This window comes from Anguilla rostrata, chromosome 8 (genome assembly GCF_018555375.3).
Source record: "Anguilla rostrata isolate EN2019 chromosome 8, ASM1855537v3, whole genome shotgun sequence".
In the NCBI taxonomy this organism is placed as follows: Eukaryota; Metazoa; Chordata; class Actinopteri; order Anguilliformes; family Anguillidae; genus Anguilla; species Anguilla rostrata.
The window spans coordinates 13,604,858-13,676,946 of record NC_057940.1 but is presented as its reverse complement, the minus strand read 5'-3'; the positions used below and the strand labels follow the sequence as shown (position 1 = coordinate 13,676,946).

General features: G+C 42.0%; 1 protein-coding gene across 1 annotated transcript; it reads right to left on the bottom strand.

The window, feature by feature from the left end:
- Window positions 1-25,742: 25,742 nt before the first annotated feature.
- On the bottom strand, window positions 25,743-64,301 carry LOC135260864 (cadherin-10-like). The gene is made up of 12 exons (XM_064346514.1): window positions 64,143-64,301; window positions 45,981-46,339; window positions 39,907-40,201; window positions 39,250-39,369; window positions 38,208-38,375; window positions 36,442-36,629; window positions 35,073-35,326; window positions 32,984-33,120; window positions 31,861-31,982; window positions 29,451-29,568; window positions 29,083-29,334; window positions 25,743-28,712 (listed from the first exon to the last, which is right to left on the bottom strand). The coding sequence occupies exons 2-12, from the start codon at window positions 46,197-46,199 to the stop codon at window positions 28,213-28,215; spliced, it is 2,373 nt and encodes a 790-aa protein (XP_064202584.1). The 5' UTR covers window positions 46,200-46,339; window positions 64,143-64,301; the 3' UTR covers window positions 25,743-28,212.
- Between the last annotated feature and the right edge of the window lie 7,788 nt (window positions 64,302-72,089).

The window sequence follows — 72,089 nt, the reverse complement described above, 5'->3', positions numbered from 1 at the left end:
CCCTTTATTGCCTGTGTGTTATAGCTGTAACTTTATCTGTGCTTTGGCAGTTTAACATTTTTCTTGTCATGACAATAAAGATATTTGAATGGTGGTGGTGGTGGTGGTGGTGGAGTCGGGGGCGAGGGGGGGGGGGGGGGAGGGAGGGTGCGGGGGAGGATGACAGTGAAGTAGTAATATGGCTAGCGAGTTCCTCTGTGCAGCTCCTTCGCCATGTCAATCAAATGTGGATCAGACTGTTCCTTTTTCTTTACCTGGCCATTGGGTTGTGCTGAGCGGGTCTGTCTTTGTCAGAGCCCTGTTAAATAAATAATGACTCTGATAGAATCCCCTCATCTCTGTCTCCGTTATCTCAGTGTTACATTTCTATAGCCCGCCTCTATGTTCCTCCTCGGCATTCCATCTCGGTTCTGTTGCCGTGTTTCATCTTCGTCTCAAGATCTCATCAGAGGCTCTGTAGGCCCATCAGATTCCCTGCATTCATAAGACTGGCAGCAGTGGTAATGCCAATAGATGCGCTGTACCTCAGTATTACACCTCTAACTACTGTTAACGCTGTTGCTGGAAACTCCTGTCCTGTAGAAACATCGATGATGGAACGAAAGAAAGAGCTGATCACCTGGTTGTTGAATAGAACCTGTGATCCAATCGCTGTTCTCTGCCTCTGTGTTGATAATGTGTGTTCCAGCTCTTTTTAGTCCAATTTTACACTGGAATCCCTCATATGCGTGTGTTCTCTCTGTATTGAAACTACACTTTCGGCTGGACCGCAAAAGCGGGGCCAGCCCTATAAATGCGAATGTCTGTGACTGAGTGACTGAGTGATAAAGTTACACCATTGGTCAGCCGGATGAAGTGTGTTACACCATACATCAGACCGGCACATACACGGTCCCACCATATACTGGGTTTTGACCTGGTCTTGTTATCTTTGTTCCACCTCAAGATCGGTTCTCTGTGTCAGTGTTCCATCTTTGTGTTCCATCCCAGTATTCTTTTTCTTTGATATGTCTTGATAGCTACACCGTGCTCTGTCTCTGCAGTTAAAGAAAGCAGGATATGTTGCCGTGGCGCTCAGGAGCTAGACTTAAGCAGAAAATGCCAGGCCATGGAAGGAAGGCATGGAAGAGGAGGGTTTGCACACAGCTCACTCAGGAAGGGTATTCGCTGGGCTGTTAAATGATTCACAGTAATATAAGCCACAGTAGTGTCCTTACCACACTGTGCCCATTACACATCCTGTTCTTAAAACACACTGTGGTTATTACACAAAGTACTTAACACACCCTGTGCTTATAATACTGTTCTTAATACACACTGTCGGTGTCACACCTGGTCCTTATTACACCATTTCCACATCTTTATCGTACCCTGTCCTCTGGAAGTGTGCCATCAACAGACCTTGTGTTTATTGCAACATGAAACATGTTGATCCATTTCACAGCCAGACTCCTCAGCTGTGGTCAAAAGAGGAATCCCTTTTAAAGTTTTACCAGAAGTGCGTGCATGTGTAGTCAAGTCTCTGACTCAATGTGAACCCATGATTTTAATAATTCAGACAGGCAGCTCCACTGAGCTCTGCCCATGTAGTCTAGAGACTTCTGTCCTCCTACGGGGGGTGCGAGGCGGGGGTGGGGGGGTGGTGCATCTGTATTTTCCAGAACACACCCTCCTAGCTCTCCCCTGTAGTCTACATTCTCTCATTAGTGGATAGTGGAACAGAGAATGCTAAAATTAGAGCAAACACAATGGACCTAATAAGTAAACAACTGGCTCTCAGCACCAGCCCAGCATCCTCTGCTTTTAAAAAAATGCCTGCCAGCTTTGCAGGATCCCCACATAATACCCTGCAGGGGCTGCATTTTCCACAGGCTGTCCCAACATCTTTGTGCCTTTCCAAAACACTGATCTCAGTCACTCAGGGGAACGGCAGAGAGAAACACAGCCCCGCAGATGGACTCCTGTGGTAGGGATGGGTCGGTGGTGTGGGTGGTGGTGGTGGTGGTGGTGGGGGGGGGGGGTTTCGAGGGATGGGATTTAGGAAGACAGTGGGGGTAAAGAAGAGTAAGCTGGGTAACTCCAGGTCACATCCATGTTGGTCTGGGACACTGGGAGTTTATCTGCTGACAGTGATTCGGATGTCATTAATACTCTGGGTGACCAGCATGACCTCTTCAGTAGCACAGGAATGTAAGCATGTGATGCATCCTACCATGGGATAAATGAGACATTGATCACTACAAACAAATGAATTCTTTAATAAACAAACAAACGAAAAATGAAAGAAAAACATACTGGCTACCATACAGTAGCTCCTTCTTACAGGTGTGGTTTGCTTTGGTTTTGAGAAGATACGCTTATCACGGTTCATTCGTGACTTACAGAAAATCACTTCATAGAAGTGTATTGGCTTTCAGGTTGTCATAATTGTGATAGTCTCCGACATTGTACATGGGTCTGTGCAATATTGCTTGGATAGACAATCTCTTATCCCTCGTAATAAATAAGCTTTCTGTTCAGCAAAGTTCCGGCTTCGTTCCTATCACTTGTCTAAAACTTGAAGTGAGAGAATTGGGGCTTTGTAGTGGATTTCAAGCCGTTGCATGTCACAGTTGAGAAGCATTGCAGTTCCACTGAGTGTTACTGGAGGCTGTTTACCTGCTCTGAAGGTAGAAAATAAGATTTTGAAGATGCAATTACAGATCCCTCATAGCAAGCTAACATGTTAGATTACTTTGATATCACAGATGCTTATGCTTTCTTGCACATGCACGCATGCACACATACACACACACACTCTCTCTCATGCACCCACACATACATGCACACACACACGCATACACACACACAAAGTTGTCCATATGCATGCCTGATGGTTCTTCTTTGAATTCTTTGGACTGCTGATCTGCAGTTAAACCACCTGTGTTCCAGGCCAAGCTCCAAGCATCATGTAAGAAAGTGTCTGACAAGCCCATCATTTCCATTCATATCCAAAATATATGTTACGTATATGTGAGTATACATAACATATACAGTGCACTCTGTATAGGGATTATGTCCCTAATTTCCATGTGTGCATTATCTTTGGATTAAAGTCTGTGACAGGCCACTGGGTAGCAGATGGTAAAGCTTTGTGTGTCTGTCTAAGCCCTCCTATTAAAGAGGTCAGAAGGGGGATTATCTTTGATTCAGTGAATATCATATTTTACAATGCAGTTTATTCCACGCACCAGGCCCACGCTTTTCTTTCCAGCTGCGTGAAGCACGCCGGAACACTGCTGTGCCCTTTTCCTACGCACACAAACCTATTTTACACTTCCTCTCTTTTTTTACCTTTAATGGCACTCATCAGACGTCAAAGGAGGTCACTGTGAAATCCATTTAAAAATCAAAGCCGAACCATGGGGTGAGGATTCAAATATAACATGCGTTGAGCTAAACATATATGGCAGTTTTAAAACACAATACTCCACAGTTACAGTTTTAACACACTGTTCTCAATGCAGTGGACTGATATGGCCTTTTAATGATTTTTGGAAGGTGTGCAATTAATCTAATGACTGGAGGGCATTCTTGCTGTAGTCACATTTTTGTCAATGAGCTCTCTCTGGTATTACCCACATATTGTCATGCAAGCTTTTTCCAAGGCTAAGCTAATATTTGTAGATACTATTCACATTTTATTTAATGTAATTAAACAAGTGGGTATTCACGCTCACCACTCAGCAGATGGTTTACACAGAGTGCAGTTTGTAGATTATCTATTTATACAAGTTTTTTATTATTTGTACAAGATACTTTAGGGAAACAAGCAATGGCCAACTAGGGCTACTGCTGCTAATATTAGCATGATGCTAATATTTCTACTTACCAGTCAATCAATCAATCAAACTTTATTTTTAAAGTATATTGCATATAACAGTTGCAACTCAATGCACTTTACACAAAAAAAGGGAGGGAAAAAACTAAAATTAGACTACCCAGTGATGGCAACAACAGCAAAATGGCAAACAAGGTCAGATAACAACTTTGTAAAAGAATTATACTAATGATAGTGGTAAGAATAAAAAAATAAAAGCAAAGGAATGGAAACAGAAACAGTGGCAATATCGGCAATAATAGCAATAACAATATAAATAAATAAATAAATAAATAAATAAATAAATAAATAAATAAATAAATGTACATAAGAAAAATAGGCAATGAAAAAACAAAAAACAAACCTAGGTAAAAGTGATGCCAAAAAGGTGTGTGTTAAGATTCCTTCTAAAAGTGCCCAGGGATCCAGGGACCTGTAGGTCCTCCAGCAGGGTCCAGGGCCATGGTAGTTGAAAGCTGCCTCACCGTGCTTTTTTGTTCTAGCCTTTGATACAGTTAAGAAACCAGTGTCAGAGGGTTTAAGTGTTCTGCCGGGCACATGCCTAAAAGGCATTTTAGATAAACAGGCAGGTGCATTGCCATTTAATGATTTAAAAAACAAATAAAAGGGTCTTAAAATAGATTCTAAAACTAACAGGCAGTCAGTGCAGGGCCTTTAAATGGGCATACAGTGAACTCTCCATCTGGTCTTTGCCAACACACATGCTGCTACATTCTGCACAAGTTGTTACTAATTTTTTTGATAGACTATACAGGAGGGCATTACAGTACTCAAGCCTGCTCGTAATACAGCTATAAAACCATGCAATATCCTTTCAGTATCAGCCTGAGAGAGAAACGGCCATTTCTAGCAATATTCCGTATTACTATATTACCACTACTGCTACAACTGCGTAGCTGCTGTAACTACTACTACAGCTACTACAACTAGTACTGTTTCTTCTGCTGCTACTACTACTGCTGCTACTACTAGTAGTACAACTATATATCAATGTAGAAAATATAATTACACAAGAATTAAAGCCAAACTAAAAGGTGGAAACTGAAAGCGTCTGTCTGATGTGGCACGACTGCAAATAGGTCTACGAATAAAACTACACTTATTTGTATTTTAGGTACAACCACAGCTATTGGCAGGACTGGAGACTGGAGCCTAGTGTAGTGAGTCAACAAAAGTCTATGTGCATCAGATAAAAAATAAAATAAATTCACATCATCCAAAGCTTTTGTACACATTCCCATGCATAGATTACTTCATAGCTGTATATGAGGTGAGATTAGGCAACACGTTTTTATTTAAAGATGACTGTAATCCTCTTTCTCTCCCGTTCTCATTGCAGCAAAGTGCTGAGAAATACAACAATAGACGACAATAGCTTTTCGCTCTGCGGCCACTGCCAGACCCGTCACACTCTTTTGAGGTTGCCGTGACAATAATTCCACTCGCCACCACCGAGGAGTGTTTTCTGCGGGGTGAGCTCATGCGAGCGCATCACCCTGGCCAATTCTCCTGACCAACCACTGGGAAAATGTGTTACATGCTTCACAGCAAGGATGCAAAGGCACAAAGTAACACAGTCAAGAATTCACACTCATTATACAGACAAAAGCCACAGCCAGCCTTGCAATGTCACACACTGCTGAAAGGGCAGGAGAGAATGGCGTGGTAGTTTTAGACTGCTAAATACTATGTGCCCCCTGCTCATTCAGGTATTTCAACAAAGGATGTGTGTTAATTGAAACGTGCACAGTATCGCTTCGCTTTGGCATACTTCAGACCTGCATTTCTCTCTTGTTTTCTGGCATGCCAGTAGAGAGTGCTATTTGAATAGCACACAGCACTTCTGGCATATCTACAGACAGCAACAGCAACAGCAGTGAAACTGCCTCATAATGTTCCTGACAGCAACTGTGGAATTGTAGTTCTTTTCTCCCATGCAAGACATTTTTTATTCTCTATCACAACCCAAAATACTTAAATACGCCCCACGCAGATCATATATATACACACAGACGGGTGAAAAATTAAAGGAAAAAACAATGTGAAGTGTCTTAGTAAGCTGTTGGACCACCATGAGCCACCAGAACAGCTTCAATGCACCTTCAATGCATAGATTCTACAAGCCTCTAGAAGTCTACTGGAGGGATGGAACACCATTCTTCATGAAAATATTCCCTCATTTGGTGTTTTGATGATGGTGGTGGAGAGCACTGTCTAACATGTTGGTCTAAAATCTCCCATAGGTGTTCAATTGGGTTGAGATCCAAGGACTGTGAAGGCCATAGCATATGATTCACATCGTTTTCATACCCATCAAACCATTCATTAACCTATGACGCTCTGTGGTTAGGGGCATTGTCTTCCTGGAAGAGACCACTCCCATCAGACTAGAAATGTTTCATCATGCAATAAAGGTGATCACTTAGAATAACTTTGTATTGATTTTCAGTGACCCTTCCCTGTAAGAGGACAAGTGGACCCAAAACATGCCAGGCCAATGCCCCCCACAGCATAACAGAGGCACCAGACTCCCTCACTGTAGGGGTCAAGCATTCAGGCCTGTACCATTCTCTTGGTGTGCACCACACATGCACTTGCCCACTTGTCAAGAATATGGTGAAAGATGACTCATCTAACCCATATCAATTTTTTTCACATCGCTGTAGACCAGTGCCTGAACCACTGAACTCTCAAATGTGCATTTGCCTTTGTAAAGAGGGGTTTATGCACTGAAACCCTACGGTAATATCCCTCCCTATGTAGTTGTTGATGGACAGTTCTTGCTGACACAGTCTGATCATGTCCTGCATTGACATTCTCAGTCACCTGTGGAAGAGTTGCTCTTCTGTTTTTAGCTCTTACATATAGCACTAATGCACGAGCATCACGGTCATCGAATGTGAGCTTTCGACCGCAATTTGTGACCGTATTTACTGCCTTTCCCATTGATCTAAATGTAGATGTCACTTTAGACAATGTTCCTATTGAAACACTAGCCAGTTGAGCAGTCTTTGCCATCCGTACCGCAATAATGAGCCCTCTTTCAAAGTCACTTAGATCTTTTCCTCTGGCCATCTTGAAAATCGAGGTCAGCTGGGCTTGCTCAGCATTTCCACTGAACATGATAGGATGCGAATTGACTAATTTTTTCATGCAGTACACCTGTATAGAAGTATCTGCATTTATTATGTTCATTCATTCATTCAGGTTTTTCCTTGAATTTGTCACCAGTTTGTGTGTGTGTGTATATATATATATATATATATATATATAATTTCATATTTATTCATATTGACTATGAATACAAAAAGGGCTGAGAGAGAGAGAGAGGACGGGAAGTGGAAGTAAGTTCATGAAAGATATTCTCTGCAGTCAGAACAGAAAGAACTTATAGCTGCTCCTCTCAACAATCCCCCAGTGTAACATTATGAGGAATAATACTGACACTGAGTTTTACATTTTCTCTCTCTTACAGACTTTATGAAACTTAATGTTTTATTGTTTTCTGCCCTTATTTTTCAAAGGAACTGTTTTATTGTGCTCACTGTTTTATTATGTTTTATAGTGGTACTGTAAAGTACTTGGCCTCATTATTATAAAGTTCATTATTAATGATATTTTGTTAATACTGAAGCCCGGAGGACTCTGTTATTTTCTGTCCACAGAACAAAGTCTACATGGCTCTCGAGAGCTGAGCGTTTCACAGTGTTTGTGTTCATTCCTTGCCTTAGCTCAAGCCAAGTGAACTACAGAACAAGGCCCCGGCCCATCATAGGCATTGAACAGGGGGAACATGGGTAAAGCCCAGAGTGTGGCCCTTGGCCTTCAGGTCAAAAGGTCAGTTGTGGCTCACCAGTGGCCCTTTGCTCTACTGCCGAATAACGGTCAGGTTGTCATACAAGACTTCACGATGAACATTTTCCAGATGAATTAAAAAAAGGAAATCTTGGGAGGAATCTGACATAATGGAGGGAGCCCATCGTCTTTTTCTTACTCAGAGAATGTGTGAACTAGATACTAGCCCCATTGCGCAAAAGTACCTTTTCAGTGATGAGGCTGGCTGGATTTGACAAAGTGGAGGTGACTCAGAAGGAACATCATTGCCCACTGTGCCATTGTCAGTCCGTGGTCAGCATGGGGTAAATATCACCCTCTGCGCAGCCATCAGCTACCAGGGCTTCCTCCATCACCAAGTGCACACTACATCCATTAAGTTCTGTTCATCTCCTGTGCAATACTGCCCCTGTCCCCTCGGGTCAGAGAGAGCAAGACAGGCATTGCCTGAGAAGTCCCTGGTCGGGTCAAGAGCAGAAGTTGGATCCTTAATCATTTATTTTTGTTTGCTTCTGCTTTTTACCTCTCTGTCTGTTATTTTCTACTTTCTTTTCCTTCTGTTTCTTTTTGTTTTGCACTGCCTACTTCCCAGAGTACTGCAATTTATAAAAAAAAAAAAAACAATCACTGTGTTTATGTGTTCTTTTCATATTTTAGAAGGCATGTATGCTCTGTAATAAGCCAGAACAGCAGGCTACTGAATGTTCGTTGTATATTACAACACCAAATCAGAAAAAAACATATTGATACCTGAAGATTGTCATAATAGTGTCTTTCATTTGTCATTTGATAGCTTGTATGTATGATATGGAAGCAAAATGATATTTTTCGGGCAGAGTACACATTGTTTTCATCACTGTCATATTTTGATGAAGATTTGTGAAGTTTTTGCAGACTCTACTGTTTGTATTTTGTGTTTAGTTTTGTGAAATTCAGTATAAATGGTATATTTCATAGTTATAGTTTCATGAAATGAAATGAACCGTAGTGGCAGGTGTGGAGGTTTGAGGCTATGTGTAGTGAGAGCGCATTTATTCTGATGGTATTGGGATGGTATTGGCACTGTTTTTAGATGAATAATGTTATCTAATTCCTCTCTCTCTCTCTCCTAACTCTATCAATCTCTCACCCTTATTCCCTCTCTCTTTCTCTATATGAGTTGCTTACATGGAAAGGCCTGCAGCCCAGAGAATAATTGAGTTTTGGGGTTTGGAATAACAGATCAAAGCTTTTGTAAAAGGATTTCCAGCTCAAGCGCCAAAGCACAAAGTGACAGTGACTTCTGGTGTGACTGCTCTGGCCATAAGGCAGAGTGCACGTAGCCCAGAACGCAGACCAGAACCAGGAAAGGGGATTAAGGGATCCACTGCACACTTGTAGCGAGACTGACTGGCTGCCTGCATCACTGGGAAATTACAATTTATCTCCTAGGAGGGATTAGCCGCAGAGCTGCAGGAATGTTGAATTTTAACTCGACCCTGTGTGCACAAAGTGTGCCCTTTTTTAGAAAAGAAAAGAAATGAAAAACAAAGAGTACAACTACCCAAGACACTTCCAACACGATCCTTAAATATTGTGTTCATGACTCTGTGTAATTAAACACTGTTATCAGTAGTCCAAAAGGTACAGGGGAAAAGGAATCTGAAGTCTCATTAACTGCATCTTAAGAAGGACCACATGGATGACACGGGAACAGCCACTTCCTTTACAGGAAGAAACTAAATCCTGTTGTGTTTATGGGAAGGTCAGCTGGATTTTGCCTTCAACATGCCACAAAACCTATGGGGCACGCTGCGATGGAACAGTACCGGCAGCCTGAGCCATTTGAGCCTTAAAGATAGCAGTCAGAGCAGCAGTCATATCGTGCATTATTAGCTTGTGAGAAACAGTTCCCAGAAAGCAGCGGGGAGCCTTTGAGATCACGTCAAAAACAAACAGTTTCCGCTAAGTGTCTACTGCGGCTCACCTTCCCAGCAGCTGTAAAGGGCGTTTTATATCTGAATCAGCTCGGGATAAAGACTTTGGTTCCACACCTCCATTACACGCACCCCCGGCATCAGCTGCACTGAATTTATCCGATATCCTGTGGTTTTCCAAATCAACATTTTCCCATATCTGCCCCCCCCTACAGCATTATAGCCTTCAAAGCATCTTTTTCAGATGATTATATTTGGAGAGAAAAAAAACAATAAAAGCAAAACATGATGGCCTAAAACATGTCCCTAAATCCCAAATTTTAAATTCTGTATGCATACTATTTTTTCAACATGAATACACAGGTATTTCATTATTGATTTGCTAATTGGATGTCCTCATTAAGCACTGCCCACACACATATTACTCTTAAATTTCTCTGTTCACATACATTTTTTTCATGAAGCAACACAGGTTCCTTAGTTCCTTATACGCATAGGGTGCATCCCAAACACAGCTCGGACTGCAAATTGCATGCTGTACTGTGTAATCACTGGGACACACAGAAGGCACCCCCCCCTCCCCCAATCACTTTTGAAGTGACAAAGTTATTGCATGCCAGTGTGTCAAATACCAGGCAACAGTACCTCACAATTGAATCTTGAAAATGCATTTAAGCCACCGTTGAACTTGAACTACATGGTCTTCATCAACCCATGTAATCCCTGCTGGGAAGCCAATGTATCCTGTTAAACAGATGAGGGGAAATTAATCCTGATAATCACAACAGTGTCATTTTTGTCTTTCTAGCAGATATGTAGCATTTGAAAATACATCACATTCACAGTAATGACTAAATGATGAACAAAAAATCTCCTTTTCTTAAGTATGAATTATGCATTCCACTGAAAAATGCCAAGTGGGGAAAAATACCGCTTCAATCAGGTTTGTTAATAAATCGCACATTCCACGCCATTCACAAGAATACGTTGTGATTAAAAACCTTTCCATTTTTCAAAGGTCTGAGCTACAATGATTCTGAAGTGCCAATTAGGTTACCATCTAAAGTAGGCCCATTGTGACCGTTTACCGGACCAGCGCTTTGGGCACTTAACAGATGAGTGGCAGATCTCCTCTGGAGAGGCTGATGAAAACCTCAGGGCTATCAAAGGATGGTGGCTCTTTACAGAGAGGTCTCAAAAGACTAACCCTCCCTCTCCAGGAGTTATACATTATGCTATGTCAGTGTTTTGCTACTCTCTGCATTTTAGAGAGACCCACTGAGTGATTTCACAGGGAAGAGTTGCCCGTGATCACATGGGCAACGCAGAAAACAACCAACCGCAGATAACTTGCGTCCATTTCAAACATTGAGTTTATTTCAACCTGCTTAAAATATTCTGATTGATAGGCAATGTTACAAACACAACTATAATGTGCTTAATTCTGCATTACAATTACATCTATATAAAAGTTAGACAATTTATTTCCTATTGATTTTAACATTGTAGTTTGGCATAGTTTCAATTGAAATGGCTGGCTTGTATCTTCTTACGCAGGTAAAGCGTTCATTATAGTCAAAGAAGTAAGGATTATGTATAGTTTTCATTATGATAAGTTTATAATTTTTATATGACTAATTTCGGTTAATCTGTATTGCAACTGTACAATTAAAACTTAATCTAAATGAGAAAATAATACCCCTTAATGCCTTATGTGATCTATTGCTTAAATAATGAATAATATATTATAACCACATGTTATGTTTGGAATGAAAGTGTTCCTCCAGGTGAAATTGTGAGGGTTTCTCCAGGTTACAACAGTGCAGTTTTTCAGAGCAAAAGGCTTTTTTTGTTTGGTGGCCAGTATTATTTATCCAGGTGGAAGATATAGAATTTCTTAAGGATACCAGGTTGTTCGTCTCACCCTTTTTTTTTTTTTTTTAAATCCCTGTCTCTGAATCTATGAACCCAAATCAATGTGGGCAGTGTTCATGTTGAAATGTGGCAAGACAGACAAAAGCTCTTCAAAGACAGAGCTACAAAAGAATAGAAAAGGCCTTGACTTGAAAGGGCCAAGCTTGGAAATCATCATTCGTACATTATGCCCACTGGAGTTCTAAGCAGGATTCAGTGGAAAGGTATGAAGTAATGTTTTTGAAACATTGCTGAAAAACAAAAAAAAACTTTCACTGGTGGGTTTCACATTCCGATAAAGCTGGACTGTTAGCTGGACTCAATTTTATTCAACTCCAATCAACTTTGGTCATTAACTTTGACATGCATGTAGACGCAGGTGTTATTTTTTTCATTTAACAAAACTCGAGATAGATAGTGTGGTGTGGGGATGGCTGGTTTAAGCAGCCACACCTGCGCTGGGTCAAGCTAATTAGACCTGGCCAATTGGATAATTGGTTAAGAATTAGATAATTGGCCAGGCTAATTGGACCCAGGAACAGGAGTGGCTGCACCTGTGCGTAGTGAAGTAATCACTGCGCACAGGTTAAATCTGCCATCCCCACTCACACGGGGAGCTTCTCTGTCATGACAGTGTTTAAGATCTGCTCACTTGGCTGTAACATCTTGCCAAACCCTCGGAAATAAATCTGGACTGTTGGAACATCATCTCCCTGTGTCTCTGTGCTGGAGGGCCCCAAGGAAAGCCACTTCGGTGGCCCGTACGGGGAGAAGTATTAAACACACAGGAGACAACATGGAACACAGCCAAGTGAGCAGATCTTAAACACTGTCATGACAGAGAAGCTCCCCGTGTGAGTGGGGATGGCAGATTTAACCTGTGCGCAGTGATTACTTCACTATGCACAGGTGCAGCCACTCCTGTTCCTGGGTCCAATTAGCCTGGCCAATTATCTAATTCTTAACCAATTATCCAATTGGCCAGGTCTAATTAGCTTGACCCAGGGCAGGTGTGGCTGCTTAAACCAGCCATCCCCACACCACAGATAGTTTTACTGCTTGCTGAACTCAACGAACAGTTGAGTAGGATTAGTTAATAGCAGTAATTGTTACTCAAATTCAAGGAAAAGTATTGAATAAATTCAATTGTCACAAAAGGGAGAAAACATTGCCTTTTGAAATGTTTGGAAGTTTGGAAATGTCCATTAACATTCAGCAGGGACTGGGACTTGGTCGCACACTAGGATTCCTCCTCGCTGTGTTTATTAAACCAATGTTTCAGCAAAAAAATGCCTTCGTCAGGGTGATTGCCAGTGAGTATGCATAGCCCTATTATAGGACTAACTGAAGACAGGTAGGTGAGACAAAACCATGTGACATGACAACACAATCAATATTTAAAGAAGTATGCATATATACAACAGATCTCTCTTATGTACACAATTGTACATTACGTATTCACCCTATGTAAATACAATGGGTTAAGTTCCACAAAATTACTTGTTTTATACCGAAGTGAAATAGATATGTGGCTATAACGTTCTTAACTGAACATTCTAATGCTGATGTAACAATCAGTTCTAAAACACTGACTTGGAGAAGAATATCCCATGAAAACCTACTCTTCAAAGGGTTAAGAGCAGAACCAGAACTTTGAGAACTTTCTGGAGTGTTTATAGTGCAGGTCCATCACTTTGTGTTTTGTCAATGTTGTTTGTAACATAACCAGGAAATTGTGTAGTGCTGTACTTGTTTGACGCCACAAGCAGTCCGACATTATTTATGAGAAAAGAGGTAAAACTCATTACAGGCAAAATACTGGGTGCGCTGACAAATCTGGCTTTGAAGATTAATAATAAAAAAGACCTTGCTCAGTCTTTGAATGGGTGGTGCACTTTTTCAACAAAAAAATATTCCACCCTCTGGGCTTTTCGATCTTCATTATTTCGATTGTGCTCATTCAAAGATTAACTCCATTACACCAGGTGCAGTTTTCTTCAATATAAAATTATATAAGTTCAAATTCTATTAAATAAATCAAAATGTGAACGCTTTGAAAATTATGAAAAACAGACTCAAGAGTAGTGCTCATGTAGACTTTAATATCTCTCAATAATTATCTCTCCTTTCTTTTGTATGAAAAGGACTTGTTTCACATGCTTTGTATTCATGTGTTGTCTTTGATTCCTAACTAGGCTAAAAGCACCAGAGGCGTTGACAGCCATCTTGGGACGGGCCTTTTATTCCGATTTCTGCTGTGGAAGCCTTTTACTGGTTCAGATTTCCTCTTAAGACTGAAGAAAATGGCTCACATAGAAATTAAATTATCATCTCTCTTTACTTCCCATCCTTTTCTGAGCTTTGACAAGGTGCTGGAGTACCTTCTCCTATTCACAAGTGTTCAGGCCTTCTCTTATTTGGAGGTCATTTAAATTGACAGGTGGCTGTTTCCCATAAGAGGTGCTCCTCTCCTGTTTTATCAATAAGCACTTCAAGACAGAGAATAGCAAGCAGAGTTAATGGCTATTTATGACTTAACTTGAAAGCACATCTCACTGCTGATGAAAAGGCTGTTGATGCCCTTTGAAGCGGTTCGTATTGTTCACTTCCCTTCATCACCTGAATTGACATGGCTGGTCTTTCTGCGGTTACACTTAATGGAAGTGAGATGGCTGCCTTAAAAATAATACAAAATAAATAAATAAAACAGCAGTTCAATAAACCCAATGTTGAATTTGGTCAGTTAAAGTGAGACCAAATTTTAAAACAGAATATAAAATGAAACAGAATCCGAGTTCCTTTTTTAATGCTCTTCAATGCTGTGTGAAGTCTTGTCCAGGTTAACAAAGGCCATGGCTGTTATTTGAGCTTTCATATGTAAAAAAAAACAAAAAACAAAAAAAAATCCACCAGAACACATCATCAGAAGACAAACCCTGACAGACTTTCGAGCCTCTGCACTGGACAAAGTCATTTTGTTATTCTGGCATGGCAGAAAATCTGCTGGATGATTTCCATTAGGAAAACTCAAAATAGGACCTAAAATAGATATCTTTTCCCGAAGATTTAATTCCTTAAAAGCCTACAGAAGTGAAATAGAATGTATGTGGAAAATTGTAGGTCAGAATAATTTTACATAGAGTTTATAAATTATACTGAGAGAGAGAGAGAGATACTCAGACAAATGAAATGAAAAAATGAAAATGAAAAAAGACCATTAAAAATTTCAACTCAACTGCCCGTCTTGGCAAAGAACCCTCGTCACACACCATGTTGCATGTAACTCTGGCGTATCATTAATTAAAGTCCTATACCCAAATTCAATCTTTAATCGTGCTGTCATCAAGCCCTTAAGCATTCTTCCAGGGTCAGTGAAAGCAGCCCGAAGAAGGTTGTTCTCCCTGGTTTTCCAAATGCACAGTTTAGCCAAGCCAGACACAAAATTCAAAAGACAATCCTCCTCCTTATTAAGGACACTGTACTTTGGGCCCCCAGTGAAGGATTTAAAAGAAAAACCCTCACCCAACCCCTGAAACCAATGGCTTAACAAGTTAAAAAGACCCCTCATGCGATCACCGCACAGGAAGAGATGATCCAAAGTCTCCTTACCACAGAAAGAGCACTTCCTCCTCACTGCCGGGTTCAGGTGTCCCACATGTCTGTTCATAGCTATGGCCCTGTGAATAACCCTCCACTGTAGGTCAGCTGTATGCTTCTCTATGGAAGGTTTATACAGGACCTGTCAGTGCCCCCCTCAGAGAAAAATTTGGCTCTAATAACTCTGACCACCTCAAGGCTTTCAGGTCTTTAGAAGTCCAAGTCAGCTACCTTAACATAGGTAACATATATGGGTTTCATTTTAATGTCCTTAAAGTTCCCTAACTCTGGGGTTCAGTAAGAAAGAATCTTCGTAGCATTGTGTTTCTGCACATACCCTACGGCAGCCGAAACATTGAATGGTGGACAACACAACTTACTCCTCTGGCACTGACTCAGCTGTTCCTCCTGAGCCTGTCTGAAGTTGCCAGGCAGAGCTGCTTTGACCTCCTCAACTACTCTATGAGTCAGCCGAGAAGACCATATGCCTATCACCCCCTGAAGGGCTTCGGAGGTCTCTTAGGCGGGCCGGTTTTGTGCATCTTTTCTTCACAAGACAGGCTTGCATGCTTGCTGAGTATAATATCTTGACATGGATCAGTGGATTGTGAAACAGTGGTTCTTCCAAAATCCATTCCCCTGACTGCAAAATGTCTCTTTCCACAGTGAAGACAATCCACGGATCCAAGTCAAGCTATTATACTTATTATATAAGATGTATAAGATCTGACATATTGTCTTCCCGACCGGTCAATTATGGACAACCACTTCTTAATGAGGGATGTTGTTGATTTTAATATGGAAGAGCAATAAGAAGTGAGGCCTGTTAGCTCAACCTCCCAAAGGTTCATTACAAAAAGCTGCCCCAGGTTCTCCACCTTCTGCAGGATAGTACATGCCATCTTGGTCCACTCAATAGTCAGGTCCACTCAATAAAGGAGTCTCAGTGCTGCCTGCAGTTGGAATGCAGAGATCCAACTCCTGACATCGACTAGGCCCTGCCCTCCTTCCTGGACCAGCAAATACAAAACAGGTGCACACTTCCAATGCTGCCCTGACCAGACAAAAATCACCCGCCGTTTTTGGATTTGATTAATGAAATCATCAGGTGGATCCAAGACTATGAGTCTATGCCACAACATTGATCATCCAGGTTGTTCAAAACTATGGCCCATCCCCTGTAGGAGAGCTGAGGTAATAGCCAATTCCATTGAGGCAACCACCTTCTCCAGCACACCCTCCCAATTCTTCAGTTTAAAATTTCCAGTGCCTAAAAAAATGGGCCTTTATTTCCTCCCTGGCCCAGTGTACCCCTCCAGGCAGTTGTGGTGGCTCAGTGTTCTCCCACTGACCAATGATAAAACCTTCACTTTCAGCCCAGTTAACTTTGGCTGAGGAGACTTGCTCATATGAAATCAAATTCCTTCTCAACGTCTCAATATCCTCTTTCCCTGGAACAAAAAAAAAAAAAACAGTCACATCATCTCCATCTTACATTTTGCTCTATCAGGATCTAAATCAATAAGACCACCGAGATAATCCATAAGTCTGTTTTCCAAGCACTTTGAATATTTTATAATCAAGACATGACAAAGTGACAGGCCACCCGTTTTTCAGTAAGCCTAGGTCCCCTTTCTTTGGTAGAAGTGACAAGACAGCCCGTCTACAGCTACTGGATAGTGATCCCGTCTGCAGGCATTCCATAGTGACCTTATAAAAATCCCTTCCTAATAGTCCCCAGAAATTCTTTTAAAAATTCTGCAGGGAGTCCATCCACTCCTGGTTACACAGGATACAAGGATACGAATTAGAAATGAATTACATTGATTTCGACCAAACACAAAGTGCTTTGCAGCCCCCATATATTCACAAATTCCTTACCAGTTCAAGGTAGGAGTATTTAGTCTACCCACAATACTGCAGCAACTAAGCCCTTAAACATTCCCGCAATGTCTACAGAGCTTGAATACTTGATACAATTGTTCTTGGTCTTTCAGATAGCAAGTTTTGCTGTGCCAGATAAATAATTAATGGGGACAATCTTTGGTCTGGTCTTAAGTAAGTATTTAGGCCACATTATGAAAAGATGAAATGTAAAAATACCCCCTAAAGAGGAAAACCATCTTGGAAGTAGTCCATCTTGGAAGTAGTCAAATGTCCCAGCCTAAACACTGCACAAATAGGCAATGAAGACTTTCAGAAACTAAACAAAAGGGACACCCAACCCCAATGTCTGGATCTAGGTGGGCCATATGTCTGTTTGGAGCTATTGCCCCATCAGGCATGCAACCAGGCATCTCTGTTGGGGTGGGGGGATTTGCCCCAATTTATCTTAGCTGAAGCAGCTTTTTGGTACGGATGTAAAGTGTCTGCAAGAACTAGAACATCTGTATAACTGTTAATCAAAAACTGTGACATCATTTGCATAAGCAGACAACACCACACCTGAACCCTGAAGTTTTTGCATGGTTTCTTTAAGGATTAAAAAAGAAGGCACTGGGAGTATGCATGTCCTTGATGACCTAATCAAAGCCGCTTATACCCACTCATTGAGGAACACAGCAAGCTCCCGTCTCTTCTTCTGTAGTGCTCCAACCAGGCCAAGATCATTCTGATGAAGCATCCTCTGCTCAATAGTTGTGATGTCCCCCTCAAGTGATGGCCTTTCCCATTTGGAGGAGCTCCTGGCACCAGAATATACATACCTGGTGCTAAGGGTGCAACTTACATACACTCATATCCCCTAACCTCGAAAAGCACCTGCAAGTTTGTATCAGCTGCATGTCTGTCCTGTCCAGTGAGCTGCTCCTCTGTACTCGCAATTGACATTGGGTCATTAGATGTTTCTATCGAATCTGTTTCACCATTTAATTAAACATCACCACCCTCAACATGCGACTGAGCTACCGTGGCCGCTATGGTTGCCACTACGTTATGTGCTGGCTCTGTTCCCTAAACCAACAATATCTTTCTTTTTTGCAGCACTTTCTCATTGTTGTTCAACTGGACTCTCGGCTTGTTGCCCAGAGTTCAATGGCAACCTTTGGATCCCCTAGCTACAGAGTTCTCAGTACTGCTAGAATCAGTAGTTTTACTCTGTGAGCTTGCGGGCCAAATCTGCTCGGTCTGAGCCTGGCCACCCCCACCATCGTGGGTGGCTTTGGAACCAGCCGTGGCCTGGTCGCGCGTGGTGTTTTCTGCTGCTTGTTTAGGACATTGGATTCTTATATGGCCAAAAGCCCCACAGAGAATACAACCTGGTACACATCTTCAAGTACACACCCGAAGCCATGGTGGAGTGATAGGGAGACGCCATCCCCAACCCACAAACTCTTCATGAACTGACAATAGGCTAACAAAAAACACTAAAAGCAGAACCACAAAAAAAACAAGAACTCTCACCGAACTTAGTCTCCCACACACCACCTGACTTCCTCAACCCCCATGCAATGCACCCAAGAGAGAGAGAGAGAGAGATTTGACTTTGATGCTGTTTATTAAAACATAACTGACCTCTGAGATAACTCCCTTCAGCATGCTCACTAAATTTGTAAACCCCGTTTAGAATTTTTATTCCTCCACGTGAACAATATGCTCAGTTTAGCTCGACCAGAATAAAAATTCAGAAAAGACACCTTGTTTAACTGAATACCTTGGTCCAAAAATGAAAATCCCACATGTAAAAGCCAGAAAATGAAATAAAATTAAGTTAATATTATCCCAATAAAACAAGCCCATTTTCTCTGGCAATTTTACCATCCTTGAATAAAAGTGGTGGCATTGCAACAAAAAAGGAGGACACTTAGGCAGTATAATGAAATATTTTTAAGGCAGGATTTTTAGTGACGCGTTCCTCATGTGCGCCAACTCCACTGTGCTTATGTTCATCTGAATGCTTTTTCCAGAAGAGATGCTTTTGCATACTCAGGGCCTTGGGTCTGCATTCATATAACAAGGGGCCTGGATGGCAAGGATTTTTCAAAAGCATTCTCAGCTAATGGAGAAAGGGTAACATGCAGTATCTACAAAGACTTTGGAGTGTTTGGCAACGTGGGTTTGTTTATTCAATAAATGATGCATTATCTGATCTCTGTTGTGGATAAAAGAAAGCTCTTTGAAGCAGGATATGGATTCCAATAATTAATATAGTATGCATATATACTGTGTATACTATATATATATATATATATATATATATATATATATGTGTGTGTGTGTATGTATGCACACCCTCTCCCTTACATTCTCTCCTTCTTTCTGTCTCTCTCTTGCTCTCTCTCTCTCTCACACGCATACCACTATATCAAAAATTCAATTAAATTTCTAAAAAATTCAAAATTTTAAATGTAACTGAAGGTTTGAACTTGCAGTCGTGTTGCCTTGGTTGAATATGGAGCCCAGCTGGGCTCTGCAGTCACCCGTGTTGTGATCATGGTAGCGCTCAGTATGAAAGAGACCAAAAAACAACTAGCCATGTTATTATTTTGTCTGGAGGGTATACTTGTTAGGCAGCCTAAATGCAGTTCATGTGTGCGTCATGCTATCTGCATAGGAGACTCCCCTTCCAACTGACAACAACCCACTTGGTTGGTGCAAAAAGTGCTCCAGCAGGTATCCGAGGCTAGTGAATGTTGCTCATATACACCTTTGCAAACTTCAGGGGCATCTTAAAGTCAGAGAGTATATTCGCGTCAGCCAGCATTATGGTTAATAAAAAAGGAGTTGCAGTAGATACTGGCCATGTCAACTCCCTGGTATTCCTTGTCAGTAATGTGTAGGCATTGCCTATACACAGCATTGAAGGCTATGGCTGCCTCTTCCCCCCCTCCTATAGAGATTGGTTAGTTCTGTTTAGTTTAAGTAAGTCATGGTATTGTTGTGAATTAATGAGGGACTCACTCACCCACACACACAAGCACACACATGTATACAAACACACACACACACACACACACACACACACAACAAACGAAAGGTAGGTCTCTCCCCAAGAGAAACTGTCATACCATTTTACTGTTAGTGATTTCTGCTGATGGCCCACAGAGACTCCGCAGGAAGTTGAATACTGCCCATTACGGGCCCTGTTTGTACATTTGTATTGCACTAAAAGCACACATTACATCCCAAATCTTTCCCTTGCTCTGCCGTATCTTACCCCCCATGGCTCGTTGCTGTCATAACACTGGGAGAAGCATGACGGCGATGAACTGCCAAGACACAAACCCAAGCTTTCACTGCAGTTATAGGCAAGAATAAATACACACGTAAACAAGTATATGAAGAACACAGCCTTATTAATAGTTTTTATGTTCAATGCACGTAATGTGAGCAAATAAATGTGTTGCTACATGGAAGACAGTTCCTTGTTTAAAACTGTAGCTGAGTATTAAAACGAGTGGAAGAGAACAGGAGCATTTAGAGCAGAATAAAACAAAATATCAGATCAATAAACACCTCTTACTTTGTGGGAAATGGTTCACCAAACCCAGTATGTGTCTTCAGGGGCCACTTTACAACATTTGATTTTATTCAGGATCACTGAGGAGTCATGAGCTCCTGTCCAAATATACCTTTTTCCCGTTTATTTTGGTGTTGACTCATGTGTAACTAGCTTATCAAATACTGTCCATTTAAAGCGCTTTTTCCTTTGTAATTTCAGTCAATTGTTTTATTTCAGTTTGTTATTTTATATTTCACTGCTCTATGTTTCAGTGGACTAGATGAGAGGGAGGCTCAAAGATAAGGTGGCCTATTGGTTAGGGAGTGATGCTGTTTGGTCAAACGAACCTTTTGTGTTACAACGTGTGGAGCCATGGTATGTAGGTCTAGGTCACCCAGTAAGAATGTGCTAAGTCAGTACAGTTATGGCAAATAAAACTAGAAGTGAGGCATGATTACTAGAGATATGATAAAGAGCTACAACTGAAATGCAATGCAAATGCAAAATGAAAGTGCTAAAAGATCAAGATACAAGGGATAAGAGTGATACTAGATTGAGAGTAACCCTGTGGAGGAGTAGTGCAAAGTTGGCTGAGCACAGTCTGAAGAGATGTGTCTTGAGACCATGGTGGGAAATGAACAGTGACTGAGAGGTTCCTAGAGGAATGGGGAGCTGGGGTGGAGAAGCTCTGTGGACAGGACGAGCGAGAATCATTCACCTGGATGGCAAGAAGTAGAAGTCACCCTCTTGTAGCAGAGTGGTGTAGTCGAGCTGCAGTGTAGGCCAAAGTGAGGACTTCGAAACGGAGCCTGGTGGCAACTGGCAGCTGGTTTAGTCACTTGTTTAGAGCAGGGGAGTGACATGCAAGAATTTTGGAAGGTTGAAGGCAAGTTGGGCAGCAGCGGTTTAATGCCTTTCAGAGAGAGCAATGGAGAGAATACATCTCTGTGAGACAATAACATATTCTAATCGAATGTGATCCAATCTAACCATAATCTGTTCGAATTTGATCTGTCTAGCGGTCCCCTGTAATGAAGGTGTGTGTGGGGATGCATTAAAAAAAATGTGAAGAATGTTAAAATACATTAGCACTCTGAAAACCTCTGCAAACACAGCCCATGCAAATTGTTTATTCATTGGAACATCTGACATCCGTATGCATTATTTTATGTGAGTCAGATTTAGAAAGCTATAAAAAGGTGTCATGTGGTCAGCTTTGCATATATACTTCTATCTGATATTCTATCATTTCCCTGGTCTTGGTAATCCACCACCAAAATCCAACTGCTTCCTCCTGGTTTTAATATCTGAGACACCAGTAGAAGTGCTTTGGAAAAAAAGTAAAAATAGAGATTACAGGGACAGATAATGACCATGTCAGAGTACCCTGCATGTACAATCCAACGGCACAATTTTCAATCTCTCCTCCCTGCATGCCCCCCCTCCATCCACCTCTGCAAGGTCAGGTGCTCTGCAGAGAGGCTGAGATTTAAGGTTGTTCCTGGACTGGTTTCTGCTCTGATGCTGAAAACACATAATTTAGGAGGACTTTTTGGGATCTGTCTGAAATATGAAAAATCCCCCCCGTCCACACTATCCCACTCTCATTCGCTCTCATGTATTGTGGTCAGAATAAATCACAGGGTACTTAGAGAACAACTGAATGGCAGTCACAGAACCCCATGACAGGGGCTGAATCCTCCTGCGAACACCTCGCCTAGGGGGCCTTTAAAAAGCCTATTCCATTAACGAGAGAAGAAAACAAGACTTCAAATCACTAACTGGCTCTTCTCATCCCTGTCTGGCAACATGTATTTTGAATGGAGAAAAGGCTAAGAGAAACCATAAAGCAACTTATTTTCGGTGCTTACTTAGCCTGATGTGGCTTTGTAAGTCTTTTGGCTTTGTATGGCTAAGTGGCACACACAACCTTGGTGGTGGACTGTTCTCTTTATTTCAGGTCAGTATCCAATATGGATGGCCCTTTTTCGTACACACTTGTCTTTAATGTGTGGATCTGATGATTGAGTTTTATGCAAAAGCAAGCTCTCCTCTGTGATGTCTGGGGGTTGTGAGGCTTGGGTCTCCAGTGTTTACATCAGACACTGCCTTCCGAAGGCACCGTTTGGGTAAACTTGTTTGTAGTCCCAGCTGCTTCCTCATTAGGAATGGATCTGGGATGTGCTTGTTGTGCTTTCCAAATGGACAAATTGCATTCTGAGAACCACGTGACACGTCACATCAAGCCATCAACCAACCACCAGTCCCCTCCCACTTCCATTACAATGGAATGTAATGTACATCTTATTATAGGAAAAACCCATATGAAATGAGTATGTAAAAAGATCAAAGTACACAAAATTAGGTTGGAAAGGAAAGTTTGCAGTATTATGGACAATAGTCTTTGAATTGTTTTATAGAAAACATGATATCATTTGTGCCACTTTTACATTTCAAATTGAAGGTACTGAACTCTACCGCTAGTTGCTGTATAATTCGAATAGATGTTCACAGTAATTTCACGGCTCATGTTGTTTTTTTCCTTTGTTTTCCTTTGCTTCCCTGTACTGACTGCATCATACTTGAAAAAGTGGTGAATTCCTTGTAAAGGTTATAATAGAAAGAATAGTAAAGTCTGATTTATACTTATGCGTTGAATCTACGTAGAGCCTACGCATGTGGTCTATGCTGTTGTGAGCATTTATACTTGTGCGCTGGTCTGTCTGCGTCGCTCTGCAATACACCGTCAAAACGCTAGTTGGCAGCGGGGTTTCTATGCCACTGTGTTGAGTGGCATAGAAAGTTGAGTTTCTTCCAGTTTCTTCATGTACTTCAAACAATGGCCACTGAAACTGAGCGGAACATGTTGGAGTTGGAGCTAATAAATGTTGAATTTACGGATATTTACGGATTTCCTCAGTTAACCTCTCCTCGATTTGGTCCATGTTTGTTCAACTCACTTCAACTCACTTCGAAAATGGCAGAGGAGCAGCCGGAAATGCGTAGGAGGAAATGCGATGTTACCAAGCGGTCCAATCACAGTTGTTGCGGTCTGCGTTGCCGCGATGTGTAGCTACATTTCTGGGGAGGTGCACGTCATGCTACGGCGTAGGGAACGCGGCTACGCCGTACCTACGGCGTAGATTCAACACAGAAGTATAAATCAGGCTTAAGTCAGCTGTCAGGCCAAACACACAGAAAAAGTGCAGTGTTTCCATCAGGAGGGAGAGGATGGTGGACACTGGTAAGCAGAGCTTTCCTTACTTCAAAAACGATGTGGAAGAACCGTTAAAACTGCATCGTGTGCCTGCACAGATTTAAACATAGTCGTGTGCCCTGCCGCAGGTCATGCATACATGAAATGAACGAAAAATCATCCAATGTAATGGTCTATTGCATGTGTACCAGGAGAGCTGATGCTCTCGAGTGAATGGGAATGTGCCTGCAGAAGCAGACAAACACACAACGGGTGCGCTGATACATGATGATGATGATGAAAGTTCATCCGGTGGGATCAGAATGGATGTTTCAATTCTGGCTGGTCACGGTGCTGGGCTTCGCATTGCCATGGTTACAAATATTCTCCAAAGGGCTACTGCACCCTTCAAAGAATCTGGAGACTGAACTCTGGGTTCAAATGGAATCTCTGAAATTTATAGCATTCTTTTCAATTTAATCACTATAGATTCTTCAGTTATTTCCATTAAGGACTTCTTGTAAATGTTTCATTTTTGTTGCTTTTTACACCTTAAGTTATAAGTAACTGCAATTTTCATTCATTGAAAAGTTAACTGGCTTATGTAAGAAATGAAGATAAAGGAATCCAGATTGGTTAAAACCCTAAATGAGCTGAAATTCGAGGACAGAGCCCACCGCAATTAGGCTGAATGCTGGCGACAATTCAATTAACTTTTTTATCTGTTTAAACCAGTTTTAATCTCAGATTTCACGTTTGGCACATCTCATTGCTGCAAAAAAGTCTGTGATTTCAGAAGAATGCAGACAACCAGTCCTTCCAAATGTGCGCACAAGGTTATGGGGACTGAAATTCAGACTGATACTACAGCCAATCCTGAGGTTCTGAGAGCCATAGCCGATGCTATTACTCACTGTGGGATTAATCCAAACACCGATACATGGTTTTAGCAGAGCATGCCACACAGCAATCATTGTAATGTCGAGTCCGATATAGTGAAGTACTGAGCAGCTGGAAAGCAGCTACAGAAGGATCATCGCATTAGTACAGCCAGGCATAGTACATTTCACCCGTTTTAAAATCACGGAAACTATGGTAAATTTGACAGTGAGCTTTCACTCTGCACAGGACTCAGTGCCACAGAATTTCAGAGACTTCCAAAGCCAGGCCACCAACTAATGTCCCGGTTCTGTCTGGATTACGCACGAAGGGTGTCACATGCTCCTCTGTAATTGCTCAGAGCACATCAAATGCTTTGATGCATGTTACATATGCACGACCCTCCGGGGACAAATATGCATTTTAGATGCATTTTTAGAAGCCAATGTTCCCATAGCAGTTAATACAGATCTACAATTCGCCTCCACGGCACCCTCACCCTTGCAGATCCCCATGGTCTCTCTGGACAGTGCCATGCAGCATATCTTCAGTTTGTGATTGCCTATATTTGCTTAAATTAACCTCATAATAGGTCCATGTACGTAATGGAGGGGTTTGAATGGCCAGGACTCCTCAAACTGTCACATCTTTAGAATGTATCTACAAGGCAACTAGTTCAAAGCCCTCACTAACAGAACACAGTGTTTGACATGGGAAAAATGGGGACATTAAACAGCAGCGGTCACCGAGTAACTGAAGTAGAAAAATCTTATTGCTGTCAATGACCGTGTCTGCCTTTCTGACATTTCTTACAGAAATAGGAAAACAGTATGGCTTTACAATACGTGCATTTATGAGATGGGGGATGAGCGAAGATGATTCAGAGGAAAACGTCACTATCTGACTCACATCTGCTGGCCCTCAGTTCAAAAATGCCTTTTCTCCCCCTCTCTCTCTCACAAAATCCGATTTCAAACCTAGACAGCTTAATTATAGACTTTCCAATTAGTCATCACGGTAACGAGGGCATGGTTCAAACATGGCTCACAGACAGGGAGTTTTATTGAACAAAGAAGTGGAACACTCTTTTTTTGTCGAAAATTCTTATTTATTGTAATAAATGCAAACGTTTAATAATACATTGATGGTCAAGCTGTAGATGGCCCAGATGCAGGCTGACACGTTCTGAAAACGTTTCTGTAAAACATTAAAACAGCAACATTGGATGTGTGTATAAATATTTGGTACAAAGTCACAAGATACAAAGCAGAAAGATGCATGGGCGATATCCTCTTCCGAAGTGACTGCAAACAAACCCTGACCGTTCAGGAATACAAAGTGTCACAGACAAAATGCAGAGTTGCAGCAAATTGGCCAGCCGTGTCTAAATGAACATTTATAGACTGAACGCTTGATTTTTCTTCTTTTTTTTCATATGAGAAATGGAGCAGGTCCATTGAGGTCCGTCAAACGGCCTTGCTGATCTCATTTTCGTAGGACCTAAATCCATAAGTTTATACAGTACAAATTCCACGGCATTGTTCTTTAGCATGATACTCCATTCAGTCTGGGAGGCAAGCTTGGAATTCAGGGAGGCAGATTCACCATTTCTCATTGGTTGTCACAGGATGGAATTTAAACCTTACTGATTCACCCATCCCAGCACAAACGCACACACACACACACACACACACAAACACACTTCAGGGTACTGTCTCATTTATGTGGAAAAGCAGAAAAATAGGTAAAAACACAATGCTGTTGGTGCCATTTGGCCATTTTTGACTACTTTGAGAAGAAACAATGACAAGTTCATTATACATTTCCATAATGCACTAGAAAGCACTATTTATAAATACAAAAAACTGCCTGGATTCCACAATTTCCTGGTTTAACACAATCTGGACCATTTCAGAACAATGTCAACACGTTTCTCAAAGTGAAAGGTATATAAAACATATTTTCACGCTATATATACTGTATATATATGTATTTATAAAAAGAAAGAAGGTTAGAAAATATTTGTACATTCTCTCTACAGGTGGTGAAAGGGAAGTCAAAACAAATATTCATTTGAATTGCTGTTTTAAAATATAAAATGATAGATATGACACAACAGGAATCCACCAAGTATAATTTCAATATTAAACGCATCTCGTTAGTCCACCAGACTGCTGATAAATGTCAGACTCCTCTCTCTGTGATCTGCAGGAAAGACAGTAGTGTAGGGATGGTGGGGTAGTGTGGAGGGTTAGCCAATGGTACAGCATTTCTCAGTTAATATGACATCAACATTCGTTTCAGTAAAATGATGATGACAACAACGACAAAAGCGGTAGCAAAAATCTGCACGCCTTTGAACCAATTCCAATTTTACATCAAGTCATTTAGACCCCTACTATTATCTCTCAAGGTCCTTCAAATGACTCATCAACAACAGTTGCACCAGTGAAAAAACGTAGTACTACCCAAATGACACCTATAGATCTCCAATGACACTTAAAATTAGTATGCACATATCCAGTCTTAACTTCAAATGACTTAACAATCTCCAATATGTAAAAAAAAAAATATATAGCTCAACACACACACAGACACATACTCACATACATACACATCAATTTCAGGGTATTGTCCAAATCACTAATAAAAGGTTCTGAAATGTCAATCTTCCTCAGTCCTAGGGGCCTTGTGTATACCTGGAGAAACAGGTGTGTAAAACTCCATATCGCCATCACAGTTTGCAAAGAGAAAAAAGTGCCAAATGATGCCAGACAGGCTGGTGTAAAGCAAAGCGAAAAGCGGTATTTTATCAACAGAACGTCTGCACAGGGTGTGAATTTTCTCTGCAACCAACTTACCCTTTGATCTTTTTTTTTATTCTTACACAACAATTTCAGCAACCTTCACCTTTGATTCAGGAATTTGGCCTGATAAACTAAAGCAGGTAAAAAGGTATTTAGAAATAGTTAATATCCACACATCCTCATATGTGCAAGGCTGGGCAGAAGATTGAGTTTGAGGTGAAATGGAGTCCTTGAAAAATGATGACATACACTTCTATTACAACAACAGCAAATTGACCGATAGGTTCAAGCAAAAAAAATGCTGAGGCAAAAGTCACAATATTCAGACATTTCCCACAAAACCATGTGTGTGTGTGTGTGTGTGTGTGCGAGAGTGAGTGTTTGTGTGTGTGTGAATGAAATATTTCCTATGTAAAAACAGGCAGCAGTATAAAAAAAAAACTAAAAAAAAAACGAAAGTATTTTGAGATTTCTTGATACGGTATACACAGATTTTTCTGGTTTGGGAACCGTGTCTTTTGAAGAGATGTCAACTGTCTCCACCTCGCAGGTACGGAACAACACAGACACAGGACGTGCTAAGTTACTTCCTGATCACTGACAAGGTAAAGTGTTGGTAGCTAAAGAGTAAAAGGACACTTTGTAAAATGGTGGCAGAGTTCTTTAAGTCTCTGTTTTTCTGCAGCCGCCATGCGCGAAACCTGGTCGCTCTCCCCCGCTCGTGAGGAGGCTGGGGGGGGGGGGGCTTGTTACAAGTCCCTGTCACTGTCTGGCCCTCCGTACAGGTCGGACAGCTTCTTAAAGCGGGGCCCCCACTCACTGAGGTAATTGTAGTCCTGGTCCCCCTCGCTGGTGGCGGACCCCAGCGAGCTCAGGGACTCGGCGACCGAGCCGTTTCCCTCGTAGGCGTAGGTAGCCAGCGAGTCGTAAGGGGGCGCCGTGGGGTTGGCGTCGTTCTCCTGCACCCTTTGGTTGATGAAGTCCCGGACGTCGGTGTTGTCGCGGGCCGGGGCGGGCGGCCGGCGGGCCGGCGGGTGGCAGAGCGAGTCGGGCACGATGTCGCGCCGCTGCTTGTTGACGTCCATCACCTCGGGGTTGCGCAGCGTGCCGATGTCGAAGGCCTGCGTGTCCTCCTCCCCGCCCCCTTCGTCGTTGTAGCTCACCACGTTGTCTCTCACGTCCTCCTTGGAGATGATTAGAGGCTCCTTCTTCTTCTGTCTCCGCAGGGCAGCGAAGAGAACAACAATCACTGCAATACAAACATTTGCATGTGGTTAAATTACACGGCAAATACATGTGTTAATGAGGAGAGTAATGATGTGCCAGCACAGATTTAACTCATAGAGAGAGAGAGAGAGAGAGAGAGAGATAGAGAGAAAAGATACTGACACTTGTTAAGATCTTTCACCCCAAGTGTTCAAATGCCACAAGCACATCCAACTGCCACTTTTAAGTAATGAATCAATGGAACCCGTTGATTTGTGATCCCTACAAGGATGTTGAGTTAGAGAACGCTGTGAAACAGGTTTGGTACATCATAATCAGAGAACCAGTTTGTGAAGGTCACTTCTCTGCCTATCGATGCCGTCACGTTGCCAGGAGACGGATGGGACACTCACAGAGGAGGATAATGATGCACATGAGGATGGCCACCAGGGCGGCGGTGCTCAGTCCGGCTGTGAGGGCCACGGCCTCAGCGCTGCACAACTCCACGTTGCCTTCCCTGTCGCAGGCGCACACGCGCACCGTCAGCGTGTTCGTGCTGCTCTGCATGGGGTAGTCCCCGTCCAAGATCACCACGGGAACCAGATAGATGCTCTGCTGTAGGCGACTGAACCCCCCACGGCGTGTCAGAATCGCTGCTGTGTTATCTAAAAAAAAATCATACGATCATATATACTTCAATTACGATAATAACACAAATGATAAATTATACTAATAAATGCATTACAGTGAGGGTGGGGACACTGCAGGGGGCGATGTTCACCTCTGTTATCTCGGACAGTGAAATTGGCCTTGGCTGAGCTTTCGGGAGCTAAGCTGAAGAAGAACCTGTGCCCTCCGGCGGGGTTGTCTGCATCCACAGCACTCACCGTTTGTATCCTCTGTAAATTAAAAAAAAAAAAAAAAACAACTCAATTATACAAACACACCCCAGGCGAACCAATCAAACCAAGCCGAAAATAAAAATAAAAAATACCATAATAAAACAAACCAAATTATATCCAACTAAAAAATTCAAGTCAAATGCACAGTAAAATCTTTAGTGTAATATCAACCTGATAGGCTAACTGTTAACTGTGATAGAGTATATATTGTCCCTGTTGGACCCTTAGAGTCAATTTAGCACTGCTAGTTGATTTAACAGATGTAATTTTGCTGTATGAAAACTACACTGAAGGGAAATAAGCCAAAAGAAAAACTCATTAAAATCAAACCAAATAGAACCAAACCAAACCAGTAAAGCCCCAAAAACCAACCCAGCCACCCCAGCCCAACCCAAACCAAACCAAACTCATACAAAACGAACCGCTCCCAAACTAACCCAATCTTAGTGGATGAGTCAAAAGTAGTTCATACCCAGACCTGCAGTTCATCAGATATGTTTTTTATGTAAAATATTTTATGGCTTCTGTCAGGCAGTGGCCAGGCTAACACTGGCACAGAGTAGAACAGCCGGTGTGCCTGCTTCATAGCTTCCAGGTACCCTGGAATCCATCCAGCCACAAAATGGCAACAAACCAAAATGAGCTGCTCTACTATCCCCTAGGTCACATCTATTCCCTTTGCTAGCTCACGTCTATCCCCTTAGCACATATACATACCTGTTAGTTCATATCTATCCCCCTTGCTCATATATATGCCCTTAGCACATATACATACCCCATAGTTCATTTCTATCCGCCTAGCTCATATTTATCTCTTGGCTCATATCTATCCCCCAAGCTCATATCTACCCACCAGCTCATGTTTACCCCCCAGTCATACCTATTCCCTTAGTTAATATCTATCCCCTTAACTCATAGCCATATCTATCACCTAGCGTATATCCATCCACAAGCCCATATCTATCCCCAGAGCTCATATCTATCCCCTAGCTCATATCATGCCTTGTGTATACCCTGTGCTTTCTGGGGCCCTGAACAGAAAAAGTGAAAATCAAACAGAACATGATGCTCTTAAAAGCCTATTGTACATTTGAGGACTGGTAACAGATGTTCTTTTCTGACTGCCCATTCCGGTTTCTTCCATTTAAAAAGAAAAAGGGACTTTCAAAAAAAGATAGCTTGCTTGAGGCAGCAATGAATATGAAAAAAATTCCAAAATCCTCAAAAGGAAATGGCAAAATTGTCTGTGCATGTGCATATGTATGTGCATGCAACCATGGGTGTGTGCCTCTGCCTCTGTGTGTATGCATACGTGTTTGCGTGTGAGTGTGCATCTGTATGTGCGAGTATGGCTGTGTACTTGTGTGTATGCGGGTGTATGTGTGCATGTATTTATGTGTACACCTGCATGTCTGTTTGTGCTTGCTTTTGAGCGTGCATATGCATGCAAGCATGTGTGCGTGTGTATTTGTGTGCGTGAGTACGTGTGTGTACTTGTGTGTGAAGGTGCGTGAGTGTGCGTGTCCTTGATGAAGTGGCTTCCTGATTGGGGCAGGCTAGCACATGCTGGCTCTGTGGGATGAGAATCCATATCAGCACCTTTTCAGAGTCATCTGCCAAATGGGCCAATCACAGGCCAGCTCTGCCACCTGTCTCAGTGTGCTTGGGAGTCCTTACGGTCATGACAGATGACTAGGTGTTAATTACCCGGACACAAGTGCACTGATCGCTCCCCTGTATCCAACCGAGGCTCCCCAAATGGGAAAAGCTTCAGGGAACCCAACCTGGAGTGGTAATGCCAAACGATGCTGGGCCAGGCCCGAGAACAGGGAGACAGGCGGGGAGGGAGAGGAGAAATTAAAGGCGAAGGATTACCCTACGGCGGAGGCGTGTTGTTACAGAACACTGATCACGTATCGCCATTAATGCAATGATTCTCCCCCAACGGACTGCTCTGTTCTGTCCAACAAACAATTTTTTTACAGCCACACAAGACCTCACAGCTCAGCTGAAGAGGAAAAAAAACCTTTGTGAGACACAGCTCACAAGATTTGTGAATAATACCAAAACAAAATGATGCTGCTGCAGTTTAGGTTGCACAGGCAGCAATGTATCATTTGTTTTATTCGCAAGAATACATTTTTCTTATTCATTTCATTTGATCATCGCTGCTACTGTCCCAAGCTGGTTTGTGCTAAACGAAACATAATGGGGAGTATCGACCGTGGAAACAACAGAGGGTTTCAAAAGGTCGTATTTTGGTCTTGCACGCTGGTTGTTGACTTTCACCTGTGCTGGCTTGGCATTCTCGCACACGAACGTCTCATAGAAAGTGGCAAACGTGGGCGCGTTGTCATTGATGTCTAGTACCCTAATGGAAACTGGCACACTGCTCATCAGTTTGGGATTGCCTGTGGGAGATAAAAGACAAAACAACATTTATTTTCCTTAATTTGTCAAATTCAGTAAGGTGACATTAGCTCAGATTACTTACTATGAATCCTAAAATGATGAGTCATAATATTAATTTTGTCTGTCTTAGCTTTACATGGATTAAAGCTTGTCTTTTTCCTTCTTAACATTATACCAAAATTATTATGGGCTAATCATTGTTTCCCAATGTATCTGACAGAAATACCAACGCTTAAATGATCATTTAAAAAAAAATATTTTGAAATCAGTTGTGCTAAAACTATATTAAACATACAGCTTTCACTTTTGGAGAATTCCAGGCTGGAAAAATCAAAAGAAGTATCCTACAAACTGAACCCTTCTGAGTAAATATCTCTCTCTCTCTCACACACACACACACACACACACACACACACGCATATACACGCACGCATGCATGCACACACACACACACACACACACACGTGCATAGAGCAGATTAATTTTTTGTACGCTCAGCACTTTAGAAAATTCTCACTCAGCATTATGATAAATTTTTTTCCTTAGCAGGCAACTTTATAATTTAAACAGCAAACATTTTACACGTTATCCATTAATATGGATGTTTAGTGAAGTGGTTCACACCAATTGCCTCATACATTCAACACTGTTGATCTAAGCTAATATGCAGGAATGAAGCCCATAACATTCACACAACCTGCAATGATATGACACATTCATTTATGTACTTCCTTATCTTATCTTTTTTTATCTATATAGTTGATATTTTTACTGACCGAGATTAGATTGATTTATATAGTATAATGCATGTCTTTATGTATTTATGAATGTTTTTATGCTTTTCCCCTGCTGGCAAGGTGATTTTCATCCTTAATATCTATTCTATTCTATTCTATTCTATTCTATTCTATTCTATTCTGATAACACGGTTTTTCATGCAGTTCCATTACAGAAACTCCGTGGCACCGCCCTGCTGTTGGAAGTGCAGAAGGACCCTCACCAAACTGGGTGGCGATAACAGAGATGTTGTGCCAGGCGGACCCCTCGCGGTCCAGTGGCCGTAGCGTGAAGATGGACCCATTCACGGGGTGAACGTTGAACATCCTGTCCAGATCCGAGCGTCGGTCGATCAGATACCTGTCAATAAAGCCCCACATGCACCTCAATTAGAGGTTTCCTTAAAAAAAACCTCCTTTTTCCAACTTGAACGGGGATCCCCAACTAACTAAAATAGTAAACTAGAGACACCTTTATCCAATATTCAAAGAGAAAAAAAGCCATTGTTCCCAAAAACGGAGATACTTCACTGAGGACAGGAGTGGATTTCACGCTCAGAATGATGTTTACTTTACTAGATGAAGCACTTCAGCGGGAGGAAAGACAAATGTTTGCGCAGTGGAACTGTCCGTGTCACTCCTCACCAGTCCGGTCCTTCACTTTAAGGCCATAATCAGCTGTGGAGGAGTACCGCGTTCTGAAGAGCCGGTGATAACGCCTGCGGCGGTTTAATTACCGTGGAAACAGGTTGGCATGGCGAGCGTGGCACGTGCCACCGCAGCAGGGCGGAGCTCAACGATGGGACGCGTGGGGCAGGTATAGGAAAGAACCTGATCATAGATTCCTACAGTTGCTCTTCTCTGCACGTCTTACCTATTTTTCCGCATTTATGTTACATTCTCTTTGCAGCCATTATATTGATATCAGGCAGCCCCATCGTTTCTTAATGCAGCGCAGCTGCATAAATAAATAGCCAAATTCTGCCCAGCCCCTTCCCATTGAGCCACGAGGCAGATGACTATTTAACTGTAGGCCCTGAAGTGCAGCTCCCAGTAGATGGGAAGACTTTTAATTGCCCTTTTTAAAATGCTTATTTACACTTGCTGTCCCGGAGCAGGCATGTTTGCTCGCTGCGCCATGAGGCCCTTGGATAGCAGCTCTGTAAACCATTCCGGCACATTCTACATGTCTCATCCTTGCCCACAGCTAGAGATTCAGCTCCTGCGCAGTGACTTTAACGTATTCTGGCAATAGCGCTGCCACGACGAAGCTACATTTCAGCAGACTGTCTTATCAGTGGGGATAGATAAAGGAAGACAGGTTCAACGTTAAACGGCGTGGGTTTTGCCGGCAGGCGGGAATTTTATTTTTCATTACCGCACTCATCCCTGATCCGGCAAACATAAATGAACAAGATTTAGTTTAGATTTCATTTAGTTTAGAAGAAAAAGCCCTTGAGGAGGAACGGGCATGAGATACTGCATGAGAACCCTGATGCATTATGGAATCAGAAAGGTAAATTGGCAAGCAATTCTGACTGATACTCCATTTCTATACATGCGCTCATGCACAATACAAAAAGTGATATTTCCAACAAGAGTAAATAGACAAGAGTGAACCTCGGTAAGTGGAACTAAATTAAATTAATTTATGCAAGGTTTTTAGGCTCCATATAAAAATACATGAAAGAGATTTTAAACAGCATTCACATTTGGAAAAAAAAAGAATGAAATGAAATCACTCTGTTGTTTCAAATAACATTCTGTCAGCGACACATTTCTATCCGGCTTCTCCTTCAGGTAAACTCTGACAAACTAATATAGATGATATCATAAATGCTGTTGAAAGAAAACTGCTCACAAGGATTGAGACAGGAGTTACAATATTGAAATATCATTTTATATTTCCAAATCGAGTCATCCTTGTAATCAGCAAGAGGGATTATTTGACACTTGAGAGGATATTTCCTCTAAACCAGCAAGCATTAAGACATAAAAGCTTTTTCTCTTTTAACAACAGGAATGAGGCACTGGCCTTTATTCAGTGAAATTTGTGTTTTGACTTTGACTTCTATAAAAGCATTACAGCTCTTCTCAAAAAAAACTGTTTGCCTAGTTATTTATAGTGACTGCTGAACTTCTGCCAAATTCTTGCTTTTAATCGTTCGTCAACATTAAGGACAAATGTTGATTGAATACCGGCCATGGTCTTTGAGTAGGGGTCTCATGATTCCCTGCTTCTCTATGGTGTTAGGAAACAGGAAGTGACATCAGTACAGGAAACTGGAGAGAGGAAGTACAGCGCAGGCCTACCTGACGGGGCTGTGTTGGATGTCAGGGTCCACTGCGCTGACTGAGCCCACGGGCGTCCTGACCGCGGCGTCCTCCTTCACCTCCATGACGTAGCTGGGCCTCTCGAAGACGGGCGGCTCGTCCACGTCCTCCACGGCGATGCGGACCGTGGTGGTGTCCCGGAACGATGTCATTGAGAGGAAGCGCGGGTCCACGTGGGTGTTCTCCGCCTGCACCTGCAGCGTGTAGCTCCTCTTCCTCTCAAAGTCCAGAGGCTGCGGGTCCAGACATACAGAGTCACAACAGGGTCCCGCACTGTCGCAGATGGTCACAGGCAGTCACCCGTGATCACGTGAGGACACCAGCTGTCACATGTTGTTGGGCATCACATGCGATCACGCGTGGTAACACTTTATCCCACCTGTGACTATAGCTACTCCAGAGATTTAGATCATATTTACCCTTTGCTTACTGTTCTATGGCCTGTGTATACAGTAGCACTTTTATTAAGACACAGGTGTCAGAATCCAGTACCTGCTGGTATTTGGTGTGTTTCAGCACCAATGATTCCTTTAAGTCGTTGATAGGCTATAGTACCAACACAACTTGCCCTCAAGACCTTAATTGGCTGCTGACTGAAAGGAAACCACAAAAACCTGCAGACACTGCAGTCCTCCAGGATTTGAGCTTGAAACTCACTATATTAAAGATTCTGGCATATCCTCGTCCTTGCATAAAGTGACACGCACTATAACTTCACACAATTCTATGGTCTCTCTGCAACGCTCAGGTTATATCTTTGTTCCTTTCTACTGCAGTGTAGCACTATAGAAGATAACCTCAGGTCATTTTGGGTTTGAAGTTACGAGATTGAACCACGATTTTTGGAAGCGTGAATGTTGGGCGGATAGCAAGCCTTTGGTTACATTTAAAATGCAGGGCTATAAAACTCCTAGTGGAAACACAGTGGAACCAAAGGCGAGGACGGATGAATATTGTTTCTCTGCTTTGTGAGAAATGGCAGACTTTTATGAAGAATAGGAAATTAGAATGAGAGTGAGTGAAAGAACACAGCTCTGATCCCACGTGTATTTTGATCATAGCAAGAAACAGAAACCACAGAGATGAGAAAGCAGGGGACTTGGAGGCCAATTTGCAACTGAAATGGCAATTATATCTTTGTCTGCTGTTCTAACATTACAGACTAACTTGCACCCAGCAGTGGCAGTTTCAAACACTGGAAAATTCAAAACTTGAAAATTCAGGATACGTGGACCTGCATATTTCCTCGAACTTGGAGCCTTGCCTTAGGTTACCCGCTGGGTAACGAGTCAGTTAGCCATGGCCTTCGGCATGACGTTCCCAAAATGTAAGAGGAATTTGGGATTACCTTATTGACAATAATGAGTCCTTCCTGTGTTCTCTTGTCCGTCAAAATGTTGAAGGTACCCTGGCCCTCGTCACCAATGATGCTGTAATGCATCTCAGCGTTCTTGCCGATGTCATCATCTTCAGCCTTTATTCTGCCCACAGGAGACCCCACCTCTATGGACTCTGGAACTCGGAAGTGATATGTGCCTGGAACAACACACACACACACAAAACACACGTACGCACACACACACACATTAACACAAATTTTTAACAGGAACGGTTCGGCGTGGACTGGGAGGTAGAAACACAGGGTGCAGGTATGAGCATGTAATTGCTTCATCAACAAAAATTATGTTAACTTGGCATGTGCAAACAACACTATCCTGAAGACTAACTGGAGACAATATATTCGGTTTCCATGACAACAGAGTGACTTGCATATTTGCTGCGTATGTACATTTCACGAAAAAAGTCAATTTAACCGAGTACCAGGCCCAAGGGTACACAGCAGCGTCCGGCAACGTCGTACCGGGAAGCTAAGCCCGCAGCCTCAGAGAGGCAATAGCAGGTTGCTAACCATTACACTACACTAACATGCCCACCCCAATGCTGCTGCCTACACTGCTGCCAATCACCGGACATGAAGCCTTGCTGACTTTCAGGCCTGCGTGGGTGTGACACACTTGCGTGGACCGCATTCAACGAGCGCTACTCCACAAAAGATAGCGAGTGGCAGGCGGTGAGCGAGGCGCTTTCGGTCTCAGCTTGGCTCAGCTAATTATCGCCGCTGTTGAGATGTGCCGTTCTCGTCTTCTGGGCGGGCGGCGCTCCGTGCCTGTTAAGTGGCAGGGCGAACTAGTGATAATACTACTCAGGCACTTGTTACTTGCTTCCTCTGTCATCGCCGGTGCCGGAGTCAAAGGAAGTGTCTCCGAGGCTCCAGGTACCCGCTGACACGGGCTGCGGCACGAGGAGGGAGACGGAACCGGGAACGGCAAGTTCCCCTCGCCGCGTCGGACTCGGAAAAAGGCGCGAGCGTCAGGCCCCGCGGTCGCGGCGCTCTTTAATTGATGGGCCGCGCGACGGCTGGCTCATCAGCGTCGGCGTCTCTGATTCTCGCAAGGATCCCCGAGGCTGATTTGCAGCTCCCAGCAGAGAAGTGCGAAAAACACCACAGAGGAAGAGACAGATCAGCTTCACACTGTGAGGAGCCTCATGAGCTCTGACTCAGTCTCTCTCTCTCTTTCCTCCACGTCTGCTTTCACAACGCTGCCTTATGCCACACCATTGGGTCTTAATTAAAACTGAGATATAGAGAAAGTTGGAAAAGAAAAAAAGAGAGAGAGAGAGAAAATGGGGGATGATGTGACCCAGAGAAAGAGAGAGGAGAAAAGGATAATAGAGTGGAGAGTGAAAGCCATAAAACTGCACTCTTTCACTCAGAAGAGATTGCCAGACGGTAATGATGCAATGATGAGGGACCTTGCTTCTCCATCATTCAGTTTGTGCCTGATTTTAATTCCCTTGCAAAAGCCACTGCAGTCCAATGACATGCCCCAGTATTCATTACAACATAAATAATAATAATAATAATAATGGGAAGCATGAGTAGGGCGGAGCCTCAGTTCCACAGACGGCGAGTGGGGCAGGGCACAAATGAGATAAGCTGGAGAAGGATATTGGCAGGGCATGATAGAGGCGGGGCATAAGTAGGGCGGGGCCTGTGTAGAGCGCAGGACACACAAAAAGAGCACTCGCGGATCGTGGCGCGGGGCTGCTCACTCTGAGGGAAGCGAGGCGGGCAGTCGTTGACGTCCGTCAGGGTGATGTTGACCGTGGTGGTGCCCGACAGGCCTCCCCTCTGGCCCGCCATGTCTTTGGCCTGGATCACCACCTGGTAGCGCTCGATGGTCTCCCTGTTCATCTTGCCCAGGGCCGTTCTGATGATCCCTGGGGGAAGGACACAGAGAGAGAGAGAAGGGCGGCTGTTTTTGGCTGTGATCCAGGGGTCCGCCGCGCAGGCGCGCTGCCCTCCCGGACTCCGCCTCTCGGTCGGACGTCTCTCCCGTGCGCCCGGCAGCGCCTGATTGATCTCTTTTCGTTTGAATGTTTCCGGATAATAAGCGCAGGGACCGGCGGTGAACCCGCCGATGCGGTAACTGACTCCAGATTAGAAAAGCACGCGGCGGCAGGGGCACCTGCGATAGGCCTGAACTAAAACCAGCGGGGCTGCATTTAAAGCATCTCTGAGGAGCGATAGCGCTTCCTTCCTCCTCCATAAACAGAAAGCCAGCGCTACACTACGATCAAAACAAGCGTCTGTTACACAGACTGTTAAATATATATATATATATATATATATATATATATATATATATATATATATTTCATCAAACCCCATTGGTCCCATGCTAAAACTGCAGCAAGGGTTTTGAGATATTTTATTTGTTTTTTTTAGTTTTTTTTTAACAAAAACAAATAAAATGCAAATAGAAAGACTCCCATGAGTCCTTTCTGCTGTGTGACATGGACGTTGATCGTACAAAGCCACCCCGGGGGATAAACCATATCGCTTTTAATCCGTGTGCTAATCTGCCAAAAGGATGTTCCGTGTCCATTTTGTCTTTGTTTAAACTAAAAGGTGAGTGGGAAATGTTCCAGGGCACTCGGCCATTAAATTCACCGGCCCACTTGTGTAAAACGCACACTCGAAAAACACTCGAGAGCTCCAGCGCTGGATCCCGTCTCCCCACCGCCTTGTAAAATGTGCTTTAGAAAAAAAATATGTAAATAATAAAAACCAAGCAGTGGGGTGGAGACTTGCCTGTTTCTGGCTCCACTGAGAAGTAGGGGTCACCCTGTAAGATGCTGTAGACCAGCCTGGCGCTGTTCCCGTACAAGGCGTCGTCAGCATCCGTGGCTGTGACTTGTATGACACTCCTCCCTGAAAAAAGAACAAGTCATTGAGGCCATAAACTCAAATCGAGATCGCAATAACAGTAAAGTGGCATTCATTTCATGCATCTTGGGAGGGCTGCTGGATTATTACTCTAAATACATTATCAAATAAAACTTATAACAGGAAATTGATTTGCATAAATCAACAGCTCAAAGCGCCAATGCCCAATATTTCTGTCGCCTCTGTTCTCAGATTTTTCCTTTTATTAGATGAGTCAGGTGGATAATTATGTCTGCAGTTCATCAGTGAGAAATATCAATTTCACACATACAAGTGATAAACCAATAACAGAAATTTCAAGAGATAGGCCTACTAAGTTCTTTTTGAAAGTACTTTGGACTTTAAAAAAATGTCTTTACTGATGGTAAAACATCAGGTGATTATTTTTTCAATACCAAACCTGTTTTTGTATCAATGAGAATTGAGAGGTTCCAACAGCCTATTTATACCAGCCTAGTGCAATCTCATAAGAACGAGTAAACTTAGTTCACTAACTAGTTTGAGTGAAAATTCCAAACGTACCAACTTCGGACATTTCGGGGACGCTGGCGGTGTAAACCTCCTTGGAGAACTTTGGCTCGTTGTCGTTGATGTCGTGGATTTTGATGATGAAGTCGGTCCAGGGCTCCAGCGGACGGCCCGTGTATCTGTTGACCGCCTGAGCGCGGAGGGTGTAGTTGGCCTTCTCCTCCCTGTCCAGCCCCTTGGTGGCATGAAGGTCGCCCGACTTTTCGTCGATCACAAACAGGGACCCTGCACCCTCTCCGGTGAGGACGTACTTGACGCTCCCGTCCCCTTTGTCCATGTCGGAGTGGAGCTGTGGAGGACCAGAAAGAGGCCGTGTCAGGACCGGATGACAGTGCTAGGGGGCTGAAGTATTGTGGATGTCTCAGACCAGTGTGGCTGTCGCTACAAAATGCCTCATAAAGCTGTGAACTAAAACTCATGTGTGTCATAATTTTTTGATGATCCATATGGCTCGACAGACTCACCTATCATTAAAATAGCAATTAGTTTTGTGACAAAAACAGCTTTAAAACAGCTTTCGTAGAAAAGGCGTTGACTTTTTTATGAGACTAAGTGCTGAAACTGTTCTGCAGGCCTGACAGTTTGCCTTGTGACTGTGTCCTATGGGCCAGTCAGACACATTAAGTCACACCACGCTACTTGGATACACACGCTTTTATCCAGAAAGTGCTGACTCCCTTACCACCCCCCTCCCCCCAACTCACCCTCCAAGTTTTATTCTCACTTGGTCACAACGAGCTAACGTATGCGAAAAGGACAGGCAATGAAAAGCAGCGGGCGATTCCTGTGCTCAAACAGTACTCTGTAGGTCTGTCTCATTTAAAAAAAAAAAAACTACAAGCAGGTAACAATCAATGCCCCGGGCTGTAATCAAGGGCAGTCTGTGCACACTTATCTCAGTTAAGTGCGTGGCTATCCCCCAGATTTATACGAGTCTGGCCGGGTGACAGGCCTGACGCATGACTGGTAAGCGATGATTGGGCCACGGGCAGACAGGCGCATTGTGCACTGGAGCCATTTTCATGGAAGAGAACACAGGAATCCATCCTCTGCTCCTCATGTTATATTCATATTCATACCGCCACACACAGCCTTTATTAATTTATCATGTTTTAAGAAGGCAATACCGCTGGGGAAAAATGTGTCTTTTTCCCAGTGGTATGAACATATGCAAGTTTATGTTCCAGGTTTATCTGACAAGCAACATGGACAGAGTATAGCGGCAACGTTTATGGGGCGCGTAATCTGAACGACTCCGCTAAACGGGAAGTCCCAGAATGCTGCACTGTGCAGACAAGACACAAAATGTTTACAGGAAAGGGGGGAGATCTGACTGAAAATAAGCACTTTTGAATATTAAGCACACACTCGGCAGTCATAATTAATATTACGTACTATGGCTTCTGAAAGAAGCTCCACATGAACGCTCCCAAAACACAAAAGCTTTGCATAATGCTTTTGCCTTGGGCCACATCATCACCACCCCCAGAATACATACTGCATATCTGCAGAGCATGTATGGGTTGCAATGATTTATTCCTTATATTACCATGTAAAAAGTAAAAAAAAAAAGAAGATAAACAGGATTCTTACACAAATTGATTTCAGGCTCTGATCAGCAGGCATATGTGGAGAGCTCATATGAAAATATACCCAGGGCTTCACAAGGCTGAGTTAGTCACTCGGTTCAGAGTGCACTATTAATAGAATTTGGTTCTGTCATGATCAGTTGCTTTTTTAGGTTGTATGTTCCATGCTAACATATGGTTGTTAGCAAGATATCCCCATGGGTATGCATCACACTCCATGACTGCAATACCGAAAAAAAAAAACCCTTTGGTCTTGTGCATCTTGCATTCGTTAATGCTATGCATGTGTTTCTTCCTTTCTCTATGTTGTTTTCTCTTTTGGCTGCATTAAAACTGAATGGTTGTGAACCGTGTTGTGTAAAACCCACCAAAAATGGCGACGTGTCTGCTGTGGCTATGAGGAAACTTGGTGAAGGCCGTGTATGGCACAAACGGTGTTTGGTTGTTCATAAATGCTAAAAACTGCTGTAATTTGTACAAGCAGAGAAAAGCAGAGAATGTGCACTTTAACCACGTGTGATTTGTTTGATTACAAATTAAACAATTGCGGAGTAGATCCAAATCAAGAAAAATGAGGCTGCCTCTGTATTACTCATGTGTAAACTGATGAACCTGGGTTGCCTGATGTGTAAAAACCAACACACAATATAGTCCTGTAGTCTTCTCTCAAGGTAAACCACAAGGTAGCTGCACATATGATGGCTGCTGACGCTAGTCAGATCACAAAGGCTGTGGACTGAGTATACAATAGCTTGGATGGGTGGCCATGCCCTCACGCATCTTTAACCCCCCCATATACTTTCTCTTCTAGTATACATATGCTCCAACACCCACAACATATACAGTAATATTTATTTCAATTCCCCTACGATGCCCCTACTACATATCTGCAATGACGACATACAGTATGATTTTACATCATAATTACATTCACAAATAATTTACATCATAATTCATACAGGAACTTCCTCTCTAACACATTCCCTTTCCCTTTAACTGCACTTTACTACAAATATCTTCAGTTAATAATAAAAAGCTCCTGTGTCTTTCCTTTATAGCACCAACCTCATCTGCAACAACTGTTACCTACTAAATCTGGTTCAACACCAAGCCAAGAATGCCTGAAGAGGAGACTATTCATTGCCACAAATTGCCATTTTAGTGAAATTAAATTGCCATGTAGTACTAAAACCCACACACGCCCAACATTCCCTCTCACAGAAGCTATACAAAAAGGATCACATGAAACCGAAGGACTGTTTTGTTTAATCAATTCAAGAGAATCCTCAAACTTTTCAACAGCAGATTTAAATAGCTTCATGTTGCATAACACATTTCACCCAATCAGGTCTATCTCTCAGCCTCTCTCTCTCATCTTCCTTAACATCCATCCAAATGTGTTTCCTCACAAATCAGAGCTTGCCAGCTACGCTGTAGTAAAAAACAATAATTCAGCAATTTATATTTTTGCTGTGAACAGTATCGTGCTTTTTGATTTGTCGTGAAATTGTGTCTGAGTTTTATATGTACATGCAGCAGAACAAATTGTCTATGGGCAGCCTATAATAAAGATTCTGCCCTCCCTCTTTTAATGCTGCCAGCTGAATAGTCTTCTCCACCGTCAGATTTATCATCTGTGAGAGGAGAAGTCAACTAGAACCTGGGGCTGTTGGTGATATTCTGTTTTCGCACAGCAATCCGTAAATGGCAAGTTGATTAGTGGCTGGAAGTGTAGGCTTTTTTTAATGTACGACCAAATTTTATTTAGGATTTCAGGCTACGTTGTAATGTGACAAAATGAACAACCTCCAGAGGTTATACGTGCCTATATTACCAGATTATTCTCCAAACAATTATGCTTAATCTTATTTTTTGGTTGAAACTATTTCCTATGGCTATGCAATCTGTGCTAAAGGAAATTCGTATATAAACATTAGCCTAGTACACAGGTCCTTGGGACTGAAGACCATGTGCTGCTTGAGAACTAAGAATGAAAGATGTGCCAGCATGATATAAAACCAGGGCTGTAAATTAACTTTTTTTTCTTGCCAGTAGCACTGGTGCTAGTAAGGTCAAAAACTCTGCAGCACAGACAAAAAATGCTGTACAAGCTTTAAGCGTAAGAAATTACATGATGTGCTTTATTATGAAAGAAAAATTACATTTGTTCTATTAAAACATTTTACCAACAGCTTATGCTGTACCATTGCATCTAGCTATGTCCGGGCCATCAGTATCCAAGCATATACAAACCATGCCATATATGTGGCTTTCTTCGAAAAATGTAAGCATATACAAACTCCACTGGCCACTACTCCTCGGTACTTGTTCAATACTACCATTTAAATTTTTTTTTTTTTTTTTACAAAAGTATCAGGTTTTTCTTGAAATAATGTTCTAGGCTAATATTTAGATAATACTTTCAACCTGGGGTGCGTTTTAACAGAGGTGGACAATCCAGGTTCAGAAAGTAAAAGACCTCCCCAGTATTTTCTTCCAATCACCTCAATTTGCTAATTAGTACAATTCTTCATCCAGGAGGTAGAACTAATTAGTGGCCCATGGGTGGACGAACACATGGCAGGACTTTCTGATCCCTGGACCTTCTACCATCTGACTACTCAGACGTGGAATTATGTATGCTGTTGTTTAAAACAGTGTTTCTCAACCCTGGTCCTGGGGACCCACTGCCCTGCATGTTTTAGATGTTTCCCTGCTCCAAAACACCTGATTCAAATGAATGGGTCGTCATCAAGCTCTGCAGAAGCCTCATAACAACCCATTCATTTGAATCAGGTGTGCTGGAGCAAGGAGACATCCTAAAACATGCAGGGCAGTGGGTCCCCAGGACCAGGGTTGAGAAACACTGGTTTAAAACACTTTTTGCTTATAAAAGCAGGGACCGTCCCTGCTTTCTTCAGTTTGGGCTTATCCATCTTGTTGTGTGTAGGTACTGAACTCTTTCTGCAGAAATAAATCCTATTTTATTGTATGGATATACCTTGTCATGCCTCTCTAAGGACAGAATGTTCTCTGCCAAACAAAACAATCATTAACTTCAAAAAGCGGTTCTGCTAAAATGACCATTAAAAAAAAAAAATCAATTTGATACTATAAAATGGATAACATCAACTAGACTGGCTAAACACTTGAATCTAGACAGCTAACACATTTCTCGCAGTGTCAGGCGAGAATTAGAGTTCTAAAGTATCACTGTTCATGGGGCATGCTATGGAATGATACTGACGACTTGAAATTCTTCTGTAATGCAGGCAATTGTCCATTTTAGAAGAGAAATCATGCTGAGAACTTTGAGTTCTACAAATTTAATAATGATAAAATTCAACTGAACGAACAACTTGTGCAAGACGAATATTTTTTATGTTTGCACAGTGCAATTTGTAACCACAAGTGTGACTATTGTCAAATATTGTCAAACTTTATGACCTCGAAAATGTATTGCTGAAAAATGAATCTTCCTTTACGCAAGAGCCTTACTTGGTTCTTGCTTTAGACCATGAAGCCCTGTATTCTGTATAGCTGTCACTTAGTCAGAAATGTCTGTAAGGAGGTCTATCTAAAATATCATATATATTCTTAATATAATGTAGCCAACAAATCAAAAGTTTTTAAGAACTCAAACAGCAGTTACAGATATACAATTTTTGCCTCTTCCCACCCCAGCAAAAATAATTAAAAAAAAATTATTATTTTTTCTTCCTTCACAAGGAAAAGTCACAATATTGAGAGTAACAAGTATGGTTTTTAATTAGCATACTTGTGTTTGGTGGAAGTAATTCTAATTGTGAAAACCTTTTTTATGTGCTTATGCAATAATTACTGTGAGTCAGTCAAGTCATGCTGCCCTTCGTACCTAATATGTTCATAATTCCCACCATCTGTTTGCAAATTAAGTAAATACAACCATTTTTTTCCTGCATATGGTGTACCACTCTCAGGCAGAGAGGCGGAATGGTGTCGGCAGGGGTATTTGTGTCTGTGGAAAACAGATATCGATTCCAATCTGCAATTCAACAGATACTATTTCTTGTCCAGCAACCCATTTGGCATGGATGCACAGACGCTCACACACACACACATGCATATTCATGCATGTGTGTGTATATGCAGGCATATACATATAGAGACTGTCAGAGTACAGTATACTACATTGATATCTATTGATATTATCTCACACTCATTGGCTTCAGTATTTGTTTTACTTTTTGTATTGTTCACTTCACTTTGGCAATGGCAATATTAATAAAATATACGGCAAACCAGTAAAGCATAAAACATATTGATATTGATTTGTGAGACAGAGGGGATAATAGAAGAGGGGTGAAAGCTTGTTGTTATTAGGACTTTTTCATTTTCGCAATAACATCTCCCCAAACTGCACAGAATTTACTGATGCAGAGATAATTGAAACTGGAAAAGTGATGACACGGGGTATGGGGAGCGGGACGCTTGCAGCACCTTGCCGACGTACTGGTTGTCCGTTCCCCTGTACTCCTCCTGCAGAAAGAAGTGGTTCCACATCCACCCTCGCTTGGATCGCCTCAGCACCACCGCGGAGTCCCGTCTCGCCCCCGCAGCCCGCCGCGCCGTGGCCTCTGTAGTCCTTTTGTAAAGGGTCAAGGCGTCCCCATGCTGGGACAGGGATGCCCAAAGCACCAGCAGTATGTAAGTTCTCATTGTATCCGGCTTACAGCGACCCCCCCAAAACAACCCTTATCCGCACCCCTATCCTTCAGTCAGGGAAGAGGGGTCCAGGCTCATAGTTTTCCACACGTGTCCTGTCTCAGCTGTCGGTCACAGTTCGGGTCCAAAATCACCTGTAAGAGGACACAGACTTGGTTAGCTCAGTCAATGCTCTCCACAATGCATCTCCCCAGTGTGTTCCCTCAAATTAAGAGTTTAGCACATAGTCCCAATTCAATAAAATTTTACCTGCTGGTATGCCAAGCACACTGCACATGCTCATTGTCAAACCATGTTTATAACAAACAAACAGGAAAATAATTGTACAGGGAGACTAATAAAAGCCACTGAAAAGAATTAACGATGATATTTGCGGCAGGTGGAATTGGTAAAGATGAAAAACTCACGGCTAGACTGTTAAACAGATGTGAACCCCAAAATACTTGCTTCATTTAAATGCAAGCTTATTTGTGTATTTATTTAAATTCCTTCACATCCTGCTGAATGACTGAACAAGCCTAATACGATTTGGTAACAATGAATTAGTTCGGCTTGGGGTCATATTGATTTGCAGTGGAAGTCATTGAGGTTGAAAATACCACACGGGGGCCAGTGAGCGGCAGGGGTGGGTGAGAGTGGGGGGAGCAGGGAGGAGGAGGGGCAGTTTCTAATCCCTCTTGTTTTTCAACTCAGTGGCCAGCCTCCTTTGTATGGATTTATTTTTGCATCACCATGGAAACTAATGACCCACAATAAGAAGGTTGGGGGGTGGGGGAGTCTAGCCAGAGATGGTTTGCCAATCTTTAACCTCCTCTGCCATGTCCCAGAAGTCACTTTGCTTCGCGTCTGTGACCTGGGTAACCCCACTCAGTGGGGTCTTGTGGGTTGTGACCACAGATCCTGTACACTATCCAGATGGTCGGCTCCAAATTCTTAACGTTGGGCGGTGCCCCCTGTTCCAATAGGAACATTAACGTGGATGAACCATTCGTGCATATTCACAAGATACTTGAGCATTCCTGTCACCATTTGGAACCTCCTAGAGTAAGGAAGTGGAGACGGTGCAAAGTATAAGGACTGGCCAGGCCTGAGAGTGTAGTTCAGGGGTTCTGGTTCAGGGGTTTTACGGAATCGATGCATTGCGGATCTGTGTTGCACTGCATCGCTTCTAATCAATTTGCTGTGCTCTGCTATTCCTGTTCACTTCGATGAATCAACTGCACCAAACTATTATGCATTTTCATACATGTACACCTAATTTTTTTGTATGGTGGACGTCATAATAAATAATGCACTTGCTTACTTTTTTAAATGGTAATGGACTGCATTTATATAGCGCTTTTATCCAAAGCGCTTTACAATTGATGCCTCTCATTCGCCTGAGCAGTTAGAGGTTAGGGGTTAGGTGTCTTGCTCAAGGACACTTCGACATGCCCAGGGTGGGGTTTGAACCGGCAACCCTCCGACTGCCAGACAATCGGTCTTACCTCCTGAGCTATATCGCCCAGGATTATTATTTATTATTTCTGCTCAGGGCTCTACAGTGCTCCCATTTTAGAAGGATTTGCCCCTGAAATTTGATGTGTGCTAACTGGTAAAATAATTTAGAAGCCCTACATAGATTACATTAATGTGCTCCTTGGAAGAAAAAGAAATGTTAGCGTAGAGCCCTGCTTTCAAATTCAGAACTGACAGAACTCAAAAAACACATACTGTATACGTAGTGCTCTCACTGAGTTCCCACATAATATGGATTTGTTTTGTAAAAGGACTTGAACATTTAGAGAACTTCACTCAATTCAGTCTACGCAATTACTTATGTTTTCAATCATAGATATTGCTAAAACTGTCCAGCCATTACAGGTGCTCGAGACGTCTCATTGAAGGTCATACTCGCATTGCAGACTTCTCTTTCATTTTGCAGTGGGATCATAACCAGAACTAATATGTCTGGTGGCCAATGACATTTTTATTTAATTAGCTGGGCATCTGCGAGTTTGTTTTTAAGGTCTTCTGCAGAACAGACTTTCAAAACAATAATTACCACCGAGACATCTTGATTGCGGTTATCGTCGGAGATAGAAGTAAAGTACATTAGAGCAGAGAGAGAGAGAGAGAGGGACGCAGACGCGACGGCGTATGCTTTCAGACGCGCTGATCAATACGGATTGAATTAAAAGAAAATAAAAAATAACGGCTGCAGTAAACGTCTCAAACGCCGTTTTCCAGCGTCTTCCGTATGGCTCCCCATCTGAAACGCCAGCAGCGATTCGCCTCTCTCTGGCCGTGGGTGTGTTCGCATATGGTTCCCTGTCGTGCTCAAGAGCATCGGTGCGGCCAGTTCCCTGCTTGAACATTCAACTGCAATGGGAGTCGTTTTGGCGAGGTTTCGGGGGAGGGGCTGGGATTGGGACTGTCAGTCTACATCTGGGGTTCTGGACCCTGCTCCGGGCAGTCTGCAGGGTCTGCTGGTTTTCGTTGTTACTCCGCACTTAATGTATCAGTTAAAGCAATTTACCACATGGTTAACTCACCTCACCTCGCTTTACTGGGTCAGAATTGGTTGCTGATTTCAGGTGAAAACAAAAAGCAGTAGTGCTCCTGCATCAGGGTTAAGAACCCTGGTCTAGACCAGACTTTGAAATGAAGATCCTCGCACCATTTTAAATGCATTTGTATTCATTTGTATTTGTCCCGGTGGTTGCTGTTTTCTTATCGTGAAGATAGTTCAAAGCTCAAACAGTGATGAGTGGGCCTGCGTGTGCTTGTACTTACACTGCTGTATCAAAGTAGAAAATGAGTATTAAGTAGAAAAAAAAAACCCTTCAATCTTAGGCCACAGTACAGGAATGCAGACATTCCTGGACATGGGAAACGGCAATGCTGCTGAGCCGAAGATACAAAGAAGGACTTACAGTGTCTGCGGGATCTGAACGCACCTTTTTAAATTATGCATTTTTATGCAGATTTTTATTATTCTGGAAACTGACGCAGCCACACAGTAGATCGCATTAAGAAATTGATTAATTATGCTCCTTATGATATTTGCAGCTGAAGAAATGGGAATGGAAGGAGAGATTAAATGAATTAAAAATTAGAGGCTGAACAATGCTTTCAGTCTGAAAGGTCAGTGCTGGCTAGCTGACGTCTACCCAGGACAGCACGACTAAACACAGCACAGCAGGCAAGAGGCTAATAAATCCCTGATTGCCCTGAAGGACAGTGGCAGAGAGATTGTCATGATTGGTGAGGAGAAAGAGGACCTTAGACACCTTGCCGGGGGAGGGGGGAGGGGTGTTCGGGGGAGGGGGGGGGGGGACCCGCCTCTGCCCTCAAAACGACTCAGTCGGGCTGCAGGTTTCCACGGCAGTCCAGATGGGTCCGATGGGACCAATTAAATCTGGGAAACAACCTCAAGAGAGCTCGCCGCCAGAGACAAGCGAGACAAGCCCTGCTACCAGCGCAACCTTCTCTCTGCTTAAAACACAACAGCTTCGACAACACGCCTGCCAAGCCCCAGATCTGGACATAATGGCAATAAAAGTTAAGGGGCTTAAATTTAGGGAACTGCTGTAACAATGTAGCCAACATCAGGATATGAACATAATGGTGATAAAAGTGCTGTGACAATGTAGCCAATGCACTCGTGCGTTTGTTTTCCAATGCAAATACGTATTAGTGCAGTGGCAACACACCCACAGCACAGCCTTATGTAAAATGATTATGATAATAATATAATAATGTGCTCAAAATATTCAATGATTATTATAATGTTCAGGAAAATGCTGCAGAAACCATTTTATTGTTTTCGCATATTTTCTTCAAAAGAAATATAATGCTAAAAGGGCCACAAAAGTTAAGACCCTGCCGTTTAAACTTAATTCAGTGCAACAGCATGCTCTCTCTCTCTCTCTCAGGCTCTCTGCTCATTGGAATTAAGATAATTAGCAGGGATAATCTCAGGAAGACCCCAAAATGTCCAGCTACCCCTCCTAATGCCAGATGAGCCCTAGATTTTCCGGGAACAACAAGGTATTTTGTTGGAGCATTTAATATTAAAACATGCCTAAAATCACAGATTTTTCATTTTATTTTTTTTCCTTTTCGCCTTTAAATCAAGACCGTAAAGTGATGCCCAGCTGGTACTTTAGGATGAAAAGGTGCCCATAAATTTGGCATTAGGGCATTAGGGTAGAACATGTTAGGGATTAAGAACTTGGATCTGGTCTGTAGCACTTGGAGTGTGGTGGAGGGTACAGACCTGATGGATAAGATACTTCCTAGACTGAGTTCCCAAAGGTTTTAACACATGGCACTACCCACTGATCTAAATCCAATATCCAATAATTTCTAAGGCAATGGTCTGGACTTCCCAAATGGCCTGGTGCTGCAGGGACTCACGAGTGTTTGCAGTTTCTTTTACATTTTATATCCATTTTATTGCAAAAAAAAAAAAAAAATGGATTTGGATATGCTTCCATGTACTAGTGTGTTAAATACCACCAATAAATCAACCACCTCGGAACACATGTACACAAGCGAATGAACATTCTAAAGGATAAACTTCAGAGTTCAGACTTTCAGATCAAAGCGGAATCTAATTCATGGGAAGTGAATATGAAGAAAAAAAGCTAAGCAAAGTCAGTCACCACCAAAAATAAGCTCCATCTTTCTGTGACTCTTAACTTTTGTAGTATAGTCAGTATGTCTTCCTGCCATGATGCTATGGCATGAACCAGTTGGCTATCACTGTAAAGAATACAATATTAATCACACATTACCAAATTCATGTGTGTAATTATTCATTATGCTCTACCTAGCAACAAGTGTATTTTAGACTTGATTATGCAGAACTTTGTCACCTGTGTTTGAGTTTAATAATTATGTTTCTCCTCTGAATTTGAAGTCTAATTATCGCGTATGCATAATCTCATCAAAAGTTGTTAAATTGAGCTGATTATGGACGAAATAATTCCATTAAATTAAAAGACCAATTCAGCTAGTTTAATGATAATTACTTTTCATGATAATTTCATGATAAGGTCTACTAATCAAATAAATAAATAATAAAATCACTTTGTAATAACTCTAATGGTACTGAAATAATGTCACGAGAATAATACTTTTACGTGCGTTCCACTATTGTTTCTTGCTTAACCCAAACGAAATAAGAGATGAGTAATGGGTGACCATTTACATGTAATGAGGTTGAGATTCAGGTGAGCGACCAAATCAACTCAAACCAAATTTATTTGTTTTGCACATACATTTTATAAATATATTTTCACAATAAGCTTGACAATGGACCTTCGCCTAAACCCCAACAAGAGCAAGCCTAGGGCAAGACTGGTTCAAAGAATAACTCCATAGGTACGGCAAGGGGAAAGAGTAAGTGCAAAGAGTAACATGCAAAACAAAACAGTTATCCTGAAGCTTTTCCTGTTCAATGTGAAATAATATCGGTAGCCATGACTGCAGTGCCCCCTAATAGGACAATTTAGGCCAGCCTGTGTGCATCCTTACCTACCAATTCTCTCTAAGTATGTCGTTTTGCACCTTTCATCATAAAGTGCATATCAGCCTGCTCATTTTGAGACCCCCCCCCCCCCACCCCAATCGTAAAAAAACGTTCAGCAGCTCACCCTGTTAGGAAACATGCACAGAGCAGATGCACAAAAATATTGTTCAATAATAGATTAAAGCCCTTTATTATCACATATTGTTACAACAGCCAGTCTGACCACAAATGTGGATATTAGTTTGCCTATGCTGCCACCTTCAAATTCACATAATTTACCTGAGAGAAGGATTTATCCAGATGTACTGCATTTTGCCTGACTTTCTACCATCACCATAGATATTGCTCTCTGGCTATGATAAATGTGTAAAGGCTGTGCAACAGTGATGTCATTTTTCTCCCATGATGCATTAATATTAATGTGCCGAATAACTGCGAAGACGGGGTTCAGCACAGCTAACGACGAATGGCCTGGGTTGTCTTCAGTGACTAATGCCTTCCCTCTCCTTCTCACAGATCTGTATTGATTTGCTTTAACAGATGCCTTTGCCCAAAGAACTTTGCTTGTAAGTTTGCAAAATGATGTATTCTGACAACTAGGTATTTACTGCGACAATTCAGGCTAAATGCCTCGCTCAAGGGTTCATAAACTCATCAGCACTGGAATTAGAGCTGCCACCCTTTCTCATGTCCGTGATGTCCCTACATCATGCATGCACGCATGTGAAATATTGTGAGGAAACAGAATGGTATAGGCAGTTTAGATTGCACCTTAGAGTCAAGGAGAAAACTTAAGAAGTATTGTAAGTGTGGAAGCATTGCAGTATTATGTTAATGGTTTGACACACTTGTCAGGCTCATAACCTTACAGTACCATGCTAAGGCTATTTGGTGATTCTTGCTGTACCAGCTTCAAGGAATAAACCAATGGTTGGTTACTTCCTAGAAACAATTATCTTGCGTAGCCAACTCAGCACATGGCCTATAACATAATGCTGGATAAAATCTGTTTCACAAACTAACTTTTGAAGATTGAGAATACACAGAAAAAAAAGGACAACCAATTTCTCTTCATATGGGATAATTCCATCAAGCAGGCTGTGGCATATTCTGCAATAGGACTGAATTTATTAGACCAATAGGTCTCTTTAACTTCCACCATCCCTGGCCTACAGCCATAGCCTGCACCCCCATACCCAGCGCCCCTCCCCCAGGTCTATAATCCCCTCCTGGCCACACACACATGCATGGTAATCTTAGCACGGAGATAATGCATTCAAACATTTGTTCTTTCTCACTCTGTCCCTGTCTCCCCCGCCCCCCCCCCACTCTCCTCTTGCTATCTATCTACACCCCCCCACCACCCCCCATATGTAAAGCCCACATTAGCTCAGCCGTAGTTAATGACAGTTAAAGGCGCATCATTTAGAGACAGATGGAGCCCCCCCCCCACCACCATTACATAACAGGGGTATACAGTAATGTGATTTGGAAATTGTGCTGCACATTCCTCCGTCTGTTTGTTAGGAACACTGCACACTGAAAACAGTCGGCACATGGTAACCGGCTAACTGCTGGTGGAAGCAAGTGTGTGCTTGTATAAAGGGTACACTTGGGTTTAGGGTGAAGTATAAAACTGAATAAGGCCTGTGGATTTGTGGCTAGGGTAGTGGCTAATTAGGAAGCGTGTGCAACTACGCAATTACAATCTTTTGTGCCACATTAATTACCGTAGAGCTGCACCATGGGGACCTAATGTACACGGTATAATGAGAATTACGCTTGTTCATCCCTCTTCGGTCCCCCATACAAAGTGGGAACAGGCCTAGTGTATGTCCAGCTGACTTTAAAAATAATAATAATACCTTCTCTAATTTGTAATTCAATTCATCTCGTTAACATGGGGAGAACTGTGGGGAGTAAATAAAGGGGGCATTTTGTATTCTGATTTTTTAAATCTAATGAATTGAATCAAAATAGTAATAAGAAGAGTGTAAAAATATTAGTAACCTGGACATTACATTTAATGAAAACCCTAGTACTGTCCAAGCAAGATCGGCAAGGCTGTTCACTGTGTTGTCCACAGTGTGAGTACTCGTGATTCTACAATATCATACTGTAGTTGATACTACCATATGCTTTACACTATCATCATACTGTAGTCTCTAATGTAGGTATTGCTGGCTCTACAATTGGGTGAATTGTCGTAGTGCAGTTATTTGACAAAACCGGATTTGTTTCTCATAATCATTTAAGGCATTTAATGATAGGTTGCCATGTTTGTACACAGGTAAAATGAACCCACTGCTGCTGGGTGATTCTTGTGTATAAACGTGAGCTTATTAAATCATGGAAAATGATTCAGGAATATCGTCAATTCAAAAAGATGCAATCGTTTACTGCCAACGAGGCCCCACTGTGTGTAAATAAGAGCAAAGAAACACCTCCTTGTTTGTTTGCTTAATGTAGGTGGCCAAAGCATAAAACTGCAGGACTGAATCACATTGTGGGGGTCTGCAGGAAATACCTCTGTGAATATAAAAACCAAACAACACAATAGCGCCTATTGACATTAACAGCAGGTCACTAATAAAACGACAAACCCCATTGTCATGGAGAACTAAGTAAGCTGTGATCCAACAACAAAGGCACCTACAATAAATGTTATAATTGAAAGAAGGCCTATTCAGGGTAAGGATAATGGGCTTTCCTTGAAGGGTACTAAAAAAATGAGAGAGACAGAAGATAGAGGGAAAGACAGACAGAAAGAGAGGGAGAGATAGACAGAGTGAAAGACTCATGAACATGATGAAGCTTGCTGTTGTTAGAACTCACTGTTTACTGGCTCACAGGCACGTATTCCCAAAATAAGATTCCCAGTGCAACATTTGCTTTTACATTAGTAGTTCCCCAGAAACCTTCTTTGTTTCTATGCTAAACTTATTTGACTTTGGTATCTCTCCTTCCCTCTCTCACTACCTCACTACATACATATATATATATTAGTTTTTAGTGCATAATGGAAATAACTGAAACATTGCCACAAATGAGAATATGAGCATGCCACACAGAGACACCAAATCCTTTGGGGCAACAGCAACAGACAGGCTTTGATTTCCAGTGCTGCCTGTTCCCTGTTCTCAAACCCAGACACATTATTCTTCACCCAAAAGTAACTGTGGCGGGTGAAGATGTCTGCTCCTTAATTCTGGTTCAGCGAACTCATTTTCCTCCTCCTCAGCCCCTCCCTCCCCACAGCGACACAGCAGCCGACCCGTACCGACCTCGACCAGGCCTCATCATAATCTGAACAGGTGGAGAACGGAGAGGAAGGGCTGCATGATCAAACGAACGGGAGCTCCTGCTTCCACACACCCAACAGAGCCCCTTCAGCTCTGCATGACGAAGTCCAGGCCGCATGCGAGTCGTCGCTGATCCACACACACCCCCTGGACCCATGCACACGCATTAATACACGCACAAGGCCAACCGCTTCTAAATATTACACTGCTACTGGCTACCGCTCAGGGGCTTTCAAACAGACCAGATAGCTTTCCACTTTGGTTCAGCGGCCCCCCTAAACGGACCCCTACGCAACACCGTCCCTCATCCAGCTCCTGATCCAGGGACCACCATGTTAGCCCTGTCCTACCTTCTGTACCCATGATGGAGTTCAATCCTCAAACAAGCATCAGCACATTAAAGGCGGACAGCGAAACGTCTGCCTTAATCACGCCAGTCCCGCGGTCCCGTGACTAGTCTCTCCTATAAGAGAGATCCTTCGATGACAACGTCACTCACTCGCCTCCTTTCTAAATTCCCAAAGGAGTCCTGTCAGATTAATAAAAAAATAATCTAACGTCCGTTGCCGTGGACCAAGGTAGGAGTCCTCTTTGAGAGGTGGCTTTGACTGCAATTGATTTTGCCAGGTAGGAGAAAAACTCCCAGCCCAGGCATTCGGCCTACTCCCCCGCTCCCCCCCTAACTGTCTTTTGGAAGCTGCCTCTAATCCATTGCCCCTCCATTTTTTACTTTGCTCCAGTGACATCTTTTTGGCAGAAAGCATCCAGGAGTTGTTCAGCGGCCACTGCTCTTTTGGATTCAGCCTTTTACTGCACTTACCTGTAATCAATACACTCTCTGCCCCAACCCCCCATACTCATAATGCTGCATGGGCAAGGTCTACACCACACTTGTCACCCCGGTGGAAAGTGTTTTGAAGAATAAATGAATCCCGTGGTTATAAATTCCTTCTGGCCAGCGTGTGAAATGTGTGACTCTGTAGCATGCAGAGGAGTGCACTACTGTAAATTCAAACCACCATGGTTTTATTTATTTCTGTACTCTCACCGTAACCCTCATCATCTAAGCTTGCTGAAAAATAACGTGATTCGCACAGGGGCTGTTTGAGAGGCAGGGCGTCTAAACTGCATAGAAAAAAAAGGAGGAAATGGTTTTTAAAAAATTGAGAAAATAAGATTGCCCTCATGCCACGAGTTCTCCGTTGCAAGAGCTGTTAGAGAAAAATGTTTATGTGCATAACACCACTGCTCCTCCTGCAGTTCTGGTTTCACAGATGTGCTGTGAGATGAATTGTACTGCGTATATAATGTCATGGTCCGATGCATGCTTACCAAGGATTTAGGCCTAATGTTCTGACCTGCTGATCTCAGTATTAAAACAAATATACTCCAAAGACCTGCTGATAATACAGTTAAAACAGCTTTACTCCAAAGACCTGATGATCGCAGTACTAAAACAACTCCACTCCAATGACCAGCTGACCTCAGTATCAACACAAATGTACACCACTGAACTGCAGATTTAAGTATTAAATCCACTCTTTCCCAAATATTACTGGCCTTCTGAATCAAGTATTAACCTGGTCTCCAGATATTACAAACCCTCCAGATTCCAGTAAGAAAACACCTTTGTTTGAGGCATTACTGACTCACCAAATCCATGAATAAAGCACCTCAGAGGCCAATAATAATAACAGTAATGGTAATGGTAATAATAGTGTCATCATTACAGGGTAAGAAAGGTATTGAAATCAAGACTAAATTGCAGTTATTCTAACATGTGGATATACACACTAACAGGCTCCCAGCAGCATAGCCAAGTTACCGTAATGGGTCCCAATGGCACCTGCTCCACACAGAGAATCACTTTTAGTCCAGCAAAAACATACATTAAAAAAGACACCCCCCCCCCCACTCCTACCCCCACAGCACCCCATGACCATTGTGTCTGGCCCTGCTTTTTGGACGGTCAAAAAGGTCAAAATGCACCTTTCCAAAATGTCTAATTGTGAGCCGTGTGAGTCCAGGCTGCAGAACAGTACGTTGCGAGCAGCTGGTGCTTTTTTGTATTATTGTTGTCGCTGTTGCTGTTATTGCTGAGGGTGTGAACCTGCACGCCCACACATCACGTTGCATGCTGGAACCGCCCCCCCCCTCCCATGGAGGGAGACTTCAGGATCATTATGAGTTCAAAGCCACCGCATTGGGCAGTGGGCAACGCAGAGGATCCAGAACCCCAGGGCCAAAGCTGCACATGTACAACATGGTAACGCTCCATGCACTGTGACAGACCCTCAGGTTAAGCTTGTCTGCAGCAAATCAATTAGCAGAGCTACCTAACGCACCTTGCCATTATTGACTCCCTTTTTGACAACTTTATGTGAAATGTGCTCTCTCTATTTGTGTTTTAGCTGAAAATAATAACCATTTATTTGCTACTCAATGTCTGCCAAATTCAATATTTGTTCTGTGAGCTTAGTCATATTCTCTCTCTTTCTACAGCGCAGGCAAGGAAAATATATGCAATAATTCTAGAATATAACATCAATTAAATGTGCGTTATAAAAGTGCCTTTAAATTGTAGTCATGTCACGTCTGTAAAATGTCTGGTGACAGATAGTGACACTCCTCCTCGCTTCGTGCTTGATACGGGGTCTGGTTTAAGGGCACATTTCTATACTGCTGCAGATGACAACAGCTGGTAATGCTGTGATCTGTAAAGAATGACTTTCCGTCGTTAAATTCAGCTGACTGGACAAGGCCAAATATTGACCGAGCAGCTGAAACAAACTCAGAGAAATCAGACACAATGCCAGTATGCACCACAATCACATGCCCATTGCACATCACAGACCCTCAGGCAGCAGGCATCAGAAACACAGCTGTATGATATGGACATCTGAGTGACAAAGGTTTGCAGGTGAGGGATTTAGTTAGATATCTCACTCTCTCTCTTTCTCTCCCTTGCACTTGTACACACACACACACACACACAAACACACACACATATATACCCCCTCTCTCTCACACACACTCACATGCAGAGACACACACACACACCAACCATAGATGCACACACACATAGAAAACCCATTCCCACATTGCGCACGGGGGGACGTCATGTGACTGGACCAGCATGGCGCCGGCACATCCCGTGCCGCGGTGTTGAAGGTTTTTAGGGGAGAGAAAAGCAGCAGAACTGCAGGAAGGGGAACACATCCTTATCACCCCATTCAGCTATAATCCCCTCTCCTCCTCCTCCCTCTTCATTGCCCCCCATCCCCTCCCCTTCCCTCCCCTCCCCTTCCTGTGGTCTTCGTTCGCCCCGGCCAGGGTACGGCTAATGCTTCCTCTTTACCCCATTTCATTCAATTACCAGCCTGCAGGCCGCCTCTCCCCTGTGCCCTGCTGCAGCGCGCCCTGCAGACCCGATCGCTAATGCACTAATGCCTCCTTGGAACTTAACTGCAGAGAAACATGCCTTAGGCCTTTTGCTTTCAGGATCTGTCAGGCGCGCATCAGAAGGTCTCTCTCTCTCTCTGCCTCCCTCTCTCTCTCTCCTCTCTCTCTCTCTCTTTCTCTCTCTCTCTCTCTCTCTCTCTCTCTCTCTCACCATGACTGGTGCACAGTACTTTATTTTAGGAGAAGAAAAAGTGTACAGTGCCCCACACAGCTGTATCTTCAGAGGCCTCCATAAATAGGAATAATATCTTCAAAACACACCCCCCCCCCCTCCCCACACACACACCAAAGCCAAGGCGAGATCTGAAATGCAGTAGCGCCCGCTGAATCGCATGTGGCTGTGTGGAATCCATAAATGCCACCGTAGGCAGTATGCAAATGCGCACAGGAAACTTTTTTTTATGAGAAAGAGATGTCTGGCTGGCTCTTTGACCACTCGTTCACTGTTTTGCCTCCTGGTCTTCTCTTCATCAATTTCATAAGAGCCAATGCTGTTATTAAATGAAATAATGATAATAAAAAAAAATTGGCAAGGAGAATTATTTGTCTTTCAGCAGTAATTAATCTGAACCGGTGCCCAACATAAAAACTCATTTGGTTGTCAACCAGAACAGCTCATTCAAAGGCCAAAGCCACGGTACATTAGATCTCAAAATGAAGTGATGAAAAGAGGCTAGTTCATGTCAGTTGTGCTTCACAGAACAGTAGCAAGCCTTTCATAACACAGCATTATAATGCCTAGAATGTACACACACAAAAAGCAAATGATCAGAACTATGAACATTATCTTCACACCAGACCTGGTCTGACTTTCATTCTAATGCAAAAGCTACATATCAAGTTGTATTACGATTATACATTATAGCCTAGTCATTTTAATATTTGTTATTAGCATTTTTAGAAATAATATTTTTTAGCACTTGCTTTTTTAAAAATTTCAAAACACTGACTAGTTTGTATCCTTAATGTAGTTTTTTTTTTTTTACTGATTAAGTAATTATTACAATGGACAAATGGAACATCATCAGTAAAATTCATTCATCTTGCATTAGCCTACCTTGCATGAATAAAATAAAACCTGTTTTTCTTAACCTCCCATTGAGAAACTTGTCGTAAGGCCAGAAGTTACTGGGCTAGTGGGACCGATTCATAGTCGAGGCAGTGGTGTTGCACCCTTGTGCAAGGTGCTTACCTTGAATGGAACTTCTTCAGGAAAATTTTTCAGCTGTATAAATGAATCGTATGTAAGACAAGTAATCTGTGTAAGTCCCTCTGGATAAGTATGTCTACTTAAATGCCCAAATAAAATGTTTGGAAACCTTTTTCTAACTTAACCAAATACTTTTTCCATTTACTCCCATAAGACTAAATATTAATGATATCAAATTTTGAAATTTGCTGCAGTGCTTCTTAAATCATTTGAACACAGTACATTTTCTACTGTGAATATACGGAACCATTTTGCATTTAAATGTCTATATGTTTCCCTGGATTTACACATCTAATCACAGCTTTGATAGCTGAAAAGCAAACAAACGCTTTGCTCACACTTTAATGCAGCGTACATGATGTGACCTTCCGTAGCATGGTAATTGAGTTACAAGTGCTTCTTCTGTGTAATTGCATTCTGCCAATATGAAGCAAATGGAAGAAATGACCCATTGTCCAGTCAGGTGTCAGTCACCCTAAATATGAACAGTCAGCCATACAGAAGTGCAGTGGAAGGTGTGAGGTCTATTTTTAAACTCACAAACATGCTATTGCTTAAAGGGAAAAAAAGAGATAAAAATAAACAAGAAAATATACTCTGCTTATAACTGAATGCAAATTCTAGCACACTAAAAAGTCCACTTGATTTGTGATTGCTCGGAACACACTTATACCAAATAGAGTGATATTCTCAATCGAGGAATAAAGCAAAATAATGCTATTTTTGTTGAGCACTGGGATGTAAGTGTGAATTTGGTACCAATTAATTTATTTTTCCGTGCAGCTATTGAGATTGCCAGGGACCATCAGAAAAAAAATGGAAATGGACTACAGTAAAATAAACGCAACTTTAAAGTGACAGTAGTCAAATTACGTTCTGACCCTACCCACAATTATGCGTGGTACTACTATTCCTTCCACAAGAGGGTGTAATATCAGCGACAAACTGGGGAATTTAAATATACAGACAGGGCCTGCATTCTTAATATATCAGGAATTTATCTTACATAGCATATTTATTGTGTGTCCATTTGCAAGTCTGTAAATACAAGACACGCACAGCATCTGCTTAAAAGCATTTAAAAACTGGGCCCCATGCCCTCAGTCCCTCACAATTATGTATAAGAGTAACATTACCTTCATTTATGCTAGCGTGGACATGGTGCTTAACACTGATCTATACAAACAGCTTCATTATGTGCAAATAGAGCTGAACTACTGTCTACAATGCAAGCACAACATTTTCTTTGCATAATAACATGCACATAATTCCTTACAATCACACATTAAAAACCACCTAGTAAACTTGTAAACCTACCTGAAGGCATGCTAAGATAAACATAGCACCTAACAATGGTCTGTAACCGTGACGTTTGCACCATAGTATAACAAACACATAATGTCTAACAATGATCGGTGAGCAGCAAGAGACCTTAAAATACACTAGCATTTTCATAATACATAGCAATGATATGAAGTAAAAGAGTATCTGAATGGCATACTATGCACAGTGTCTCTCAATGACCTAAAATGCAACATCTTGCTGTCGTACTATCATGTTTGTTATATTTTCCAATGGCCTATAAGGGCAAGATCACAGCATATCGGATTTCAACCTTGAAATTAATACAAATGGTTTGTAAAATAATGGCATTATGTTGAAATTAATCTCAGGGAAAACACGACTTGCCAAAACAAAGCACCCAACGAACAAGGGGCTTTTACATGGCTAAATGCTGATCATATGGGATGGCCAACCAAACAGCCTATCTTAGTTTAATTTTCTCGTAGAACCATGCTAATGTACCACTACATTATCTGTACTTAGAAAGTACAGCACTTCCACACAGAAAATAAACAGCTAGGCTTATGGCCGGCAGGTTGAAGGTTCAAATCTTAAACAAGTCACTTGACACTTTCTTGGACTCGACACTTTCTTGTGCTTGAGTAAATGTACAATTTGAAAACTACATACTTATTTCAAATTTCAAAATATTTACACTATGTAAGCTATGAAAATCACCCCAAACAGCATTATTATTTTTTTTAAAGTTGGTAGTAATACACCCAGAGATAAATGTTTCTTCCATCTATACGATATTAGAAATTCAGTATATAGCTTCCATCAATAAAACTGTATTACATTCTGATGAAAATGTTTTTTTCTCTTTTAAATCAAAATTGTATTAGCACTGAGTGGTTGGTCAGAATATTTCAATGTAAATGTCGATTGTGTGGGTTAGATTACCAGTGGATCAGGTCAACGTTAATAACGTCTGAATGAGTTGATCTGATTCAGATAGGTATAATGTTGTAACCTAATAATTGGACTGAGATGCAGTGAAAAACCAAATACTCTCAGAAAGTCTGACAATGAGCCGCCAGCAGTGCATTTGGCCCTTACATTAATTTTCAGATTTTTTTTTTCACGATAGTATTCATCTGTGTAGTAGCTTGCTGTTAAATTCTACAAGCCAATAAAAAAAAGAAGAATTGCACGACCCCCCACCACTCTTATTATTCTCTTCGGGAGAACTTCACCTCTATGTGCTTTACTCAGGGACACCAATCAGAGCAGTATTTCCTATTAGTTATAGAAAAATATTCAACTTTAAATGATGTAACAGTCTAACGTTAAAGTCCAAAGCAAGCAAATATGTATTTTAGAAGGCTAGGCGCATGATGAATGTAGCTCGATATCGAACAGAAACAACCATATTAAGGTGTAGCCTATATTTGATGCTTACCGCAAGCTGACAATGACTTTCTACGTTCACGGATACTAAGCAGTAGCTATAGGCTGCGCTACTAGGGAAATTTCACTGGTAGCGTAGGTTACATATTAATTTTTGAGAAAATAATTTCACATTTCACACAGGTGGTTTATTTATTCGTTTGTTTTTTATTTATGTACTAATTTATATTACAGTAGGCTATATGACAGTGCCCAATGTTTGATTTTTACAATAGATAAATAAGAAACCGTCCACTTGCATCAAAGGCAACACAATTACCTCGATAATCTACGCTCAATGTGACCTTTAATTACTATATTTCAGCTCTACTGAGCCTCCACATATCTGGTTTATTGGAGAAAAGTAAGGGGATTTCATGGTGGGCTTAATTAATTCATAAGCCGTACTATGTTATAGCCTACCTCACAACTACAACACGGGCTGTTTAAAATGAAACGGGATGGCACAATTTAGCCACATACGGGTTTGTTTTACTACCGTACAAAATGGTGCATTAACCACTGATAGTTAAAATACTCTTTTTATTTGGTGCAAACCTGAAACAACACAGAACCCGCACTGATCTGAAGCCATTGCCTAAACGATCTTCGCTAGAGTTTGCAGAGCGTCTGCAGTAATAATGCTTGCACCAGCTCACGAAACGTGTTACTCGGGTCCTTTGGCAACATATTAATAGCGATGGATCCTTAAAAGTGACACCAGCCACGCACATTCGCATACATGCACAAACTGTATCACAACTATAAAAGCCCTCCGCACGTAAGTCACTTCGCAGTTGTCGCTTTGCCAAGCGACCAATATTTCCAGAATATAACCACTCGAACGTAAACGAAAATGACGCACGAAGTTTCAAAAGACAATAGGAAATCGATCAATTATGGCAAGAGCACTTTAAGTTATGATGGACAGTTGAGAACAGCTTACATTAGATTCCCTCTGAAACCCCCATGCAATTAATTCTACCATTTAACGAGCCGGAGGTTATTAGTGCCCATCTGTCCACCTGTCTGTATTCAGATTTAAAGGAAAGACAGAACACTTCTATTGCCCCCATACGCTCTGTCGCAAAGGGCAGCTATTACATTTCCCACAAAAAGAAACAACCCACTACAACAACAGCTATTTCTTATTTATTCACATTTGGAAACGTATTGAAAATCTTTTAGTATTTTTCATATCGATTAAACTCAACCGACAACACTTCAGACTGTTAGCAGTGGACAACGTATTATGAGAAACAGCCAAACCTCTAACAATCCTCTAGTCTAGGCTCAAGTCTCAAGTCTTAATAAACGCCTGTCAGTTAGACAGTTAATGTGAACACACATAATCACAGTCAGAAAATAACAATAAACAACAGGAATCTGTGCCTGAATGCGCTCTCAGATGAATTTACTGGTAAGTGTCCCGACGATCTCAAATGAATAAAATATGTGGGTCAGCAATATATGTGTTTATCAACTTAACAACGCTCCGCACGTCCCTGACCGAAGAAGAACAACCGCCTAACTTAGGCACAATTGCTCAAGAAGGCTACGGTTCTCTAATATTTTTTGTAAATAGAGACTGGAGCTTTCAGCTTATTACGCATTTTGACAATTTCGATTAAACAATATATGTGGGGGTCCAACGCGTCAAAAGAAGCAGCGTAGTCTAAGCAAGATCAAAGTTGTTATAACGCGATACTTACCTAACCTTTGAAGCAGTTAAAACGTGCTACCAAACAGAAACGATGAAAGAGGCAGTAAGATGCGTATCCGAACCTTGCAGCCGCAATACTGTACACATTATCTTCTGACCTGCTCTCTCTCTCTCTCTCTCTCTCTCTCTCTCTCTCTCTCTCTCTCTCTCTCTCTCTCTCTCGCTCTCTCTCTCTCTCTCTCCCTCTCAGACGAGTGGGTAGGCTGAGGTACAGTGGAGCCCGCGTCTGATTGGCTGCCATTCAAATGTCCCCGGTTTACGAAAGAAACGCAAGTGGAAAGGGAAAAACCGATGCAGTGAAAGCCAAATGACTGGATTTGGGTAGCGTGTCACCGACAATCGCAGTGAGAGACCAGGAGGGCAGACAGGTTGTGCTGAGATGAGAGAGATACATCCGGATGCAACCAGGGAGTTCGAGAAAGAGGCCGCGGTGTGACATATCTCATTTATATGTCTTGTCTGAAGTGAAAATCTGAGGGTGGGATGTGTTTTATTACGTGTTTATTTGACATCTGTAGGCATCTTGTTTGGCGTGACGTGTTTACTGTTTTTAATCTTATAACGTGTTGTATGCTCTATAATTTAGTCCAATATAAATATATTGCCTGTGACGCAAGTGTAAACAAGGTACACAATTTCTACCCCATAATAGAAACTTCTGATAAGTTTCCATCAGAAATTATTTTATACCTATAGAACAACATGCATTGTCGCAAAAAAGCACAACCCATAACGCACATTTATGTCCTTATATGCACGTATTGTGCGTCGCTTTTGCAAAAAGCGTACACTAAATGTAATGTAAATAAATGTAATGCAATAATGCTGTATAGCAGGATTATGACAATTTATTTAGCATATTTTCCTAACATTTATACTATTAGGGCTATATATCAGTCTTCATATACTTATCTGTCAAATGCTCCTTGCTGAAAATCACATTTATTTAACATTATGTAATGAAAAGGGTAGGCCTAAATGTGACAAAATAGGCTACGTCAAACAAGAAGTTAAGTACTATAGTGCCGTGATACTGAAATTCGCCGATAGCTTTCAGTGCAACTAGAGAAACCAAAACGGCATACGAAAATAACAGAACTGACCCACTTTCCCGCAGGTTGCAGGCGACCCGTTGAACGCCCCACGGGTCCATTTACGCGTACGCCCCCTACAGCCCAGGCAACTGAGGTGCAGCCTGAGACGAACAGTTTCTGAATCTGATTTAAATGATTTGCCCATCAGTTTATAAAACATCCACATGGTGCAACAGGTTTTGTTTAAAATGTATTTATTACCAATTATTCACATTTACTTTAGATATTCAAACAGTTTTGATGTCCTTTGTGTGTTCCCCAACCTCCATTTTTAATAATAGTAATAAAAATATAAGACAGGTAGCTAAGGGAGACACCTGGAGACAGTACCTGTTGTTGCTGACAGCTCACAAGTCACAGGGTCAATGGAGGGTGGCCCGTAGTAGTAAAAATAATACTTTCATATCAGTTGATGTGTCCGGTTTAATCCACCTTATCTTTGGTGGATAAAGCAATTGATTATACAAACCAGTGAAGTCACATTATGAATAACATTTTTTAGGCTTTATTTTGCATTTGGTTGAAAAAAGAAAAACAAACAAATAAGTGCAATGATAAGGGCCTAATAAGGTCAGAGCATAGACATACTGCATATTCCACATGGATCACTCTCCCTCCCCATCACCACCCCCACTCCACCATCTCGACCTCTGTTCACATTCATTTTTGCCAATAAACATTCTTTTTGATGGATGTGTTTTTTTAAATGTGTATGGTCGATCTGAAAGGGTTTTGGATTCATTTTTTTTAACAGGAGGGAGTACAGGGAAACTTGCCAACAAGCATTTGGCAGTGGGCACAAACCAGGTCCCCTTTTCTTGTACTGGGTCAAACCATTCCGGATCAGGTTAACAAGGCTCATCAATGTACTTTTCAGTAGACTTGGAGTGAGCCAGCACAAAAGGGCACAACACTTTATTTTATTTGTGCTTGTTTTTCTACCGCTGTTGCTACGGCTGCTGTTGTCTTATAAGATTCAAACTTTTTTGCTCTGCAAAGCTTAGATAAGTGTTATCAGCAAATTTCTAATCTACTCTACAAATCAAAGCAAGTCATATGAATCATTTAATGAGACCAGTGCTTGGGCCTCTCGGTGTTACCTCATCAGAAAATCTGACGCTGCACCTTTCTGCTCCTAAATGCAGGCCTAGAATTTCGACAGTGTGAACATTCATCTTCATCTGAGCCAGGGGACTTTAATTTTTTCAGGGCCTTTACAAAAAGCCTAAAATTATTGTCCTTCCTCACATTTTTATATAGAAAAAGTTTTTTTTTAACTAAATAAGACTCTGTTATAAGACTGTACTTTCCACTTCATATACAACTGCGCAAACATCTGAAATTGCTCTCTGGAACATCTTAAATGTACATGGATTTAATACAGAAAGGTGCTAATGCATGGGATTTGAATACTTTAATGCTGGTCTTTAAACTTTACAGTATGCACATACACCTTTACATTTAACCCTTTCATTTTGGAACCTGACCAGAAAGCTCCACAATAGATCTTTCATATAGACTGTTACTGACTGATCTGAACCAAACATTTTCCTTTGCTGTATACAGCAAAAAATCATCTGGTTGCTTCAAACATATCAGTGATTGAGGTAGCCTGAGCCATTATAGTGTTAATGAGTTCATAGGTCTTCTTCTCCTGTTACAGTTACAATTTCTGGGGTACTACCCCATTTCCATTGTCACACTGCCCTGAGGTGATGTCACATATTCTATAAAAAAAGAAGAAAACTATTAATACACCAACGCAATGAAAGGGGTCACTGGCCAGTTTATGCCCATAAGGTACACAGCGGCACTGAAGTGAATACGGCAGATTTATTGCTTGTGACTTAATCCCTAGGGTGACTTAATCACATTGCGTGACGTTGGCGATGCAGAGCACAGAACTTGGCCATTGACTCGGCTGTGTTTCCAGGGTGACTCAGCGGGTCTGAAGCAGGAAAGAGCCATCCTTGGGCAGATTCACAGGAAATCTGAGGAACACAGAACACTGTGGAGCAGTGTCATGTTGCTGGTGCAGAATTACACACATGCACATGCCGCCACATGCGCATGCACACACAACACGCATGCATACCCAAGAACACACACACACACACGTGCAGACCGACCCAGACAGACTGGTGCACAGAGACACAGACAGACAGACCGAGAGACAGACACGCTGGCAGAGCTGATTGTTTGATAGATAAATTGAGACCTGAGAATTACAGAGTTCTATCTGAAAGGTCTGAGATGCTGAACTTTAAAGTTCTTGTCAGCTCATTGGTTTTATCACTTAGAACTTCTTGAAAGCTGGAATTCCACCCAGATTGAAAATTTTTTAACATCACATACGTAAAGGAAAATAAGTACATTTATTCATTTTTTTGTATTTATTAATAATTTTTAATTTAGTTATATACACACATTTATTTGTATATAACTCAATTTTGACAAAACATTTCACTTAGAACCCTATAATGGATGCACAAAACAGACAGACAGAAATGTCAAATCACTGTCAGATGGGCAGTCTAAGAGACAAATCAGGAAACACTTAGACAGGCCTGAAGTATTGATAGACAGGTAAGAACACAAAGTTTCAGAGACAGACAGGCAGGCACATTGATGATAAGCATATAGCCTACACTGGCATTGTTTTAGAGCCTAATAGGTAGATAGACAGATAGATAGACAGTTGGCCTTACACACAGACAAACAGGCCAACGCAGATGCATAGAATGCAAGAGACAGATAAACTAGAGGTAGATAGAGAGATCTTTAGAGGTAGTTGGAAAGAAACTCCAAGCTTATGGAGGTGAAGTATCTCTGATGTGTGAGGGTCATTTTGAAACATGAGGTCTGCATTTCCAGGGGTGAGGTAGCTAATTGGGAGCTTATGCAGGTTCTTGTTTGATCTCAACTTAATAACTCAAGAAGCTGTAGTGGTGGGGGTTCTGATCTTGCATACCTCCTAGTCTGTCCATAAGGAGCATTAGCAGAGCAGGTCACTGCACAAGGAATCGGGGTTCTATTTTTACACTTATATATTAGTAAGATTGGATTCTTGGCTTTTGTAGAACTTGCGGTTTGCTATCTCCGCAGTGTGCATGCCGATCTGATAAACATGTGATTTCCACCTCTCAGAGATTTAGTGTTTTTTTGCCTATAGGGTCTGCAAAACAATCTCAGAGAAGATGAAGAAGGTAGGGGGGTGTAAACGCGATAAAGAATAGCATTAATTGGGGTCTAACACCTCCCCTGTTTTTGGTTCATTTCGGCAGCAGTCAGTGGTCCTGTTTAATTCATATACATCTATGTCAGCCTCCTGCCTCCCAGCCCGGCTGCCTTGACTTTGAAGCCAGATTTAATGTAAAGCGAGGATATATTCCTTGAGCCGATTTCCTTCTTAATTAGTGTAGTCATATCATGTCTGACCTGTAGGTATCTTGCTCTCCGGAGCTGTGTGATAGCATTATACATGATTAATGCAGAGCAGAGGTTAGCGCAGTAATTATAGGTATATACATGTGGCCAAAGCAAAATTAAAGATGATTATTAGGCCGCATTACGGCGGCTGAGAGCGTATGATAGAGAAAGCCTGGTCTTAGCACCGATTATCGCTGCAATGTGGTTGTAATGGCTGGGCAATGCTAACAGATGAAGGTGTGATGGTGAAAATATATTACAGTTAAACACTTCTTTTCATCTCTTTTCCTAATTATAAAACGCTGGGTGGTTAGCACATACTTTTTTCTGACTCATAAAAGAAACCTGAAATTAATGCAGTTCAGAAACAGTAAAAGTACCAAAAACAACACTGTGGCCCCATTCAAAAATTTACCCCTACCCACAATAATATATCTCGTAGGAGCTGCACACTGGTGGCAGTTGAGCTTGTAAAAATCTTTGGGAAAGATGAAAGGTTTTACTGTGTGTAAATGCAATCCATTACTTTTACCTACCCTTTGCTGGTAACTTAAAAGCATATAATAATTACAGAAATAATATGTTGATCTTTAAAGCGAGGAGGGCTTAGCTTTCTGCATGACAAGGCCAACTCCGCCCCCTCCTTTCAATAGGATTAATGAGCTGTTCCGTTAGCCATGAGTCAGTATGAGCTCAAAGGCTATTTGCACAGAATTAATGTATAAATCATTGATCAGGCTGTATGCGAACTTTGTTAGTGAATGCTGAAAAATTAGTCAGTGCTACTCACTGATGGCTAGCCTATTGTTCCCCTTTGTCAATGCATATTTAATCAGAATTATGCGCAGTGCATTTGGTTTAGACGCTTGCCATCATGCCTCTCCGGGTTGTTTTTACAATCTCAATGAAGTGACATTGATGCAAAACAGGCATTCATAGGTTACGTTTTATATCATGTGATTAAATTAAAGGCAATGACAAGCCCTCATACTGAACCTATTCATGCAGTGATATGTTTGTTAACTGACATGTGCTCACAGGTGCATGTCCTCAAAACAACATTAGTGTGACTCACTGTGGTGGCCCAGTTTATTGGTCCCCTCCAAACAGTTTTCGCACTGAAAAAAGATGAAACATTGATTGAACTTTGAAACGCGTTGAAATTGGGAGAATTTAAAATATTTTTTTTAAGTTGATCCAGCCTTTCACCATTTTCTGTTGTCAAACAAGGCATTAAAATCCATTCAGCTGACTGGACTCAACAATAGCCCTCCCAAACCACCTCCCAAAGTTAACCTCCCCCGGGTCTTTTACGATTACTGAAATTGTCACACTGTTCTCCAACACTAGATTCATGCAGCTTTTGTGATTTGGACCACAGTATGTGTGTGTTAGTTCAGTCATCTAGGCCCTGCACTCCAACACTAGAATCTTCCATCTCACACGTATAGTAGAATTCAGCAAGCGATCAGCAAAATGAGTGATCTTACAAATAGGCATGTTGCTTCAGCAACAGTCAAGGGCGAGGTTTGGAACAGAATAGGTAGGAAGACAGCTACAATAGAAAGTAACCGTTTTTTTTTAAACAAGTCAAAGTCTGGATAAATCCTTTAGGTTACTTTGAGATACCTTTGATTTACCCTGTCATGACAGGCTTCAGCCTTTCTAGTAATCTCCTGGTTTGACAATGTGAATACATTAGTAGATTCCTCAAAGCTTTGAAGAGTGACATGTAAATAGCTTGAAAGCAATCATAACATCAGGTCATGTTGTCTGACAATGAAAACAAAGCTGAGACACTGACTGCACATATGTGATGTCCCATCCCCACTGAGGTGTGTGATACTGCACATAAGGTAAATTCAACGCGTACGCACGGCACGGATGCATATATTGTGGCGGTATTAATAAAATAAGAACAGGTGTCTGGGTCCAGTGCAGCAGGTATATTTGCATGGCTTCCTGATGCCACACCTGCATTTGCATTCGATCAAAGCTGAATTCCTACCAGGCTCCACTTGCTCCCGATTGACCATGGGTGAGTAGGACTGAGAATGCAGTAGGCGTAAGGATAATTGCTCGGCCTGACTCTTCAGATGGAATCCCAAAGTCTGAATGGGAGCTGAGGAGGATGTCTCCAGGGGGGAACGAGGTCATGGAAGGGAGTGTGTGTGTGTGTGTGTGTGTGTGTGTGTGCTTGCGAGTGTGTGTGCGTGTGTGTGAGTGCATGCACATCTGTGTGTGTGTTGGGGGGTCACAGGATTGTGTTGGACATGCACCTCAAGTAGACTATGTCTCTGTGCATTTACTGAAAGAATGCAAGGTAAATGGGCTACCCAAAATCATTTTTTTAAGTCATTAAAGTTTTCAAGTTATAAAAAAAAAACTCTAGTCACCACTGCAAAATCAAAATAGTTTTGTCCAGAAAAAACACAGTATTTATTTATTAAATTAAATTTAATTAATTAATTTATTTATTTATATCCGCACCAGTCCACACCGTTCCCTCAATAATTTCTTGAGTTTTGCAAGGCAAAGTCTGCCTTCTGCTTTTGTCACTCTTTTTCTTGATTAATAAAGGATGACAAGTTCTGGCAAACTGTGAGAAAGCATCAGAGCCCAGACTCTTTTTTAAACGAGAGGATCCCGGAGGTAATAAAAGCTCTTTGTGTTATAAATCTTCTTTTTCACGGTATGGACGTATCAAAAGTAGTCCAGAAGAAAGTTCAAATGTGGAAACTAGACAAAAAACTAGGTATTCATTGAACTAAGGGAATTAAGCTTAGTTGCGGGACAAAGGCACAATAGTCTCAATAACTAATAACAATTGTTGCAATGTTTATTTTAATTTTTTTCCTGAAGCCCTTTTTTGTTGTTGATATGTAGCTAATATGCTTTTCACACAGCCCAACCCTACACTGGAGTTCAACATCAGCTCATTTCAGTGCTGTCAGCTACCATCAGGACATTCATGTTTTTAATGAACCCAGGAGTAGCAAGCTTATTTTTTAAAATCTTATTTGGGCCACTGTGGCTATTCTTCTCTTTGTCTGCTCCTCTAAAAATAGTTTTTCTTTGACTTAACAGGATTTAAAATGGCCACACCATCGCCCCATTGTCCTTGCCGTGGTTTTATGGGAAACAGCGCGTGGTTTCATGACATCATAAATCGCTAAGGCTGGCAGGCTAATTGTGTGGTGAGGGTGAGCTGGGACTTTACCATCTCCGTCCCCTGCCTAAAAAGCCAGGGGTGGTGTGGTGTCTCAGAAAGTTGACGCAGTTGATTTTGGGTGGTGTATCCAGCTGAGGCAATAGTTCTTACATTTGTGATGTGTCCCCGTGGCTCAGAATGGAATTGAATCCGGGTGATTCATAATTGGCCGTAGCGTAGCACAGCAAGGGAGGGTTTAAAA

Excerpts from the sequence above, each read along its gene's own strand:
- LOC135260864 (XM_064346514.1), bottom strand. The coding sequence starts at position 46,199 with ATGAGAACTTACATACTGCTGGTGCTTTGGGCATCCCTGTCCCAGCAT. Across the intron at positions 39,370-39,906 it reads CCCCGAAATGTCCGAAGTTG|GGAGGAGTGTCATACAAGTC; the intron begins GTACGTTTGGAA and ends TTCTTTTTTCAG. Across the intron at positions 31,983-32,983 it reads TGTTATCGCCACCCAGTTTG|GCAATCCCAAACTGATGAGC; the intron begins GTGAGGGTCCTT and ends TATCTCCCACAG.